This window comes from Ptychodera flava, chromosome 8 (assembly GCF_041260155.1).
Source record: "Ptychodera flava strain L36383 chromosome 8, AS_Pfla_20210202, whole genome shotgun sequence".
Lineage (NCBI taxonomy): Eukaryota > Metazoa > Hemichordata > Enteropneusta > Ptychoderidae > Ptychodera > Ptychodera flava.
Genome location: NC_091935.1, coordinates 34,713,997 through 34,786,085, shown reverse-complemented (window position 1 = coordinate 34,786,085; position 72,089 = coordinate 34,713,997). Strand labels below are relative to the sequence as shown.

Genomic DNA, 72,089 nt, shown 5'->3' with positions numbered 1-72,089 from the left:
ACTTTATTTACTCCATCATCTTCAAAATGAGCCCAACAAGTGGTAGGCCAAAACGAATATTGTAAAGGCTTGAAAGTCCGAATTTCTGCCCCGATGCGTATTCTAGTCTAAACGAAAATGCATAATACAAAGATTTTGCAATAAGGTAAGTTACTTGCGACAACTATAGAAACTGAGTTTCTTAAACTACTATTTCTCGACATCACAGTTACATTGACTGTGCAGATCTGAAAATGAGTCTCTTTTACACGATGATTGCTACATTCCACTTACCGTCCATATTACTTCTATAGTCGAAGAACTTAGCGGGTTGACCTCTTGCAGGACTGGCGAACCCAGCGGAACTGGCGAAAAAAATGAATTTCGTGCTTGCTTTATATCGAAAAAATAGAAATTATATTCTACGCTTATAGTTGATCGTAATCAATAGTCCGAAGCAATAAGTAGGTTGGTTAAAGCCAAGAACGAGATTTATATGACTACAATTACACCTTGACGATTATGTATTAAGCAAAGCAGAATGTGAAATTGAATGCAAGAGCTAGCAACGACGCAAAAGCTGCAACTTTTCACGAGATAGGACTTGACAAGACTAGGCTTCGTATCTCAGAAGGTAAAGCTGCAGCGTGTTAGACATGACAAGAAAGAAAAAGCTTTTCTACTACTTTCCTCGTAGGAGAAACCTTTCTGTCCTGGGGAGCTATTTTGATTGTGCCACGCTGTAGAAGGCGCCCGTCATTACGATTATAGTGTCTCTTGGCAACATGCAAGTAGTTGAATGCCATCATGTTTGTACTGTGCACAACGATTAATGAGTTGTAACCAGCAACAGACCTGCTTTTTATTCGTCACCACATCATATTTGAGAATACTATTGCCATTTGTCAAAAATTAATTGCTGTGATGGTATTAGTAGGGAAACGTCTTCACTCTACTATCGTTTCGGATATTATTTTTCGCATATTTACTTCTAATATTACAAATGTGCTCAATATGATAATTATTTATCTCAATTGTGCAAATGACAAGTAAGTTTACTCTAACCTGATGGTTCGTACTTTGGTCTGACGGTCTGATGAAAATGTAACGAAAACTAAAAGGTTATGTCACAGATTTAAAAAAACAACTTTGTGGCCTATATAGCTTCTCTTATTTTATGACACAAATGCAAAACCAGACCTCTCTTTCCATGGCTTTCATAAGCTAACTCTTGATGTTATACATTGTCTATCTTTACGCGTGTTGACGTGTGGTTACAAAGGCCCCTCCCATATATGCCAGCTTGTCACATGCTCCCTCGTTCTACACATTTTACCCTAGCTGTTCTCGTTTCTCCAAATATCCTGTGCTCATAGTGGCTGCATAAAGATATTTTTGCGCGCATTGGTCATCGCGGAAATTGTTTTATGCGCATACAAGAGGGACAGCATAACACAATTTAAACCGAGAAGCACAGATTCCTCTGCAATACGAAAAGATAATCTACTGACGCAATGCAGTTACCGCGTTTCATAATGTGACGAAACTGCCATAACCGATACTAATCCTTACGGCCCTGATACTGTTTTCGCGGACCGAGGTCGTACGGCGGAAGGGCCCGAGCGTGCGAGGGCCCGCACGCATTACGACCGAGGTTCGCAAAAACCGTATCAGGGCCATAAAGGTTTTATCATTTACCTTATGGAATGATAAATATGTAGTTAAAAATATTGTGCAAAGGTTTGAAGATAGAAGAAATTCATGCAATGTCAAACATTTATCGCCATTTTTGTAACTTTTTCGGAAAAGCGTTGGCCGTATCCTGTCGCGTATTGATATACATAATAGACAGGTTTGGCTACAAATTTTACGTGAACGTAAACGCGTAACGTCACGAATTTTGCGATGATGTCATCGACTTGTGCGTACGTTCTCCACGTACACGGAGCCGGCCTTTTCCCGGTTATCCCATAATGCATTGCGGTGACTTTATCAAACACCGTATATAAGCTAAAAACAGCGAAAACATGCTGATTTGTTTTGTACAACGGATTGTTATAGAAGAATGACACAAATTTGCAATACCAAATAATGCCCCGTGTATAATCTAACCATCAGCGACGAAAATATAGGACTGGGTGTAATCTGCCATAGAGTTCTATGAGTAACGCAGGGAGTAACGTACGCTTTGTATACCCTGGCGCGCAATGCATCATGGAACCGGTAAAAGAACTATCTCCAGGCAGAGTTCATCTTATCGTGTATTACCCACAATTCCTGATGTGTTCGATTCGGCGATAAGAACTCTGGTTCCGAGAGTGGGAGCCGGCGCCGCGTATTTACGTAGAGACAGCCGTTTTCACGTAATTTGTAAACGTGTAAATTTATTCTCATCTTTAGGTATCAAAACATGATATAAACTGTGAATCATTCATGCATGTTGTTAGTTGGATATATGAGAGTGACATCCTCAAAGATATTCATGTATTTTCGTTATTTTTATGCGAAATATTTCTTCGTCGGTTCGCGTCATTCCGGGTAACCATTGAGCTGTCTCTGTGATGCAGAAACAGACTACGGGAACTCGAGCCGAGCAGAATCATTTCTTGCGCGTGCCACACGAACGGGTCACGTAACGCGTAGCCAAACGGATTTTTGCATGTGAGTGTGTACGCAAACGCCAAACCTGTCTAATGACGCCATTCGTTTCCCTCTAGAACTTGTAGAGCGATGAGCGACCAACAAAGAATGAGGCGTAAATCGTGGTGTGAGAAGAACGGCGTGGTGGAACTTATTGTAAATTTCACTGCACTGGCAGGGAAATGCGATTATCAGTAATAAGCTCGATTGAAATAAATATATTGCCGTTAATTTTATGAGAATTTCGCGATGAAATTTCCGTGCACTTAGGGCTGGGTGACGGTGACGGCTAAGTCTTACATGCTCAGCTTATCTGTCGCACGATCGCACTCGATCGCATTTATATTGTTCACTTTAAAATCATTCAAAAACGCTGACACCATCCATAATGTGCTTAGTCAACGTTGGATTTTAATCTGAAACCCTGAGAAATATCACCCATTTGCGCTAACTTCACTGTTGCCCACAAGAGTGGGGGCGTCTTTTGAAATAGCGTTAGGGCCTACCCAAGAACGTGGCTGAGGTATATGATAAGATGAGATATAGTCTTTGTATCTAAATGAAACATATCTAGACGATGATTTTTCAAGAGGAAGGCTGTACATTTAGCATGAACTGAGGTGATAGCTTATAATGTACTGATCTCGAAGTAAGGAAGTTTACAATGTATATCCGACAGGGGGGAAACGAGAGCATGTTCTAAACCCTTGCGACACGGCAACTCTTGTGGTCGCCGCAGCCTATCGTATCGTAAAACAAGTCTTCATGCGGGACGGTTATGATGATTCAAGCCGGTAACTCTGTCATTTCGTAGGCTATTGTAGCATCTTTGGTCAAGTTACCATATCCCATCTTACGAAAAATTGCAGCATGTGACATGAGATTTGGACTTACCGTCACACAAAGTCTGTCCTACAACAGGAGGACCAAGATCTCCACCACCACCGACACCGGGTCTGTGTGATTTCACCGCAAATGTGTAGTCAGTGTACGGAGATAATCCTTCCATTTTGTACGTCGTTGTCTGGTTTGTGGTGTTACCAGCCTGTTTAAACTCATCGTTGCCGGTCATTTTGTACCAGACTTCATACTTTTCTATTGGACCATCTCCATAATCGATTTGGTCGTTCCAGGCATGCCAGTTCACTGTCAGTTCTGTTTTATTGATTTCAGTAATCCACGGTTCGTGCGTCAACAATGGTTGAACTAGAAAATTACATACAGTTGTAAAAATTACAAAGAAGCAAGCAAAATGTTCCAGTGTGCAACGCAAATAAACGATAAGAAAACAATGACCCGTGTTCAATCGAGTTTCTTTGGAAACTTAAAACAGTTGAATGATGTTCAATAAAGTCTGCTATCATTAATAGCTTCAACATTCATTTTCCATCAAATCTAATCTGCTTCAGAGAGAACAGCATCTCCATATGCATTCACATTCACACGTCCTCACATCCCGTTTGTAAATAATTTTGTATAATCCATTCCACTCCATGCTATTCAACATCTGGTGCTAAATTTTGACAGTGTCACCCAGTGATGTTATCTAAAAATTCACCAGCTGACATCGAGTTGAGTCATTTTTGGCTCGCATTCGATATATGTATATATACCAAAGAGAGGTTATCTTATAAGGTGAATCATCCATTTGCATCCCACTTGCATGTCTGTGTGTATGTATGTATCTATGATTGTATGTGTTTATTTTGTCACTATTTCACTATGAGAGAGTCACCATACCGCATGCTTCGGCTTCAATACTTTCTTCGACCGAAGAAGGCATCAGTTTGCAAGTTACACTTTCATCATTAGTAACAGCGACACCTTCGAAAGTGTTTGTAAATGTATAGTCAGGATGGCTCCCATTTGTAATCGAACCAATATACGACATCGAAGATGTTTTCAGGGTCACTTTCATACCCTCGTCATTGGCAGTAATATTGCACGTAAAGGTAGTTGGCTGGCCAGAGTTGACTGTCTTCCCTTGTTGCAAACTTACAGTAGGGATATCATCTATAAAAAAACACAGTCATTTAATACATATTTTTTGTTAAACTTAACTTTACCAAATACTGTTACCTATGCCGTCTAAGTTTGTCTAAGTTTTCTGAGGAATTATACTGCAGTTTATATAATACCACGTATTTTTCTCTGTTTTAGCCGAAGGCGAGAAGTTGTACGGCTTGGCGAAAACCACTCGTATACGATGACGTCAAACAAAGAAAATACCAAGGGATTATATATTTATCACATGAACAGTCTTTTTATATTTCTTTTGTTGTGGATAGATGAAAATACTTGTCAAAGATTGCAAATTATCTTCTATTGCGAATGATTTTTTATTTCTCGGGATTGCTTTCTTTTAATGAGCAAAACGGCCATCGCCATCGCATTACACGGTACTTTCATTCTCAAATCTGATCAAGTTGAAATTTTGATACACCGAATATCATCTAAACCAATCAGACATACGGATTTAGTCACGTGAACTTGTCAATCAACTTGTCTCGCGCGGTCCCGCCGCAAAAAGAAGTCAGCCATCGGCCGGAAAGGCCTAGGGAGGCTTCACCGCACTAGGCCTGGCGGTCGCAGTATTATAACTATAGAGTTATTTGGAATATTTTCAAATAAATGAAAGGAAGGCAACATTGAGATAGAAACAGTAAAATTTCTTATCTTATTCAACATAGAGATGGAAACAGGAGATCTTATTCTAGGAGGTGCCGTGGCTTTCAACATATTGATCACAACCTTACGATCTTGGCGACACGAAAACTTCCGTTTGATGGCATTACGTTACACGTAAGCTTGCCTGTCGACACCGATATCCGCTAGCGCGCTGGTGTCAACTCGTCAATCCCGATCTCGGTCCGGTCGTCAGCGTTAACGTCTAGCAGACTTTGATGATTGCAGTGATACATATCTTTCCCGTAGATACCTCCCAATGTTCACTTGGCGGAAACTGTTTTGTTGTCACAATACATCCACAGCGCTGCACTGAAGAGTTCAGGCTACAGCTACAGTTTATGTCATCGCTACAGTCCTGCGCTGCAATTTCGATTCCGATCGAGAATTTACGGAATTGTTGATGTGTTGAAAGAAATTTATCGTTGTTCGTCGAATGACTTGCTGTTTGGGCCTCTATGTCGCTTTCCCTAAGACCATATGGTAATTATTTGTTCAGTTGAACTTACGTTGAGGAATAGCTTTCGGGTTTATCGCCAGGCACGACGTCCACACTGAGCAGTGCGACTGGAGCCGAGCCGCGATATTTCTGAGCTATTATGTCAATCGACTGCATTCCCCCATTCGCGTTTTGGAAAAAGCTAAAGTTTCAGTGACTCGAAATTTCGTTTGACATGCCTTGTATGTTTCCACGCTCGGATTTATTGCATTACCTTTTCGTAAACATGTAATGAGAGCATGGCATCGATCGCGACATATCAGTCTGTTCACCCAAGCGTCATGGCGTGCACGCATTAACGGTACCAGTGCAGGGAAAAAGTACCGGTTGGTGACGCACAACAGGGGTAATATGAATTTTATGTCTATTCTGGTCGAGGTCTAAGTCACACAGGTGGCGATCTGGGCCAGTTCGTGTGATCATGGACGTCAAACATAGATGGTGTGATGAATTAGTTTATTCATGACCCTGTGATCCTGTGTAAAGCTCATCATAATACAATCTCCAGGAAAGGACGTTCCTTTAAAGTTGTACCATTCGGAAATCTGCGATACACCATACGATGAATTAAGATTGCTCTTATCTCGAAATTGAAAGTCTTAAACTTTTGCACAAACCATTCCCTTTCGAAATTAAGGGACCAGCGAGAAAAATTGGTACTTGAGAAACAAATCTCCAAATACATGTATTTACCGACACTTGAAAGTAAAATGGACGCTATCCCCGTGTTAATTCTATGGAGAAAAAAAAATAAATTTTCGAATTTCACAAAAGGACGTAAAATTGTGTTTACTTCGTAAGCTTCTTAATGAGCCCCCACTAGTGGTAGATCAAAAAAGTTTTGAAAAGTTTGAGAGTCCGAATATCTTTCTCTGAGGCGCATTCTGCCGTGAAATCCAGCTCCCCCAGCCCCGTCTTTTCCACACATTAAATGTATTTAAGTAACCCAAATCCTAGCAAAGCCAGGTACCTAACACCCCCTCCGCCATGGCAATTTGGTCATGCCACAGCCCTGATGTCACCAATGAAAATAAACATATTGAACAGCCTGTGTTCGACAAGGTGAATTTCAGTGCATTTTAGAATGGTTTGTGAATAGAATATTTTTTAAAAACACGCTAGCGTTACACAGGAACAGCTGCAGTGTGCCATACTCGTCCTTACCAAAAGAAGAGAAAAAGAAACCATGATTGAGACAACACTAAAAGGATCGAAAAGAGCAACAACAATCATACTTAGATATTGATGGAACATTGGAAATGGTTAGGAAATAAATTCAAAAAATCTTATTGATAGATTTTGAAATGATCCATTGTCCATCGACGATAAACAAGATACGAATGATCAGTAGCTGTTATTTTCTTCTACATTTTCATTTTGTGTATAAACATCATTTTCTTGTACTTGCTTTCGGCTTGTTAATGCAGTTTGAATATGGAACATTGTTATTGTAATATAAACATTTCAATTTATGACTTGACTGAAATGTAACTGCCAGAAATATAAGTGTACAAGTTGCATATGAAGGCTGTATTAAAGCTGAATATTTCAACATGGTAGGGCGATGACGAAGAGCAAAAGAGCTGTGAAAAAGACATCAAACTTTTAGTATAATTTTGTTGGCTTAATCGATATTTGGTCATATAATTGGGTGGAGGGATTTGAAATATTTCGTAAATGCAGCCTACCCGAACCATATACAGTGATAGCTACTGACAAAAGGTAAGCTGTAAGGTTGACACAGACTAAATATGACATTAAACTGGTCCAATAATCACTTTCATTCAGGGTAATACATTACTTGGTCCATGGGACATTTGAGATTTACAAATTTAAGTAGGACCATCGTCAGTGGTGGTACTAGGTGTCCGGAATGGGTAAGCGTACCCTGCTAGCATGCTACACCCGTCAGGATTAGTCCCGAAATTGTCTAAATATTATATAAAGTAATACAATATATGAATCACTGTAATAAGTCAAAGCCGGGAATGCTGTCGCTAATCATTTGAGTGAACGAGGTGTCATATTTGGCCACAATGTCATCATATCGACCGTAGAACTTTTGAAAGTCCTCACGAGTCTTTTGGATGTATATCCCTGTCTCACTAGTTTTGATAGCAATAAGCTGTGTCTCATTTGAAAATCGGCGTAGGAATCACAAGCCCTACAATATCTGATCATTTGAGACATATACACACCATAAGAAGGTGCAGATGGAATATTACTTGATAAGTGGGGTTAATTTATGATTTCAAAATCGAAATCATCCCTTTTGTCTTAAAGCTTAGTGTGTAGCCCATTAGTACCCACTTGTAGGAACAGATCAAGATATGAAGCTGAGTTCTTACTCTCAGTTGTTTCTTTGATTTCCAGCTCATCAAGGTAAATATGTATAATAGAATTGTTTCGTACAGGAAATAGCATAGAACAATTCTCTAGGCGGAGAAAACTGGGTTGAGGGCGCTACACTAGTGGTGACCAGACGTGGTTCTTTTGGTGTTCAGTGATTTTGGTAAATTGTACCTGAAACGCTCCTGAGGTTTTATGCTGGACATCTTGCAAGTGTTTTCAGTAAATTGTTTAACTTGTCTTTGAATGATTATACAGTACCAACTATGTGGAAGAACTCCATCAGCCAAAAAGTTGAAACCGGTTTCAATGAATGATTATCGACCAGTAGCTTTAACGTCCATTATAATGAAGTGTTTTGAACGTATTGTTCGTTACCAACTTTTAAAATACACAAATTCCTCCCTTGATCCGTACCAATTTGCTTGCCGACACAATAAAAGTACAGATGATGCCACAATCACATTGTTGCATCACGTGTACACTCATCTCGAAAAGCCAGGTGCATTTGCGCGTTTGTTATTTATTGATTTCTCATCAGCCTTTAAATATACAATTCAACCCTATCTCATGGTACATAAACTTCTTAAACTTAATGTCAACCCCAGACTTAAAAAGTTTCGATCGTTGATTTTCTTGTAAATCGCACTCAAAGGGTGCGCTATGAGTCAACCTATTCAATCTCTCGGTCTACCTTTACTGGAGCTCCACAGGGTACTGTTCTTTCCCGATTCTATTTACACTTTACTCAAATGATTGTCATGGTAATGAATCTATTCCACTTGTCAAGTATTCTGATGATTCTGCGTTAGTAGATTTATCGAACTCTGACACCACCTACTTCAGTGAAGTCGAATTTTTTTCAAAATGGTGTAAAGAAAACTATTTCGATTGAAATGTGAAAAAGACAAAGGAAATGGTTATTGATTTCAGGACAAAACAACAGTTATTCCAAGTCTTTCGATGAAGTTGTAGTAGAAAGGGTTACTACATACAAATATTTAGGTACTATCTTAGACAGCAAACTCAAATTTAAAGCACACGTTGATTACATTAACTCAAAGTGTCAGTCCAGGATTTATTGCCTTCAGAAGCTTAGATCACTCAATGTCAATTCTGCAATCTTAAAAACGTTTTATCGTAGTTTTATTGAATCTGTGTTAACATTTTCATTTTTAAGCTGGTGTGGAGGTTTGAGTTTGTGTGGCAAAACATTCTAGGTTGAATTGTGAATACATGTATCAAGATTGTTGAAGGGCAACAGTTAAACCTCGGTTATCTATATATTCGACGCATGAAAAAAAAGGCAAAAGAGATTTTAAATGATCAAAATCACGTCCTAAGTAGATTGTATGAGAACCTGCCATCATGCCATCGTTTACGGGTTCAAAGGTGTAGAGCTGTGAGAACGAACTCGAGTTATATTCCGAATTCAATTTCAATTTTAAACAAGTCAAATAAGGGTAATGTCCAGTTTTTCATGCTGATTTTACTTTTTTGATTGTTTTACTGTGTAATGTTTTAGTTCTATAAGCTTTGTGTGCGTTGTGTGTTTGATGTTTAGAACCACATGTAAATTTCCCTAGTGGAGATAATAAAGTTTTCTGAATCTGAATCTGAAAATGGCAAAAAATAGGAGGTTTAGAGTGTCTTGTATGAAATTGCGCGTATGAATATAGTGATTGTGAATTGCCAACAGTTAAATCTGAGTTTGCTTTGATCACAATAATTTTATCAAACATCGACTAGTTTCTTCAATCTGTCATCCTTTCCGCATAACCAATGCTGAGATGATAAGAACAACGTAAATGTTGTAAAAAGCTTCGGATAGTACTTATTCTGTTAAATGTTCACTTGCATGCATGGATCGCGTGGTCATAATATCGGGAATATTACTAGCAGTAATTTAACAAGTACTTCCCTCTCGTATTAGGAATCTTGTAAAAACGCCGGACAGTGCATAATTATATTTGTTGATGCCAAAAAGGATAGTTTTAATATGTTTCTTTGAAGTAGTGTCGGCACACTCACCATCTTGGCACGTGTCACCAATATATCCATAATCACATCGGTCATTGCAGTTTCCGGAGTTTTTCTCACATGGACTCTGACAATGGCAGTCAATACATTTGTCATTGTGATAAAAGGTGCCATCGATACAACCTTTAAAATAAAGCAGTGAATGTAAGGAAAAGAAAGGTTTGAAATTCTTAAATTGCTAGAATGCAAAAGTTGTATTTACTCTTTTATTTTTATACATAAGAATCCAAAAGCGGCGAACTGTGTTTCACACACCTAAACACGTAGATGTACGCACAGTGTCATAATACTGGTATATTCACAGTCTAATAAAACGTAAACCATGGAAAGTGGACATCATTACACATTAGTCTGCAAGTTGCTGCAAGAGCTTTGATTTCTATGATATTGCGCTGCAACTTTGGCATTATATTTTAGCGGTAATGTAAGGCTTTTCACAACATAATGGGGTTTACGTCCGAATAGCGATCTTTCATTGATTTCATACGAGAACGGCACGGGGACGGATACGTCATCACTTTCTGCGCGCTCTCATCATGTTCTGATGATGTCACACGTTCTCTTGTCGTTTGGAAGTCGTTTTCTACGTGAAACTGCCACTTTTCTCGTACACCTTTTCCGAGAGCGATTTTCACGCTCGCTTCGCCATAGACTCGATATTCAAAACTGACCTTCCTTTCGTTTTGTATTGTTGCTCTTGGTTTTATCGATCGCTGTCTAATTTTGAGATATTTTAGGTAACAAAAAGTAAAAAGTACCTTATGCAGTGCACTCGCAGACGACGGTACGCGCGCGGCAGACGTCGCATACACTGCACTGCCGATAACATTCAGTCCAGACTGAATAACATTGTCATTTGTTTTACCTCTGTGGCTTTACACGGTTTTTCAAACACAAAGTAAAATTTCAGTATTTTCAAGTGTTTATCTCTGTGTTCTATGAACCTGATATCAGAGCCAAACCCAATGCGACTGTATGAGTCGGGTGTGGGAGTCGGAACGAACACGTCTTAATCTAGACTTGCTTCCAGTCTATGGGCATATAAAAATCAAAAGAGGGCGAATTCTATGTATAAACTTCAGTAGATTGTCGCATTAGTGATTGGCTGTTACGTAGATCTTTAGGTGAACACGGATATGTGAATCTTGCTCGGCTATCTAGTTACTGCTGCCGTGGAAAGCAAAGCGAGTCTTTATCCGAATCTGTGCAGAACGTTACGCGTACGGAACGCGTAGCCACTCTACGTTGCGTTCTCGCTACGGATGCAATCTTAACCTCTCTATTAAACGAATATGAAAAACGAACGAGAAAGTCGTGTTTCCAAGCATGCTATGGTCAGCTTTCGTGATATTTGCATGTCTCGTCGCCAATCTACATCGTGATTGGACTAAAGATTAATGAATTAGGAGCCGACGAGGACTCGTCAGTTCCTTTCGTCGTCTTTCGTCTCATTGTAATATTCAGACGCTAGTTTGTATTGCCGCCACGGTAGCGGTTGATGCATGTCTTCCAATCAGAGAATAGCACTTTCCTGAAGCTCAAAACACTCCCGTTTTCGCCAGCACGTCAATTCCGCTCAGCACCACACGACAACAACAACACAAACTTTGCCGAACATACTTTCGCTTAACAATTGGCGAAAATCCGAAAATTACCGAAAGATGCATGGTCGGCACTCTTCGGAAAAGAGCGGCGAGAGGAGGCGAGGCGAACATGGATGGGTTACGTAACCGCTTCACGCCTTAAACAATACCCGTTGCGACTCTCTGTATGTTTCTCTGTGGTACAGAGCGCGCGCAAATCTTGTTCTGGCACTCGTCCAAACCTGCCCAGTAATATTGTTAGTGTCCGAGCCGAAGGGTAGTATGGGATAATTATCGGATGATAATTGTAATAGAACGCAATTGTTATGAGTGCAAATCAACGAACATGCTATCAAATATCCAATACTGCCGTCATGAAAATTGCAGCACGACCCTATTACTATTTATAACACACCACATGCTCATTCCATGTCGCGATTCGCCAGAATACGTCACGTGACGAGAAAATAGATACGTCTAGTCCCCATCGTATCGACAAAAGTGACGTCAGAGGGTATTTTTTGAAAAGCTATTTCCCTAGGGAAATAGTTCTGACCAAATTTGGAAAAGTGCCCGGTCACGTGACCGTAGTGTCGTCTGCAGCTTTGCAACAATGGCGGGTGACTAGAGGTGATGTGCGTCCGGATAGATGACGACACATTCTCTGAAACAGATTTTCCAACGTTTTCCAACATTCCAACAGCGTAGGAACTTGAACAGCTCATCGACGGAAAGATTAAAGTGCAACTACGGATGTCGCTAGGTATGCTTAGAGTATTTTTTTGAAAGATAGTGGTACCACGTACTACAACTGAACCCGCTGTGGAAACATCACCCGGTAAACTTGTCACAATGGATTGTTGCCGTGCAAAATATCAAAACACATTAAAAACTATAGAACAATACAACATGAGCATGTGGTGTATTATAAAACACCTACAGCCTGGTCTTTATTCTGGCTATAGCGCGCCCCTCGTCGCCGTGTGTTACCAGAGACACATCGCTATACCCCTCGGCCTACGGCCTCGGGGTATAGCGATGTGTTTCCGGTAACGCACGGCCCCTAGGGGTAATAAACCGCGCTGTAGCCCTCATGACCAGGCAATAGGTGTTTACTACTGTATGCAAAATTTGTTACGCCGTTCATAACGCCATTTTCAGCAGTTGCACGGCTCATTAAGCTGACGTTATCTCGTCGAACAGAGACTATTGGCCTGCCTCCTGTTCGGAATTACTGATTTCCAGAATCTGTATTGCCTTTGCTATTTATACTTTTAAAATTATACATAATCATCAGCAATACTACTCGCCCAAGTCAAGGACAGAAAGATGAAATATCCGACATTTTAAAGTAATAATAAATGATTGGAATGTTCTGGTAATATCAACGTACTTTATAAACACCAGTCTTCGCGTTTGAACCGAGAAAAATTTAATTTAATTTCAGAGTTAAGGAACTTTCTTTTGACTTTGCAAGATGTAGCATATAAATAGCACCCTCTAACATAAATAAGTGACAAAGTGTTCCCTGTCACAACAATTAGAATAAAAAACTGTTATAACATTACTGCTGATATCATGAATGTTCTACAGTTCTACTACTGCTTCCCGTGCGAATACTAAATCTTATATAACCATGGTGAGATCCTTTAGACAAAAAGGACTAATTATGATTCTATATTCAGCGAAATAATGAAATGATGCATTACCTGTTGAACGGAAGCACGATGTATGATAGCAGCATCCACTTTGCAGACAATCATCTATGTCGGTGTGGTCACAGTCGATACGGTCTGTTTCTTCTATGGTGCATTCTCCTACATGGGAAATATGAAACAAATCTAAGATGTTAAAGTACTAGATGACAGGTGCAATACACATACACATGGGTAGATAGATAGATAGATGGATAGATAGATAGATAGATAGATAGATAGATAGATAGATAGATAGATAGATAGATAGATAGATAGATAGATAGATATATATGTAGGTAGGTACACAGATATAATCCACTCAAATAGCACATACCTACATACCTACCAACCGACCTACCTACCTACCTACCTACCTACCTACCTACCTACCTACCTACCAACCTACATACATACCTACATACCTACCCACCTACCTATCTACCTACCTACCTACCTACCTACCTACCTACCTACCTACATACCTACCTACCTACCTACATACATACATACATAACTACTGAATGAATGAATGATGAATGAATGAATGAATGAATGAATGAATGAATAATGAATGAATGAATGAATGAATGAATGAATGAATAAATGATGAATGATGAATGAGGATGATGAACGAACGAACGAACGAACGAACGAATAGAATGAATGAATGAATGAATGAATGAATGAATGAATGAATGAATGGAATGAAGAACGAATAGAATGAATGAATGAATGAATGAATTAACATTTATGTTATTTTTGCAGAACGTTTATGTGCCATTCCCAAACTTCCTGAATTTCACATGCTTGTGATGTATGGAAATCCAGTCACGACATGCAACATGACACCTGCGACTTCAAAACTGCGACCAGCGTCCTGCGAGTTTGAAAATGCGACCTGCGATTTCGGCATTTAGACCTAGTATAAACTGCGAACTTCACAACAGCGACCTGCGTCCTGCGTGTTTGTCAAACTGCGACCTGCGACTTCACAACTGCGACATGCGACCTGCGTGTTTGTCAATATAAAGGAAAAGTTCGGATAATCGATTTAAATGCCTAAAACAAACTAATCGTTGTCAGATTAGTACAGCATTTACTGTTAACATAATGAGCACTAGCAACGCTCAAAATATGCCCTAAAACAAAAATCCTTATAAGCGTCCAGAAACTCCGGTCGATGCTGGGTCATGTTAATTATAATATGACACCACACACCGGATCGCTCACTATAGAGTCAGTCAATAGTGGCTAACTCTCTCAATAACGAATCTGGCTTCTCCTCCTCGAGGACGAAGATGACTTCATCACACAACCAAGCGGATGGGATACAAAACAAGAGAGCGACTGATGAAGGAACCTCATTTTTGGTTCCGAAACACCGTTAAGACGAATCACTCAATCAACAAACCGGTTTACCGGGGACCCAGATCACATGACTAGGTCAAAGCACTATAGATCCACCGGTGTCTCGCCATGTATTCCACACAAAATAAATGCAATGATCCTTTTATTCACCATATCTTAATATTAAACAATCTTGGCAGAGCCGACCCTTACGAAACCTGCAGATCTGCAAAGAGCTGATTAAGAGCTTAGGCAGATCTGCACAGACAGACTCACTGCAGCTTTCTGGACAGAGCTGCAGTAAGCTGACTCTGTGAATATACAATCAGTTATTGCAGCTCTGAGACAGACCACCCAAAGCTCTGGGACAAACCTCTTGCAGACAACTCACAGATCTGGGACAGACCTTGCAGATATCTTGCAGCTCTGAGACAGACCTCTCAAAGACAACCTGCAGCAAAGTCATGAAAGGACATTATTACTGTCATTTCAAATATTGCAATACAAAAATATGTTTCTACAATTAACTTTTACAGTACAAAATTATTAAATGCAAGTACTACATTATGATTAAAGAATAAAATAATTTTAAAAATATATTTTTCAACTGAGAAGTCCTTCTTAAATGTACCTAAAAGCAATGAATATTTAATGAGGCTGTACTGTGGACAATATGAATGGCAAAATTGAAAGAACAAGTTGGCATAATAAATAGGAAAACGGTACAGTTGGGTAAAATGTTGAAATGTCATAAATAATGCAATGTATCTCTTGATTTTGTTGACATGAATGAATGACAGTAGTTGAAATTCTGCCGGTGAAAAATTTAAATATTGCAAAAAATGTAATGTGGTTTGTAACTTAGACTTTATGACGGAAAGATGTGGTAATCCATTAGAGTGTACTCAAATAATTATTACCATTTCTTCTTTCTTAACATGACCATGTCCTCAAAAATATTAAAATTGAAGTACCGAATTTCGACAGGGGTGTAATTATGGTGTGATCAGAACATCCAATGGCTTTGCAATAGACACAATCTGTGGACCTTTTTATCGAACATACCTGGTTATCTTATAATGAAAATTTATCCGATTACTCTTTGTACTATGCAACTTTGAAGTCTATATAACATGTTACACTAATATCCTTACAGTAACCATCTTTACTATTATTATCTTAAAGGGAAGGTTACCCAGAGATTGTATATTCAGCAATAAAAAATCTATGAAAAAATGGTGCGACACCTGTCTTTGTTATCAACTTTCACTTACCAATGGCGCGATGGCACCCATTTGAAAACTATAGGTATAGGTAGAAGTGACGTAAGAGCCTAGAACTGCACTGGCACTTATAGGGGTTCCCCGTAGTCTTCAGCCTAGGAAGCCCCACAAGTGTCATTGCAGTCGTAGGCTCTTACATCACTTCCACCTATAACTAAAGGTTTTCAAATGGATGCCATTGTGCTATCAGTAAGTGAAAATTAATAACAAAAACAAATTCCGCACCGATTTGTTATAGATTTCTTATTGCTGAATACATAATCACTGGGTAACCTTCCCCTTTAAACGATATCAAAGTAGGTGCATGCAAATCAGTTGCATCGTAACTATAAATCTCACAAAGGTGAGAACTGAATTTCTATGCCTTTCACTATATGAATCCTATCATGTATGAAAATCACTGAAAAGTAGAAAAATCAGTACAAATTTCATCTATAGAAAATTAGCATATTTTCAGCAACAAGCTACAATGGGATTAAACACATTTGAACGCAAACTATATTTAATATCAAAACATCAAAACATGTCTACTGCAATAGTTCTAAGCAAAAATCTAAAGTTTAGTTAATAATTATCAGTATACTTAATCATCGTCTCTGAATTAAAATTTCTATTGAAAAATTACATGAGGTGCTATACTGCAGGAAAATTTTTGACAAAAATTATTATAGTGAAGTAAGGAAGCATCTATCTCAATATTCATGCAGATGTACATGCAAAAAGATTTCTTTTTTTGAATTGCTGAATGATATAAAATTGGCCACAGCAATTATTGTTCTGAAGCTTTGTTTTTGAATGACTTGGTTTCTGAACAATCTGATAATGGAACACACAAAAAATTGTAAAATCTGTCCTTTGAAAGACCAACGGTAAAATCAACAGATCACAATATTTAAAATGTGTATCAAATAGAAACTGATCAGTTAAAAATATTATGTTAAATTCACATATATATAAAGAAATTTAACCATGAAAAACTTATTCAAAAACTTTGAAATTTTTGTTACATGTACTTTGTTGACAAATAAAATTCACTTTATATATTTCAAAATGCCTTTCCTTAAAGTGAAGTGTACATGGAAAACATGAGAACTTTGATTTATGTTTTATCATTAGATGTTGAGTTTCAGCCAAAATAAACATCATGGTAAACAATGTTCAATTGCTACATGTAAAAATCAGGATTAAGGCTGAGTCTGTGGTATGTGTCCTTCATGATAAGAGCGATAATGAACAATAAAACATGCAAAAGAAATGAATCACAGTACAAACCAAGCCACCACCGGCACTACTTGGAGAGAGTAGTTGTATCAAGTCCGAAAACATTTCTTCCATCATTAAACATCGAATGGTCGGCAACTGAGACGAGAATATTTATGTATTGAGTGATTATGATATTTGGTATCCTGTTGTTTCATCATTGGACGACTGTGTTAAATTCTGCCCGAAAATATTCTTTATGACTGTTGAAGAGAATTTTGCAATATTACAATTTAACCAAAATAAAATTTAAAACTAAAAAAAATCATGTATCATTTTGTACGAACATACTGGGGTTTCTAAGCTTTCTTTCATTGTAATATACTGTACATTATACAGTGCCACTTAGGACAGTAAAAAATCTGGTTAGTACCAAACAAGATATATATTTCACATATATCTACATGTTCAGGGTGCAAATTTCACCATTATCATTGCGATAATCCCATTAGTGTTTACCAAACTAGAACAAACTTGGTGCAGATTAAAAATGATCAACTAGAGTGTTTATCAAATTCGTCACAAAGATAATGCTTATATTGTAAGTTTTGATTTAACTGTGGTCATCAACAATGTTTGTTGGCCAACAGTGATATACATTACAATTTGACATGGCATCCTTCTTTGAGCTGCAAGCAGTCTTCAGAATGATCCATTTATACAATTGTAAACGAAACACATTAGGGAGAGCTGAATTTGGTCTGCACAGAGCTGACAGTTGTCTGCATTGACTTAGTAGACAGCTCAAATTATCAGTTTTGTCTGCTGCCAACAAACTACAGCTCAAGACAACCAAAACAGATCTGCAGTTGAGCTGCACAGAGCTGTGGCAGACTGAAATCAGAGCTGAGGCAGCTCAATACAGATCTGAAGGTTTGGTAAGGGGATGTGTGGAGTTGCCCTCATTTTCCTATATTAAACCGGACTTTGAAAGCAACCGAACAACACGTAGGCCAACACAGCTGTGTTATCGACGCTCATCTCTTTCCTAAATGACACCACCTATCACTGATATTACTTGTGACTACTTTCATACTCTCAATAAACACCAAATACCTAAAATCATGGATCAGGTCGTGATCTCGCAGGTCGCAGTTTCAAACTCGCAGGTGGCAGCTAGGCCAGAGCACCCGGAAGTCGCAGGTTGCAGTTTGACAAACACGCAGGACGCAGGTCGCAGGTCGCACTTTTGAAGTCGCAGGTCGCATGTCGCATGTCATGACCGGATTTCCACACTTGATGTGACTTAAAAAATCGATTGTGTTTTGAATTTACTTTTCAATCTTTACATGTACACTCAAATAGCGTGATCTTCAAGGGTGTTTTCCTTTACGAAAGGATCTAGCTCTACGAGGAGGTGTGTTGCTACGCCAGTAGCAACACATTCACATACCCGCAAAGCTGTTCAGGATGTCCAGAATCTGCCATTCACCATGGCAAGATTGTCTCGTGTAAACGAAAGTCATTTAATGTCCAATAACCAACCGGATCGTTATCAATTTCAGACAAAGTTCGATTGTTTTCTGTATATTTCAAATGCATTAGGAGGGACAAAAGGATGAGGCGTAATCACCTTCATCGAATGTGTACACGCCATCAGAGAAATAAACTCTGAATCCTAGTCAGAGTTTCAACCCATGATGTATGTTTCACATCAGATTCGCTTGAAATAGAAGAAATCAGACATTCAGTGCCTAGTTTTCCAATGGATAAAACAGGGTGTTCTTGTGAAAATACATATGCGTTCACACAGTATGACCCGTTGGATATTTATTTGCATGGAGGTAGCCGTATTTGAGCCGAGCTCTCGTGGAGACTTGCACACTTAGTTTAAAAGTAAAATAATCAAAAAATATCGCAAAAATTCTTCCTGATGATACTTTGATACCACAACATCGAAGCATATGAGCTTTAGAGGACCAGTAAAATGGAACAAATTTCGTTTGATGATATGATGCACCACCCTCGATACCTGAGTGAAAACGTCCTTTTCGGCGCTTTTGCACCTTTTTTTCATGAAAGTCAAAATTCGAATTAAAAATTTCATTATCGTAAATGCAGAAATTGAATTATCACACACAAGTTCAATTTGCCGCCATGTCATTATTTTCAGGGGTAGACCAGCAATTTTCTCCAGTGCTTTTGTTCCAAAGTGAAATCTCCTACCAACTGAAACATATCATACAGGAGATGATGCAATATCTTGACATCCCTTCCTGCAGCACACGCCATTGCAACGATACATTTCGTGACTTTGTCGATATTTAATTAAGTGTGCGTGCGTTAATTATAGCTCGGTTCCAATGACAGTAGTTTACTTGACTTGACATCACAGTCTCAGACTATATATCTATTCAAAAAAATTTAAGTCCGGAACATTCAATTTTCAATGACGGCAATTGCCATACAGACAAATATTTACACGTTGTGTTGACATTAATATAAGTTTAAAAAAACTTTTCCCAGCACCAAGCTCTTTTCAAATTTAGTACATAAAGTCTACTATGTATCAGAAGGTTCAAAAGTTCTTCATCAAGTCCAAGTGCCCTACCGTAAAAAGGGAAATAGAGAATATTTTTTTCAAAAGGATATTTGTATAAGTTGATGGGAGCTGGACCTGATCGTTTAATAAATCAGAAAGGAGGAAGTTCCACCTTAAGCGATATTTACGACATTTAGTTTTTACCTAAATTCATGTTTTTATATTCTTTCTGAAAATGAAGATCTGCGCGATGATGCACTTTCCATGACGTGTATTAAACTATTTCTGAAGGACATTTCTGGGAATAAACATCATTTAAAAAACTAATTACAGATTAATAAAAGCCGTTTAAAAAACTGACAATTTTCAAATTTTACAGTGAAATGTCAAGAACTTGCCCGCGCATTTTTTGTGAATATCAGTAAAATCTTTCCCTCGCATCTAAAATTTACTGACATTAAATATAGGAGTATTTGTCCAGCTTATGGATTTTTTTTTGTTTCCTTTTCATTTTAACATGTCTGCTGCGCCGTTCAAAAAGTACATTCAAAGTGCAAATGACTTTATGTGAAAAAGATTCTATTTTAAAGGCATACTGTCACCTATATCTCTAAATATTCCCATACATGGTCAAAGGGGCGCTCCTAGGTATTCAAAATTCCCATGTAAGGGCGCTGTTCTTAAAAAGTGGCCACCCGCTTAAAACCTGCGATTGGTTAGATTTTCTCTTTCCATGGTTACTGTGGCAAAATTGGAACAGGTGACAGTATACCTTCAAATACAAAATCAATTTTTGCAATAAATTCACTTCTTTCCTTATAACCCAATATAGATAAAGCCCAACGGTAACCTAATCATGTGTGCTGACGATGCTATTGTTGATGGTATCATGATCATCTTAATTATTAATCTACGGCTATGACATTTCACTGATTCGCTATGACATGTAACTGATATTTTTAGTTTCAAGATGATTTCAACCACTGTAGACCTACTCTGGTCAAAATTACTGAATGCTCTGTAAATGGGGAGTGTACAACAGGTATGACCCCACTCACATGTACAATTGTTCCCGATTACTTCATTCAATTATACATCAAACTTTTATCCGACAGATGTTTGCTACAGATCACATAACAAATACACATATAAATTAACACACACGGTAGTTCTACAGGTGTTTGAGATTACATGCCAGTTGCTAGTACTTAATAGCTCTATCGGTGATGCATGAATCTTCTATAACATTTTCAGATTAATATGTATCGCAGAGCTTATTTGTATGCGATGTGAAAATGATGGTTTGAAGAACATTCGAACGGAACGGAAAAATCTAAGGATATCTTGATAAACCGGTCAGTGCCTTCGTTGTAAAACACATATAAATTGTTCAGGATTGTACCTACTTTTCAGAAAACATTCACCCTTATCGTTAGGGACCGTTTGAGTTTGTCTATTAAACCAGCAACAGTTACGTTCAAGACATGCTGCGGAGTCAATGCCGCTCTCACCACATGTCGTCCGCTGGCCATCTTCTATGGAACAGTTTTCTGTATAACAGTGAGAACAAAGAAAGCGGCTGTATCAGTGTTGATACATAGACTCTTGACTATTGAGATATATAGTCTAAATTTATTTAAAAAGCAAATATTTTTTGAGGAAAGTATAAATAAACATAAAGTAATATAGTGATCAACAAACAATGTACTTCAGTTTGTCGGAATAACAGTGGTTTTGCTTTTCGATAAAAAATCATCCTTCGGTAATTCGATTAGAAGGAAAAAATAAAATACTATCCTTTTCCTTGCGGTATGCTTCCGCCGCAATATTTGTGACCACCAAAACGTTGTAAAGTTACATTTTCAGGTGTTAAGCCTAGAAAAATACAATCACGTCAAAAACATCACAAGTCAACCATAGTAACGATATTTCTCAAAAATATCACTTTTCCTTTCTGATAAATCAAAGTAATCATGTTTTAGAGAACGGAAAATACAAAACAATATAGATATAAACATAGACCCTCGAGAAAAACGGGACAGGCAACTGCGGTAAAGATCAAAGGGACTTTGGATTAGCAGAGTGTGATCCTACTTGGAATAATTAAGATGTGTTAATGGGTCGGGGACGGAATGAAGCTGTACCCGATCGACTGGACAACGTCCGGTTCATAGACACTGCATGCGGGTATACGGTAATAATGTTTTCGGATGACAAGTTATTTCGGATTACCCGCAAGTCGATTTTTAGAAAGAAAAGTGTCACAAATATTTTGAGAAGAATTCGTCAAAATGGTTTTAAAGTATTTTTTACATATTAGTAGCGAGATTCGATGCAAATAGAAGTCTACAGGAAGTCAGTATGTTGCTGTAAAGTGACAGTTTCGAATACAAATCCGAGGGTCTATGATATCAATAACGTTGTAATAGTAAAGATTTCGGTACCAATAACTGAAAGACTGTCATGTTGTGAGAAAAATCACGGCTTTCAAAACAATGTATGCGGCTCTTCGTGCTTCGAAGGTCGATGTGGGTACTCTTTCGTCGAGTATTTTTTTCTGTTACCCCGAATACACAAGACATGTCTCGCTCCCAGCAGCAGTGTACTGATGAATGATAACGCTGAACAACAGATGTTTCGTGTTAATTATAGCACGGTGGCTGTCCTTCAGGAAATTTGAAATTTATATCAACTTCAATATTGAACGAATATATATATCTACTGGCAAATATAATTTTTGTCATTGTTATCAAATTAGCCGCCTTGATGCTAAAAAAGAGGATAAAATCTAAATAAATTGAAACAACGGTCATTGCTATCACACGACTAATGTAATTCTGTTTTATTTGAAATCTCCTTGAATAGAACTACTTTCGTTTCGATTGCACAATATCAACAGAGGTAGTCATCTTTACTAGTTAGAAACGACCGAACTTAATCAAAGAAATGCTAACGTAATCCAGAAAATATATATTATTGAGAATAGAGCTTTCAGAGTGACCGTATAATATGTTAACCGGTGCTAACTCTGATTATCGAAAAGGAATGTGGACTTGTCCAAGCAGCATTCCATTCCATAGTTCACTAACAGGTTTCTACCTTCCAAAAGGAATTGTTTTTTAATTGCAAACTCCGTAAATAAGATAATGTGACAATAAGAGGCATAGCTGCTGCCACCATGTTTGGCACGAAGCTAAAAGGGATCTGCAAAAGTCCCGTGTAATATTTAATTTGCTGAGTAAACAGCACATCAATATATTGATCTATTGTAATGGTGACGAAAATGTAGTTCTTTCAAATTTAAACTCTTGCTGAAATCGAAGCTTCTCACAAAAAACTTCCTAGAATATAGTGTGACAGGAGAATTTGCTTAATAGCCCGACGAAATATTCCAAAGAAATATTATAATTTGTACTTGACATACACAGACTATAAAGACCAATAGCAGGTGAATCTACAAAAAAATCAGCTGTCGTCCAAACTTTTTGTCTTTAAATAGTAGAAACTCCTATAGTGCATTGAGGAGCATTTTCAACGCCAAATTTTGAACTCCAATATACGTAAAACCGCCAGCATTCTGCACAAGAAGGATTCTTAATTTAGTTAACTGTTTAATGAAACAATACTGATTTGCATGATAAGATTGTATGAAACATATCATTTTTGGTACAGCTTAACCAAACAAAAAATAAAAAAATGATAACAAGAATAGTTAATGCAACTGTTTTGTGACCAATTAAATTCAAAAACGAACGAAATCTTTCATCGGACATCTAAGAACGTAGGTTGTACAACTCTTGTAGAAAATCAATGTGAATAGCATACGTCATTTCGTTTAAGTCTGTAGTACTGTTGTATAAGGCCCTCCCCTGTAGAGATTTTATCTGGAAGCGTCCCTCACATGGCTAAGACGTGTGAAGGTCATTGACTCAAATCGTACGAGAAGGAGATAAGAGATAGGGTGATAGTTTCAATTAATTATTGGCTAAGATTTCAATGAGTACAATCGAGAAAGGGTTATTCCGTGGTGTATCTTGTTTTATCTTAAGAAACAATCAAAGACTGGCGGGAAAATTTCCTCATGATGACCATTTTATGATGATGATAATTTTATAGTTATGTAAGTTTAAGAGACTTATTTATCTTTGTTGAGAATTTACACTTGGAACATTACAGATCAGACCTTTGACGGTGAACTACACGGTCGCCATCTTAAATAAACTTTAAGGTTGTGCTACAATATACATTTTGTTGTGTTGGCCTTACTCACTGAAAGCATTACGACCTAGACTGGTACCTCAACTCGTAATTTCCCTAACTACGAGCGTGACAGTGGTTTTGATGAACTGCTGTACAATACTTTTGAGAGAAACACAGATCCCTAGGCCTAGATGAATTTTGAAATAAACTTTCATAGCCGGAACATGAAATTTGATTTTCCATTTCGCTATCGCGGGACTTATAATGCCGACAATAAATGCAACTACATGGAAGATAACAACATGTTCAAGTTATTTAATTACCTAGTATCTTATAGAAAACGAAGGTTTAATTAAATGTCTACTTCAAGTGACTGTTGATGGTAAATAAAGAGTGATAGGCTATAACAAGTTGGAAATATTATACCATGTCGATTAGCATGATTCAGGATAGGTTTACATTAGGAAAATGTTGAACAGTTCATATGGAAAATGAATAGTAGTACAGAGGTACATGCTCAATATACTTACTAGGGAAACTGCACCATGGTAACGATGTTGAAGCTTCGGCATGACAGCACCCAAATTCTTCACAAATATATTGCCCGCCACCAGCAGGATTACAGTTTACCCGATCATGTTCATCTTCAACAATGTCACATGTTTCACCTTAGGGACATTGAAATGTACAAATAAAGTTTTACTTTAAATCATTGCTAATACATGAATGAGTTTATCGTCTGTTCTATACGGTGGCCCAAAACTACCTGTTCTCCGCATTCAAAGTCTGCGTCGCATTCAATTGTTTTTCTCTCACATATGTCTCCGCATTCAAAGTCTGCGTCACATTCAATTGTTTTTCTCTCACATATGTCTCCGCATTCAAAGTCTGCGTCGCAATCAAATGTTTTTCTCTCACATAAGCTTATGTCTCCGCATTCAAAGTCTGCGTCGCAATCAAATGTTTTTCTCTCACATATGTCTCCGCATTCAAAGTCTGCGTCGCAATCAAATGTTTTTCTCTCACATATGTCTCCGCATTCAAAGTCTGCGTCGCAGTTAATTGTTCCTCTCCTAGATGGGCCACAGGCGGCCCAAACACTATTAATAAGCTTATTATTGAGTTTTTCTCAGTTTTCTATATCAGTTCTTCTCCCTTTCTTCACGCTCTGACTGATCGTAGGAAATAAAAAGAAATTACTTTATAGCCTAACCTAGCCTCTTGACTCTTTATTTATTTTACACCCCATTACAAGGACGTTTATCTCTCATATACACACATCTTGTAATTAATTAGTCAACATGACTAATTATGCTAATCCGTGGACTTATCAGGGATTTTATAGGTTAGTCAACATCGCGAAAGATAGGAAAGGTTACTAAAACTCCTTTTTCATTTACATCTCTATCTTTCCGATGTTGACCAACCCTTGAGTTAAATGTAACTAATTTGTCTCTTGTTCTGCATAAACTGCATAAACAAATTTACATAGAATGCGTTAACAAAAAACAACAACCGGGCACCCCCTATATAGATTTATAAAGCTACTGGAACCGTAGCTTGTGAAATTTTCTGTACAAAGAACCGCTTCTTGTTTTGCTGAATATTGCGTTCTTGAATGTGGCGTGCCAGTGCGTGACGTGCATTGTCATCATCGACTTTTCTATAGACCTTTTTCCGGTTATCCCACAATGCATTGCAGTGACTTTATCAAACACCGTATATAAGCTCAAAACAGCGAAAACGTGCCGATTTGTTTTGTACAACGGATTGTTACAGAAGAATGACACAAATTTGCAATACCAAATAATGCCCCGTGTGTATCATTGAACCATCAGCGACGAAAATATAGGTCAGGGTGTAATCTGCCATAGAGTTCTGTGACTAACGTACCCTGCGTGTACCCTACAGCTAAAAAGTTCTATGCATAACGTACGCTTTCAATCTCCAGGCAGAGTCATCTTACCGCATATTACCCACAATTCCTGATGTGTTCGATTCGGCGATAAGTGACTCTGCCACAGGTGACCTGTTTACGTGGTAAATCACCACATACCGATCCGCAAACCGAAAGTCAGCACCGAAAACCGACACTGTGACGAACTCGCTCAAAATACAAAGTCCATCCTCCATGCAAAAAATATTCATCGGTTTGAAAACTAATTAGGCCTACTATAAGTTTATAGCGAAACACAGACTGGAAAAATATAATTAGCCTTGGAACTACTTTTAAAAAGTGTAATTATTCGGGAAGAAACAAGGCTTTGACCTGTTCCAACCTTTAAGCAAAGCCCTGTATCGTCTGCTGATGATGTATTTTCTTGAATTGTGACCCCTCCTGCACTCAAAGTTATTTTCCAAGGCCGTATATAGGAATACTCAAAAAAAAGAACAATAAAATAAACTCTGAAAAGAGAAAATGGCATTTTTATTTGACTTTGTAGATAACTGTGCGCGTGCTGGAACGAATTCAAACTGCCACGCGTTACTGTAGCAATACCATAGCTACAGTGCGCGACAGGTAAAAAAGTAGTTCATTGACGTTCCAATGACCTCGAGGTCACATGAATATAAGCTGCCTGTGCCAGAGATACTTATTAGCGTACGCGCGATAAAAACTCTGGGTTCCGAGAGTGGTACGCTTCAGTACCCTGGCGCGCACGGATCATGGAACCGGTAAAGAACTATTGAAGTTCGGTCCGATATTCCATTATCAGCACTTAAAGCGCCAGACACATATATAAAGTCAGTGTTGGACAAGAAAATTTCGACATGTTGCATAATTTATAGGAATCAGATCTAGAAATTGTAGCTGATACATACCACATTTAGCCTTAAATATCGTCAAAAGTTATAATACATACATGCGGACTTTTTTATTGGTGACTTCACGGTTTATTGAAGATCAAATCCATATTCACAGGATAGAAGGCAAATTTAAATAGTGCAACTATGTAATTCATATTTAAAGTAGAATGCACCTCGGGGACAAATATTCGGGCTCTCACAATTTTTACAATTCCTTTCTGATCTACCGCTTGGTGGGGTGGGGGCTCATTTTATAGATCTAGGAGAGAAAAAACATTTCACCGTCCTACTTTTTCGAAAATCAAAAATGTATTTTTTCCGATAGAGTTAACACAGGAATGGCGGCCATTTTGAAGTTCAAATATCCGTAAATGTTCAGTAATTTGTTTCTCTAGTACAAACTTTGCACGTAATCCCCTTTTTTAATTCTTGCTTTGGGAACAGAATGGTTGAAAGTTTCAATTAGGAAAGTTTGAGCAATTCAGTCTTTCACTTTCGAGGTGCACAAAGACCTATATATAAAACAATAGAAATATTTTTGAAAACTACTACTGCACGTTCTAAGCTTACAGTAAATACAGGCAAGCGCCAAACGAATTAATGATTATGAATGTTGGGTACTTTCGAAAACTATTTATAGTACTGTCCGAGTGGTTCTATTACCAGCAACATGCTGATAGTTCCAGAGAATATGTTCTTTGTAACACTGTGGTTTGATAAGGTACGCCAAGCCATGACTGATAAAACCTGTGCATATACTATTATCTTTACATAGATATACGATTTTTCTTTGCCGAATGTAGAATCCTGGGTAACATCTAAGGCGGTTCGTCATTTAAGGTGAAGTAATTACCCCGCCAGTTTGAGTAATAAAGACACTATACCAAGGTTATTTTGCCCTGTCGCAGTATGTATATTCGATAAAAATATCAAGTTTATGCATTGTAATTTTAGTATTTTTAAAATAGTTTTTGAATTTGTTTTGACGGCTGGCGATTTTGACCGACAGAAGCCCTTTCACGAAGTTACATCGCAAGAATGACCTCTCCTTGTTTGTTTTCCGAACCTTGAAGTGTAACGGGATTTCTTCCTTTTAGTGATATATTATTTAAGCAACTGCTGAAGTCAATGGCAATGACAAGACGTTCAGTCTGGACCTCCACGTTCTGTGTTGACAGATCATTTCATCCTGCTTGACAATGTGTTAGATTGAAGCGACCTCCCTCCCCTTGGCCTTTGCCGACTCATCTTTAGTTTATTAAATATGCATTCCAAAGTCATGACAATATGCAGATTTGGTAACGATTGAAGTTGTACAAGCTATAGTCACTTCGCACTTCTTCACTTCACACTTTGCACTCGCTCTTCCTCGCTTTGACACTGAGATGTAGATGCACTAAACTTTGGCGTACTGACTTCAGTGAGAAGCAAAGTCTGTTGACTGCAGTGGACACCGTCTTTGTAGACAGCCGACCTCAGTAACTCACGTGTTCACAGACGTGAGCAAATCTAAAAGCGATGTCTCTCTGTCCGTCCATCTAATTCAAGAAGAGAGGTTGGAAGTTGTATGCAAATGAGAACAAGTGTAACGAAGTGTAGCGAAGCTAAATTAACACTACACTTGAAAGCGTAATCACAGTCGCTCGAGAGCTATTCAGCTCTGGGACTATTCGCCCCATAGACGAGTATACAGAAGCGAGCTTCTGTATACTCGTCTATGGGGCGAATAGTCTCAGAGCTGAATAGCTCTCGAGCGACTGTGGCGTAATGTGTTAGGAGTGTTGGTTTATATTTTATAAAGCATTCTGTAAAATTTGTACATCGAGTTTCTTTGATGTATTGTCAAAATAAAGCCATGAATGGCGTACTTGATTGCTTGTCATGGAAGGATATGCCTGTGTAAAGCGGCCCTATCGTCACAAACGCCCGGTCACCCCCAGGCCTGGGTCACCCCGGTGACCGGAGGCTGTACGAGGAATCCCCAAGTCACTTCAATGCGCGGCCACGCGATCGCGTATGAGTTGTGTTTGTTACATCGTGGGCGACTCAGCCGTACATCGTACTGCAGCCAAGTCTCACCATTGTAGGGGAGCAGCTGATGATCACGTATTTTCGTCGACTGGCGAAGTCCTCTCTTCCACGTAAGTATCTACCTCGATGGTACCAGTATGCTGCCGCTTAGCTCTGCGTGGCACTGCTGGTGTGGCAGTGTGTGTAACTGCACAGTGGCTCGAGGTCACCGTCCGACCCAAATACCCCGAGCGCGAGCTACTGTACTGCAGCTTGTCTGTAACACAGACGTTCTGTTGAGTGGGTAGTTTGTAAAAGTGTAGTTTATGCTACGTTCGGACGTTCTGTTCTGTAGCCTTTTCTTCAAATGGTGATAAGGCTACGGAGGAGAACGTCGGAACGTAGCGGAAACTCCACTTTTACAAACTATCCACTCAACAGAACGTCTGTGGTCTGTAAGCCTCAACACGTACAGCATCATAGGGAAAAATTGTGAGACTCGAGCGAGAAAATGACGCTTTCTCGCAATTAGTGAGAATCTGTTCTTATTCTCACCGCTGAATCTTAAAATAATGTTTTTCTACCGTTATTCTTTCTTGTACCCTTATTGTAAATTGTCGAATCCTTGGTATTCTATGCCATCTTCTGCAATCATATATGTATTTCTTACCCAGAATTACTAAAAAATTGCCAGTGAATGAATCATCTTTTGTTATAATTCCTACGATAACATTCTCTGGAAACAATGTTATTGAAAAACGAGCGGAATCAAATACCCGGTTTGGGTATGGAGCCGAGCAGAGCTGTGATGGGTACAAAAATCAGGGAAGGTGATTGCAATTGTGAAATTTACTGATACTTCATAGGACTGGAGATTACCATGATTCATTATGATAATTGTACCGCTGCGATTCCCCAGGGAAGGCAAAAATATCCCCCATGTTTAGAAAGATTCACAGACTGTTTTAAAAATTCTGAAAACATATTTATACTCACTATTCTTCTCTATTCCAACTTTAAATGAGTTGGAAAATTATGCTTGATTAAGATTAAGATTAGTCATGCATATTTATTACCTGATGTCATATGAATTATTTATAGCTACTGAAACCCTGCAAGGTTCACAAGTCTGTAGGGAATGGCATTCACCCCACTATCTGAGCACCAGCCAACCACCTAGCCTGCCAGTCTGCGAAGTTCATTGCTTCAATGTATTCATTTTTGATATATACATGCCCACAGACTTGGCGAAAGTCTAAAGAGTGCAAAAATGTTGTCAGTTTTGTATTGGAAAAAAATTGTTCCTTGTTCCTTTGGCAGCCTTGTGTACATACATGAATAGTGCATTTGCTGAAATTCCAAAATTTAATTTCTTGTACACAAATGGCCTTATCACACTTATTTAACCCTTAATAAATGAAATCAGGGCTCGAAATTAACTTTTTACCCTGGTATCCCAGTAGGCTACCTTTTCTGAAGTTGGTAGCCCAGCGACAAGGTCTGGTAGCCCATGCATGAATGAAGAGGTTTTTTTTGTAAAGAATATTTTATTTATATCTAGACGATGACCGATTTATTTTCATGATTCTATCCAGTGAGTGAATTTTCTAGTCATTTGACATCAATACCTGCTGATCATGGCCTTGGAGAACGGTATAGCATGTGTAGTGGACGACGGTGACGCCTCAAAGTTTGACGACCTATTCACACATACGCAGAGCTTTGATGTACTTAAAGGCCCGATAGCTGTATCTTTTTCCCATTATTTTTGTGATTTTACTTCCAAACTAAAACAAGTTCATGGGAATGTACTCATTGAGGGGTGTTTATACAGGTAGAATAAACTGTCCACTGGGACTGCATGTGCAATTTTGAGCAAGATAAATAATAAATGTTTGCCCAAACATAAAATGGCGCCCTCATGCAAATAAAGCAAAAACACAGTACGCAGTGCATATATGCATTGGAATCTTCACAGAAACAACAGAGTAATCCAAAATATAATGCATAGTGTTGAATGTTCTCCACTGGGACACCATATGCTGTTTTTTGTAATATTACCCATTTTTAAAAATGGCGGGAAATCAAAATAACAGTTAAAATTTAAATTTGCTTGTCCAGGTTTTCAGTGGTAAAAGACTATATCCTTTAAATTTCTAGAATTTAAAGATAACCAGAGAAGAAAGAAAGCCTTTTTCAGGTCCACAAATTTCAAGAGTTACAGCTACAGGGGCTTTAATGACAACGACTTTTCACTCACACGTGTAAACATAACATGGCTAAAAATAGATTGGCTATGAATTTCAGGATGACAACTTGGTACAGTCATGTTCCTAATACTTTCGTGGCAATTTTGACTATATTTCCCCCGGAAAGCTAAATGTGTGGATGGCCCGACAGCTTTTTCTTTGCAGTTTGAATAATTTTGTGTCCAATTGTGATTGATAAATTGTGACTAAATAAATATGAAAATGAATTTTCATTGGCCATCATTTCTCGAGCCTGTTATCCAAGTACATCAGTTCAGATATAAATGATATTTTATTGAAAGTTTGTCGCAAAAAATTCGACATGTCCTTTCTGTGTCCAGCTGGTTTGACTGTATGATCGTCGGTATAGCATGTGTAGTGGCGTCAGCGATCAACATCATGTCGCCCACTAAGTAATTTCCTGTCCCAGGCTTTGGTAGTCCGTGTGGGCTACCATTTCATGGACTTTGGTAGCCCCAGGGAAAAGTTGGTAGTCTGTGGAGCGGGACTACCGCTAATTTCGAGCCCTGGAAATTAATATTATAGAGAAAATGGGAGAAGCCCTGACCATTATCATTAATTTATGGCCAAGGGCAAGAGGAAAGTCCAAAATTAACAAGGCTTGGCGAGCATGCTTATTTTGGCTTTCAGTCTTGCCAAAGCCTATAGATAAATGTTAATGGTCAGAGCAGAGTCTGTTATTTCCATGATATTATCAACCTGCTGCGAGGGCACATAAACCCATGTATTCAGGCAACAATATCTTCATGGTTATAAATGCTGTATCACATTTAGTTACATACGTATATGCAGGACATTTTCAAACAATTTTACCATTATCGACCAGCATCGAAAGGATTTTAACAAAAGTCAAAATAGAAGTGTGCACATGTATATTTTACATCTATCATTAAGTGTCTACTTGGATGTTAAAAACGTTGAAGGGCTTCACTTGCCCGGGTAACCATTAAAACCGGTCAGTACATTATGTTCACCGACCCGCTAACTCCCCGGATGTTCCTTTTCAAATCAATTCACTGATTTGCACCCACATCAAGGCATGTAATAAGCATTGATGCACAGTCATGCCCACCCTAAAAATTTGGCAAATCTGGAGATTTTTTAAAAAGTGTATAATTTGGCCCACAAGCACTTCATTTTGTTTTTGTGATTGATTATGATCGTTGTACAATTGACTATTTACATTTTTGCTGAAAAGTTTCAATGTTAGCATTATTATTCATATTCACGGACATAAAAGCAAACCATGATTACTGTGTATTTGTGGCATGGTAATACATAATGAATGAGTGTATGATTTTACTAATCTTTTGACACATATCCATGATTATAAAGTTGAGTATCCATTGTACAGACAGTGAGAAATAGGACTATCTCAAGATTCTAATTGTATTCATTGACATTTGTCTACAGCTGTTAGTATACCTCATGTAACCTGGTCGTAAAGCCTCAGAGGTATATGTATGTGGAACGTAGAAGGAACAAGAATCAAAAGATTGACAACTGATCTTTTACAAATCCTTCATCAGGTAAGATTTGTTTTAAATTTTTAGTCATTTTTTATTTTTAATTTCCTGCACATCTTGTTCATTATCAGTTAAGCTTTTCGCATGCTCGGTTATATTTGGCGGAGTTGTAGTTCTTTCTTCAACATCAACTCCCTTGACGCTCTGTACATAACTTATATAATACATGTAAGTATTTTAGAATATGTGTCTGTACTGTAGTCTCCTTGGCAAAAAAAATCAACAGGAAAAAATTGAGCAAGTGCAAATGAAATTCATGAAGTTCCTTTGTTTCAAACATAGCATCCTAACAGCTGAAATAATTACCGAATTCTGCAAGCGTTTTAACCTTTAGCCTCTTTATCATCGAAGATTGTTTTTATATACTATATTTTTATATGAATATTTTAATAATATGTATGATTGTCCCCAATCATGTTTCATGTTAATTTTGATGTTCCTCAGTAAACTACAAATACTAGAACTCGCACTGTTTTTTAGACTCACAGTATAAAACTCAATGGTTTTAGGTACTTGGCTCTTCAAAGATGTATGGCTACTTTGATGTGTGCATTTCCAACCCTGCCATTGACAACACTTTATCTTGTCAAAGTTTCAGATGCCTGGTCAGAATGTCATGCCTAAATTTGTACATATTTTTAATAGTTTCACATAGTTTGTTGTGTGTTGTTTATTGTTTTATTGTACTTCATGCATTCATATTTTTATGTATATTTTATGGAGCCTGTTCCAGGTCTTCCCTTGAAATAAATGTATAAATGAATTTATTGCTACTTGCTTGAATGCACGTCTTGACCTACATTATAGTTTTCTTTGAAAAGGTCAACAATCACCAGTGAATACAAAGGGTTTGTTGCAAAGTTATACCAGTGATGAAAGGTTTAATTAAAATTACAGAAGTCATAAACAATCAAGTTTTCTTAATATCTTAATGAATATAAAAAGCCATGTTTCAGAATGAACTGATGTGTAAAGTAATGTCAGCAATTTGCAGGAGATAATATTTACATTACATCCTTGTTAATGTTTTCTTTTCACCCAGTCAGATTCGAGATCCCTTACTGAGGCAGTGCGTCCCATTGTCATTGGATACTGGTCTGACAACCTGGTGAAAAACAACATGGTGACAATACCATCCTCCATTGCAAAGCAAATACACAGTGTGTGGCTATGCAAACAGCCAACACTGAACAGAGATGGTGGTGTTGTCATCAATGCAGTGCAAAAACCCATGGAATTGAGGGAGTTTTCATCAATATATTTACTTTCCTAAGGCAGTGGGTCCTTGCTGTGGCACAGGTTTGTACTTACATATATCCTGTTCAGTGTTTCCACTGGCTAAATTTACCATTAAGCCATTCTGGCTAAATGAGACCAACATTGACTTGCTAGAACTATAGCCATCCAAATTACATATAATTTCATCTGTGATTTTGGCCAACTGACAGCTGTATACTCTGGTCCTATCAGTTGCTACAGTAACAATATGACATTAAACTGGTCCCATAATCATTTCCATTCAAAGTAATACATTACCAGGTCCATGGGACATTTGTGATTTTCAAATTTAAGTAGGACCATCCTGAACCACAGATAGTTAGTGGCAATGAAAATAAACAACTATTTTTTATGGAACAAACTGCTTTCTTTATAAGATTCACAACAAATTTTATTTCCCGTGTGCTTCACACTTATGTGACTTGCACTTTTGTAAATGTATCAAGACGTATCATAAGTATTGCATTATTTACAGGGTAACTTCAAGATGTTTCCTTTCTACCCTTTCCCTTCTGCCTCAGTCATCAAGTGCTTTCAGTTCTCCAATCACAGAGTCTAATTTTTAAACCAACTGTTCACTTTGAGAAGGTACTGCAGATAATCACATTTTGTACACTAGGTGTAAACAGTCGCCTCTTTCTATTGGTAGTCCAAACAATGAATGCTTTAATTTCAAAATCAAACTGGGTGTATAGGAATAAATTGCGAGACTGGAGAGAGAAAGTGACGCTTTCCCGCAATTTGTGAGAATCTCTTGTCAATTCTCACAGCTACCAGTGAGAATTCAAAAGTTCTCACCGATGAGTAGTGAGAAATGTACTCTTTGGTGAGATAATAGATTCTCACCAGTTAGAATGGAAATTCTCACTAAGCACTGTGAGAATGGTAATTTTTAAGGTGAGAATGAACCAGACTCACCATTCATTGGTGAGAATCAGACTTGTTGTTCACTGGTGTGAAACAATCTGGTTAATTCTCGCAAGTGAACAATGAGTCTGGTTGATTCTCACCAGTGAATGATTAGTCTGGTTGATTCTCACTGTAAAAATTACCATTCTCACAGTGCTTAGAGAGAATTTCCATTCCCATCGGTGAGAATCTATTATCTCATCAAGAAGTGCATTTCTCAGTGCTCAATGGTGAGAATTAAACTATTCTCACCGATAGCAGTGAGAATGGCAATTAGAGATTCTCACCAATTGTGAGAAAGCGTCACTCTCGTTCCAGTCTCACAATTTTTTTCCTATAATGGCCACTTGATGTCTTACAGAAAAAAAAAACTGATTCTTCTCTTATTCAAACACTAGCCATGGAAATTCAGCAAACTATTCCTGGTACACTTTCATTTTTGTAACTAGTCCTACCCTGCAACTCTGCGGACAACCTGTGCAATTATCGTTTTTGCTTACTTGTAATCGAACATCGACTTAAGCATGTCGCAGTGTGCTGCTTGTTGTTCAGCATGGTAAACATTCAACTGGACAATATCCTGGGCAATATCTTCATGCAAATATTATGACCTATGCCTATCCACAATACAGTGTTACTCAGTACGTGTACACATCATGACAGAAGGTGACCGCTGCCTATCCACAAGTACATGTACACGGTATGGAAGATGACCCAGGCCTACATGCACACGATATGGAATATGTCCCAGGCCTATCCTCAATCCAAATGCATTCACATGGTATGGAAGATGGCACAGACATATCCAAAATACACATAATATATGCAACGGAAGATGACCTAGGCCAATCCACATACGCATACATGCACACAGTATGTACATGTAAGATGACTCAGGCCTATGTAGAATACATAATGGGAGATGACCAATGTCTATCATCAATACAAACAGTCTGTACCTGTATTGTATTCAGGATAGGCCTGTATCATCTTCAATAATGTGTATCTGTATTTGTATTCATGATAGGCCTGGGTCATCTTCAACAATTAATGTTTACCTGTATTTTATTGTATTGTATTCAGGATAGGCCTGGGTCATCTTCAACAATGTTTACCTGTATTGTATTGTATTGTATTGTATTGTATTGTATTGTATTGTATTGTATTGTATTGTATTCAGGAAAGGCCTGGGTCATCTTCAATAAAAACACTGTACCTGTATTTGTAATTGTATTCAGGATAGGCCTGGGTCATCTTCAATAATGTGTACCTGTATTTGTATTCTGGATTGCCCAGGATCATCTCCATAGCGTGTACATGTATTTGTTGATGGTTGACCGGGGTCACCTGTGATGCTGAGTAATTGTATTGTGGATAGACCTGGGTCATCTTATTTAGAATGTTTACATGTGTGTAATGCTTATCATCATTAGGGTCAAGGACATTATGAGTGTTTGAAATTCATTAACATCCCATCATCAAATGTATTTTAATCATTCAGGTTATCATTGTCATTTAAAGAGTTGTAAGTAATCATGAGTCTATCTGTTTACAATTCAGGATCAGCAGTGAATGCTGCAATGTCAAGGATGAGAAATACCATTGCCTTGACAAAGAGCAGTAAAGAACAAAGTGGAGGGCTTTGAATAGGACTTGCCATGACATTTACAATGAAAGATGAATGGAAATGATCAAACAACAGGTAAGTTTTTCCTTTTCAGTCCTTACTCCCAAGTATATATACACAAGTGGTTGTTGCAAAGATGTGCTGGAACTGGTATCTTGTAACTTGCACAAAGTGTTTTATATTAGTTGTCTTTATATAGCTAGTATGTTTACGATTACAAGAATACTAATTAGAAACACAGGTTCACTGATACATTTCTGTATTTTAATTGTCTTTATATAGCTAGCATGTTTACGATTACAAGAATACTAATTAGAAACACAGGTTCACTGATAATTTCTGTATTTTAATTGACATTGCCAGCAGCAACTATGTAGGTGCATCAGCTTAACACTAATCCATCCAGATACTATACACAGCATACATGTTACAGCAATTCTCATTCTTAAACTGTGCAGGACATTGGTTGAGCAAGAAGAAAACGGTGTGGTTGAGATGTCTACGTTAGAGAAATATGTATATAGCGGAGAGAAAAATAAATTTATTTGGTTTTTTTTACACAAGAATTCTTTGATATTTAACACACAAATAAACTAACTTTTTGTGAAGAGAAATTATATGTTTTATGTTCCATGATTGGTCCATGATTGTCTTCCATGAGTTTATTATTATTACTATGTTAGGGAACAGGTGTGTATATCCATGCAGAAGAGGAAGCAAGATAAATCCAAAACCGACTTTAAGGCAGCATTTTACCACGCAAAGAAAGGAACCAGCTACCAGGGACAGTTTTCTCAAGATGAAGACAGTGGGATTGCACCTCCATTTGGTAGAGGATTTCCTATTAGTCAGTATGGTGGACAGACGTGAACCCTTACACTGCTCAGCACACAGATTGTATGTACATGTATGTTAGGATCAAAAACTCCTAAACCACTACACCTACCACAGACAAACAGTGGGCAACTTAACAGATATAACCCGCAATACTAAGCATCATCATATTACAGCTTGTACACAGAACTGTTTAAGGTAGTCCAGCTCAAAGAGAGGAAAAATTCAACTTTCAGAGCACTGAGAAAACACAATTATTATTTCATGCCTCCCCTCAGTATCATGGTGATCTCAGTAGTATAATAACAAACCTGTAGGTAATTGTCACTTGTGATGATTGTTTATAAACATTCCATTATCACTTTTTCTGCTCCAGAGGTGTACATGTCAATCAGTAGTCTGGTTCCCTGACCCATTTCCCCGGTAGAGGGCGTGGGGAAATATAGGGTCAGGTACCGGCTAATGTAAACATGGACGCTATTGGGTTAAAATAAAACAAGCTGTGATTGGATGAAAGTAACACTTGTAACTTTTTCTCATCTTTCTTGGGTTTCGCACTTTCAGGCTTACTTGACACCAACTTCTTGTTTGTACCACAAAGCCGTGGAGGTAGAAAGAAAGACTTTCTACCTCCATGATTTAGCCACTGTGATTTAGCACACCTCTTAATACTTTTAGAACGTCGACATGATGCCAGGCATTTCATTACGGGAAGACTCCATTAACTTAGCAATACCCTACTTCCCTAGAGGATCAATTTCAAAGACCTGCCTGTCCTACAATGGCACTACAATAGCACCAGCTGGATTAGATAAACATAATAATGGAACATTCACACCTTGGGGATTGAAAGTCTTCTGTTTGTCACCCGAGGTGCTCAGGCAAGGACTCGGGTTTCAGGTACCATGCAAGTTAATGCAGTCGTCACCTAATGTTTCACGAAATTCGGACACCATTCTATCCATCGAATCAATCGTCGTTCACAGTTCCAACAAAGTTTGCTTTCAATTAGCTGTGATATCGCAGCAGTACTTGTGGCGTGTATCGAACGTGGTCGGGTCATTGGGGTCACGCCGCAGTCGACGATGACCTCAATGACCCTAGCGCGTTCGATACACGCAGCAAGTACTGCTGCGATATCACAGCCAGCCTTCAATCACCTCTATTTCCCCGTACTTCTGGAGTTTATGTTTCCCGTCTCGTGTGCCAATGTTTTTGGTTCGGATACCAGTGTTCGAACATAATTTTGATCCAGTCGAATTTTAACCGGCGTTTTCATGATAGCAGCCATATTTGTTGTAGCATGTTCTGTCAGGTGACTAACCTCCGCCATCTTGAACAAAATTCTGTTCAAGATGGCTACCCGGTACCTGACCCTATATTTCCCCACGCCCTCTACCGGGGAAATGGGTCAGGGAACCAGACTAGTCAATCAGGACCCAGATTTACATATACTGGTCAATAACATTGCAATGTGCACATGTATGATATATATAGGTACTTTGTTTCCCAGTAAGCTTTCAGAAGAAGAACAAGAAACTAGAGTTGATATTAAAAAAATTGTGAAAAATTCATCAAAAGATACAGCTACACTGCAGCCCAAATTTCATTGGGAGCTGTCATTATTTACAGCCTGGGGGGGGGGGGGGGATGTTGTAGGAATTTTGTCGGAAACTCTAAAATTTCAAGTACCCGCCCCCCCAAACCATGATGAATTTGAATAACCCCCTCTCTCTTACATGGAAATTTTGACTGACCCCCCCCACACTCACTTTTGAAAACTTAAATTTCAATACATGTATTTCTATAATTTACATAAATACAGCAATAGTAAAGACCATTCAAATCCTAGTGTACCCTGCTAGATAATCATTGGTTATCTCATGACGGTTGAAAAAGGTGAAACCAACAAAATGAAATTCAAAGTCACAACAAAACATAGATGTCAAAGGTCACACTATAACCAGTATACAACTACATACAGTATTGTTTAATATGGATGGGTATCATAACAGGGTCCTCACTGGGATATCTGATAGGGTAGACTTTGAAAGTACTGATTGAAGAACATGCGGAAGGCTGATGGGGAAAGTGTCCGACGGGCTTGCTCCTCTCCCTTGCATGGAAAAATTTGAGAAATTGTAGTGTGCATTGGTGCAGTTTGGCGTAATCTCAGGGGTGTTTTCAATGTGTAATTTTACTGAGTAAAAATTTGTAGAAATTGATGTGTGAAGTGGTGCAATCTGAGAGGTACGTGTTTCAATACATTTGCACCAAAAATTGAGTAACCGCCTTCTTTCTCTCAACATTTGAGTAACCCCCCCTTATAGCTTTCAATATTTTGAGTGACCCCCTTCACATTCCTCTGCCCCCCCCCCCCCCCCCCCCCCAGGCTGTAAACAATGATGGCTTCCAAGGAGATATATCTTCAAGCTTGTGCGATATGGATTTCAGGCAATGTCAACTTGTGGACAGGGTACAGAGATTTATGTTGCAGATTATTGCAAATTGGACTAACTCGTGAATACAGTACATGAAGTCCCATTCCATTATCAAGAGCAAAAGCTCAAAACTACATCTGAAACTTGCTTTGGAGATCAAAACTATTGCTTGCAATAAGTAAAAATTCATGTTATCAGAAAATCACAAGCACACCTTTAGCAGTCTGACAAGCTTATGAAAAATAGATATTTACAAGTATATATGTTATCAGTACTTGTTTACTTGTATTCCAAGGAATATAACTTTAAAAAGAACAGACATGGAATCAAATGGTTAAATTCTATTTTAGCTCTGCAGTTAGTGTGAATGAGCTTATTTTTAGCTACTATAGTCTATAGAAGCTATTGGGATGGGTATCCGTCCGGCGTCTGTCTGTATGTATGTATGTATGTATGTATGTATGTATGTATGTATGTATATGTATGTATGTCTAATTGTGAGGCGTCCGTCCTCTCAAATATCTTGAGAAACGCCATACTTACTGATTTGATATTTGTTGTGTAGATGATTTATATGATTTTGAGAAACCAATTTTTTCAATTTTTTGATATTGTTGAAAATATCCAAATTAGTGCCAAAAAAGGCGTTTTTGGTAAAAAATCTTCTTCATAACCGCTGGTCAGACAGCTTTATTATTTGGTATACAGATCCCAAGGGATAGCCCAACTTAGATTTGTTCAAATTGTGATGATATGTGCAAATCTGTATTTTTAAGGAATTTTTTTGTCATTTTTGGTCAAAACTTTATTTCATCAAAACCGCTCATCTGACAGCTTTGATATTTGGTATACAGGTTCCTACAGATAAACTTAATATGATATATTGAATATATGACGAAATCTGCAATTTTGTTTTTTGGTGCTATTTTTGCCATTTTTGGTCAAAAAATGTGTTTCTCAAAAACTACTTGTCTGATGCCTTTGATATTAGGTATACAGGTTCCTAGGGGTTGTCTTAGTGTGATATATTGAAATTGATGAAATCTTCAATTTTCGTATTTTTTGGTCAATTTTTGCATTTTTGGTCAAAATATTTGTGTTTCAAAAGTTACTCATTTGATAGCTTTGATATTTGGCAGACATGTTCTTAGGGATGATCTTAATGTGACATTGTGAATTTTTACAGCTGTCCTGAAATGAGCTAGCAAAGATTTCCACCCTCTTCATCAATAAGTGTCAGAAATAGTCTCTACAGTCTACATAACACAGCTGAGCTCTATCCGCTGCCATTCACTTGCTTACAAATGAGAACTTTTAATGCTACCAATATGTCACAAACCATTAAAAGAGAGTTTCCATGTTGTTTAGAAATGAATGTATTCATGACATCAATTGTCAATTGGAAAAAGCCCTCCACTACATTTCTTCCTCAGTGACTTTGCTGTGCTTCACTCACTCAGTGCACCCCCCCCCCCCCCCCCCCTATTTTAACCATCATAGATCACAGTGTCCCACCTTTCCAAATCCTTGGAAAAACACTCACTGAAACCGACAGGTACATACCAACAAATTTGTCACACATAGTTATTCTCTGGACTCCACAGCAGGGCTCTGTCAGTCACTAGGTCACTTTACAACCAACTTTACAACATAACAACCAATACTTTGAATAGGTCTAGTGGACCCCAGTTCAGTTGGTTAAAAGCAACATATTTGAGAATAGAAAACTTTGTGAACCTGTTTTATGCAGCTATAGGTATGATGCATCATTTTCCTCAGAATATTTCAGATTATGTACAATGGTCAGTCTTAGGCTTTATGTTCCCATTGGTATGCCTGTAAAAATATGCAGCCAAGTATTAAAGCTGTGTATTGTGAAATTTCCTTGTTACACAGTAAAGACTTTTATCACAATACTGCATGCTGATTTACATGGGATAATGATCTCATCCCCAATTGGCAGGATTGACATTGTATCAGCTGTACACTGATGTACATGTATACTTGAAACTTCCTCACGTATGTAAGATTTAATTGATTCCTCCAGTAGTTCAAATTACATTGCATTTGTAACCTTTGTAATTAAGGAAAATATATGTTAGTTTTTTCCAAGGCCTGCATATGTAAGAACACTTGGTGATTGTGTATCACTCTTTTACAATGTAATACAGATATTTTAATGGTAAATAAAACCTCCTAACAAGCTTTTATACAGCATAACATGTATTTCTGTCTCTGTCATATCGTAGGATGATCTACCGGGTATGTGTTTCTCTCTAGTGTTTTTTAAAATGTATTGGAATATATTCAAATAGATGTAAGCCATCTTGAATATCACATTCATACACTGTGCCAAATGGCAAGTTGATCAATCTTGAATCCCACCAATTTCATGTGTCAGAGATATTATGCATATTTTATCATAGAAAGCATTAATGTTTTCAAGAAAATTTAAGTAAACGTTTACGTGTCATGAAAATGTATTTCTCCAAAAAAATATCAGTTATCTTTCTATGTACAGTAAAACATATTTTCTATATGATATTTTTCAAAGAAATATCACATATTAGAGGTCTTGTTGCATTGTGTACACACATTTAGTCCCCACGGAGGTAAGTTCAGTGAGGGACTTATGGTTGCATGAGTCTGTGCATTTGTGCATGCAGGTATCTCAGACATGCCTGAGCCAATTCTTTTCATACTTGGTACAAGGACATAAAACTATGAAATACATATGCAAAACCATTGTTTTTGGCGTGGCGTGAATAATTAGTACTAAATTGCATGATTAGTGAATTTTGAAAAAGCTAGGTTTCTAGAAAGATGGTGATGAAATTTAGTACTGGTGTTGGTCACACAACTCTGATAACAGACAAAGATTTACATCAGTATTTTGTCAATTTATTGCTAATTTGCATATTTAATGAATATTTATGATAAGTGTAATGTAAGGAATCCTGCATCAAATTTGACTAATGTGGTACAGATGTTGATCTCCCAGGACCACCATAGTGTGCAATGGCATTTAGCAGTGTTAAGTCAATTAATTGCTAATTTGCATATTTGATGAATTTTCATAATTAAGATGTGTATAGAAATTCTGCAAAGTTTACAAAATCTAGTCCTGTAATAGTGTGCAAAGACATTTACCAGTATCATGATAATTAAGGTCTAATTTGCATATTTAATGAAATTTACTTATAAGCGTAATACGTTAAGAAATACTGCATCAAATTTGATAACACGTCATAGCACAGTTCCTAAAAAATGATGTACAGATGTAGATCTTTCAGTGTGGAATTTCACTTGTTGAATTTTTCAATGGAAACAGGCAAATTTATTGCAATTTCTCTAAGATTTTCAGAAAGCCATGGTTTTCAGGAAACAGAAACATTTTTACCTCACATTTGGTATATGTACAAAATCAGTGAGAGGCTATCTTATAAGATGAATCAGTTCATTTGCATATCTGTGTATGTATGTATGTATGTATGTCTGTATGTGTGTTTGTGTGCGTGCGTGTGTGTGTGCGTGTGTGTGTGTATGTATGTCAATTAAGATTAGAAACTCCTAAACCGCAGCACCTACCATCTTAGCATTTCAAGTACAGGTGCACCCAGGGGTGTAGTTGAGAATATGTTCAAATGCCGGTGCCAAAAATATGCAAATTAGGGGAATAAAGGAAAAATGCGGCAGCTTGCTAAAACTCTGTAACCTTAGGTCATATTGGGTTGAAACATGGTGTACGCAGGTTCCTTTAGGTATACTAAGTAAGTTACAGAGTAAGGAGTGTACAAATTGAGGTGAAATATGTATGTTTGCATTTTTGGGGTTATTAGTCCCCACGGACGAAGTCCGGGGGACTTATAGATTGGGTCATGTCTGTCCGTCAGTCTGTCAGTGCGTCCGTCCGTGCGTCTGTGCGTCCGTCTGTTAACGCAGATATCTCAGACATGCCCTGGTCAATTTCTTTCAAACTTTGCACAAGGACAGTACCCTACCCCATACAGATGCACGTCGATTTGTTTCACAATGCGATCAAATTTGGCCGTGTTAGAGGACTTTTTTGTTTAAAACTCCATTTCTCATCGTATTCATATTGCAAAAAGGATGGAGTGACACAGTTTTTAGTCCCCCTGGATGAAGTCAAGGGGGCTTATAGATTGGGTCATGTCAGTCCGTTCCTCCATCTGTTCATCCATCCGTTCACGCAGATATCTCAGATATTTTGACAAAATGTCACGTGACCTCAGTGACCTTTGACCTGAAATATACATATTTGTCCATAACTTAGTAACCACAAGTGCTACACCCTTCATATATGGTGTGATGGGACACCTTATGACGCCACCTATTGTACCTCATTAATTATGTGCATATCTAATTTTGAGCGAGCCAATAGAGCTGGATGTCTGATTTTTGGTATAAAGGGATAACTTAGCAATACAATTTTTTTGACAAAATGTCATGTGACCTCAATGACCTTTGACCTGAAATATACATATTTGTCCATAACTCAGTAACCACACGTGGTACACCCTTCATATTTGGTATGATGGGAGACCTTATGACGGCACATACTGTACCTCATTAATTATGCACATATCTAATTCTGGGCAAGCAAATAGAGCTAGAGGTCTGATTTTTGGGATTAATTAGCAATACAATTTTTTTTGAAAATGTCACGTGACCTCGATGACCTTTGACCTTGATTATATATACATATACATATACATATATATATATATATATATATATATATATATATATATTATATATATATATATATATATATATATATATACAAGTTCTATACCCTCCAATTTTGATAGGATGTTAGACCTTCAGATGTCACATCTTGTACCTCATTTATTATGCACATATGTATTTCTTGGCTGGCCAATACAGCTAGAGGTCTGATCTTTTTTCCCGATTTAGAACCACAACTTAGACATGCCTCATGTGTTTTCAAATTGGGAACAACGACATAGACCTATATGCCCATAGATCTCAACATATACACTCCAGTGATACTTCTTAATGACCACATTTCCCTGCCCCATCAAGACTAATACTCCTATTACAAGTGGGGACTATGTCATTGTCAATGACTTGCTTTTTTTCAGTGTTTAGTCAAAAAATTTTCCCTGAGACGGCTTGTCCGATTGCTTTGAAAGTTGGTATCCATGTTCCATGGGATGACTATAGTCAAGTTTATCCAAATTGTAGTGAAATTCTCTTGTTGGTAATATTTGGGCATTTTCTCAAAATTTTTGGTCAAAAAACTACTCATATAATAGCTTTGATATTTGGTATAATGGTTCATAAGCTTAATCGAAATGTGATGTATTGAAAGTCTGATGATATCCACAATTTGTATTTTGGGGAAAATTTTGTCATTTTTGGTTTAAATAATTGTTTCTCAAAAAGTACTCGTCTGATAACTTTGATATTCAGTAGACATATTCCCATGGATGATCTTAATTTAATATGTCAAAATTATGATGACATATGTAATCAAGTATTTTTGCAGCTATTTTTGCCATTTTTGGTCAGCTAGCCTGGCATGGTTGTCAAAGATGTCCTCCTTCATCAACACATATGTCACAAAAAGTTCTCTATATAACATAAGAGGCTCTAGCTTCAGAGAAATATCTTCAATTTTGTGTTTTTGTGAAGTTTTTTTCGGAATTTTTGACGGGAAAAAATACAGAAATAGTTCCTTGTATTGATTGGAAATTAGGTTTGTAAATCCCTACAAATGTTGTCATACATACATTGCATGTTAGAATGAGATAAACAATTCTGATATTTTTATTATTTTTCTTTGTCGATCTTGGTAAAAATATCCCTACAACAATCACTTCCGATGCTGGTTGAAATTTGGCATGAAAGTTCCATTGAGTTCAGTACCATTATATATTCAGATTGTGATGACGTGAACAAAATTAATAAATACTGTGAAAAAACTTGTTCTTATTTTATACCTTCAGGAACATAGAGTATACAATGTGGTTATTTAGTAAGCATTTTCTATGGTAATTTAAAACTGTATTTGGTATTGAAATAGCAAAGCTGAAGGTGATTTTAGCAGGTTTGGTCTCCAACAAGTATATTCCATAGGCTTTTCAATTCTCTCTCTCTCTCTCTCTCTCTCTCTCTCTCTCTCTCTCTCTCTCTCTCTCTCTCAGGGATGACGAGATCGATGTTTATGTGTATCAAGGTTGTAAATAGTTTACATATTTTACATTTTCTGCCATTTGAAATCATAATTTACATCAGAGACTTCCGAGTGCAAAAATAAGGAAAATACAAAATTTGACTTTATTTAATATAAATACGAAAGTTAACAATAACAAATGAAATCTAATCGAAGCCTTTTTTCTTAAACTTATCATTTACAAAACTACGTAACTGCGCTTTGAACTGTGGCAAACTTTCGGTATTCCTATATAGACGAAGGAATACTATATCCAATTGTAGAAGTACAAACTACATATCTAGCTGCTGTCTGAAAAGTTGGAATGTACAAATCAGCGTTGCCAGAACTTCGAGTATTGAAATGATACATCTAAAAACGTGGAAACTGTAAATAATCAGGTGAAAAACCATTCATTATTTTAAATGTCTGAACAGCAACAAAATAATTAATAAGTAAATCCATAGATAGCCCATTGACGTGAAAGAAGGAAGCGAGAAGACACCGTAACATGTACTACCAATATAACCCTCCCAGCTCTCTTCTCAAGTTTGTATAACAGTACGTCGTTTATTTCCCATACTGTAACAGTACAACAATAAGTAAGTACAGTAGGAAATTAAAAGTTGCATTAGTCCATCTTTCTCCTATTCCTCTTCTGTAACAAGAATAATCTCAAGTGAGGTTCCATGAATTTACAAAGGAAATAGACGCATTTCATTCTATAAATAAACCCATTGAGTCCTGACAGTTGAACAGATGAATGAAAACTCGTTGCTTGAGCCAACGTTACAGAAACATTGACGCTTTTATGGGCGAAAACATTGGGGCTATATCCTCCAACTTGAATAACGCAAGAAACGAAATGTTATATTCGCCGTATCCCTTACACACGATGCGTATCTGAGGGTGTAAATCTTACATGAAAAAACGGAACAAAAGCCGTTTTATTGTACAACTAAAATAGCAAGGTTGCTTGTCAACTCGAAAGAACGGAGACCATACTTCGTTTTTCTAACCCACTGACAACGCTCGGCTAAACGCAAGACTAGACTCTGAGTGTATAGGTTTGAAAACCATTTAAAAGTGCAAATGGAAATTGTAACGGCCGGTTTACTGTGTATCGTGTTAAACGAAAGAAAGAAAAAGGGCAAGCGCGCCGAGTATCGAATCCGTGGAACTTTGCAGTGAGTTCATTTTCTAATGTAGCTATTCAATTAAAAATAAAATGAAGGGTAATTATCAAAATTTAATTTAAAATATTTTAGGCGAGCAATGAAGAGCATTTCAGCCTTTTTCTAATATATTAAATTTTGCCACAAGTTAAAGTGTGAGAAATAGGGAAAAGGACTGGTGAGGATGGTACATTGCGGCAAATCAGAATTTTGCTTGGAAAACTTCATTCAATATTTGAAAATCATATCTTTTTCAAAATGCTGCTTAGCTAACACCTGATTATTTTCTTACTTTCCAAAAGTCAACCATATCCTAATTTCTATTAGAGTTTAGGCGTGGTCTATTGGGAATTCCCTCCGGAACGTAAATAATGGACACCTCGAAATCAATCAAAACAATGAACCAAACAGTGACGTTGACATATATCACTATATTATCAACCAGTGTGGTGGCTATCAGGTGTGCTTGGATCTATGGTGGTGTCATTCGTTTTGATCTACCAGTCTGACCTCCCGCAAGTCAATTAATGTTTCAACTTTCGCAGATTTGATTTTTTAGTGGATATTACGGCTCAGCAGATGATAACAGCGGAGTGTTGGCATCTCAATTTCGACAGCCAACGGTTCAACGTAAACCGGGAGGAGCAGCAGGAACTCAGTCAAGGTGAACATCTTTACAGTCCCGATGTTAAATATCTTGACCGTCATGGCATTTCAAGATATAGGAAAAACTTCCTGTGGCTGAATAAAATTATTTAAATTAATGTTCTTGGAAACGGTAGCCGACTGGTTTTGTGTGAGGCCTAGCAGCTAGGCGATGTTGCCGTGAGTGTGTGGGGGTTCGAATCCCATTTGGGTTATAGTAAAAAATATATTTCTAAAATATGTACAATTTATTAGTTCCCTCATCACAGTAATAAGGTACGAAAGGAGCGCTAGTATTTTAACGAAATGATAGAGCGCGGCCCGTTGATCAACTTCATATATTAATTTTGCACCGGAGAAGTTGCATGAGCATACCGGTGGCGAAAATGAACAATTCAATCATGTCAATCCTTTCATTTATATCGGATATACTTCCAAATATGTACACTGTCGGGAATAGGCTGATTCATAATTAGGTGGCGAAGTGCCAGGAATGTAACGATGAAACATTCATGAAATTGTGATTAGCTTAATCGTAATATTCGCGGGAATGCTTAGACATCAATCTAGTTGTCATGATAACTCGTCTCGTGCTCCGCCTCTTCTTAGCATAGACCACGCCTAAACTCAAATAGGAAGTCGGAAATGGCAAATTGGAAATAAGGTTGCAGTCGCCAATTCCCACCTGCAGTTTTGAAAGGTGATCGGCATCACACAAGTTACCTAACATCAATGAAAATAGCCTTTTCTAAGATAACTATCATTTACAATGACATTTGTATATGAAAATACTGACTGTCCGCAAAGTACCATCTTCACAAGAGTTTTTAACCAATTTCTCATAGTTTCACCGGCGTTGAAAACTTGTTCATTTCGAAAGGGCCAAAGCGCGCTTCATCAACGTGAAGAAACGTTTGAAAATTGATGATTAGCCTAATTTCTTTCTTTATTTGTATAGATTGTATCGCCTTTTCTACGACAAATGCGACATTGCAGACGCTCGACAGCATGACTCATTATCAAAGAAGCTGGTCAACCCTATAACTTACCGGTCGATCGGTTAATCAATGAATGCTACCCGAGGTGTGAAAGTTGTCATCTCACATATATTTCAATCTGTCTATGAAATGGTTATTTCAGAGGCCGAACATCGCCCTAGTCGTAGAACGGAGTCATATTCGGCAGCGCACACCACGGGTATTCCTGTTCCTATCCCTTCCATTCCCTCATTTGACATGATCAACCCACCTTTATAATTTCAAGTTGTACGGAATTGAGTATGTTTTCAGCCCCTTTCAGGATCAAACTAAATTTTTTGGACACAAAAAGATGAAAATGCTGTTTGCAACGACAGTTTGCTCATACGACATTAAGACTACAGCGAAAATACTTTCTTATTTTAGAATTTTTTATTACTATTAGGATTATGTTTGTACAATTGCCTATTAGTTATGTCATCAACTTGGTTCAGCAAACTAGCACAACAACAACATAAAAACAAATGACAAAATTTTAAAGTCATAGAGCGATCACTCCCTATGTTTATTTGTATACCAATTGATCAACTTGGCTTTTCCTTAAACAACTTAGGTTTGCCACCCAGTAAGGCTATATTTTGGAAAATGTAAACAAATCTTGGTCGGGTAGTTTTGGCTTTTTTTATTAATTCTTTTCTTGTTCGAACTCAATTTCATATTTCTTGAGCTATAACATTAATATCTCAGAAAAACTGTCATAGACCAACCTGCATGTACACTTTAAAATTAAATTTCAAGCTATTGAGTGCTGTTGTTTCAGAGAAAACAGACACTGAGCAGGTAAGGAAACACTGAACAGCTAATACCGATCCGTGTACCACCTTCCGCAATGTTTATGATTTTATAGAGAAGTTTCATCTTTTGGTGCATGGCACTCTGATCTGAGGCTTCTTGATGTTTTCGTTGTTTTACTGCAAAACAGCTGTACATGTATTTTCCTAATTTGTTCAGTGTCTGTCTCTCTGTCCATCGTCGATGTTGCATTCTCATTGTCATTGTTTGAGTAAATTGCAAATGAAATATATTGAAGAGCCGATTCATGACGTATGAGTGGTATTTAGGAAATTTAAAGCGCAGTGGTCGTCGCGCTGCCCGTGCGCGATTTTTTTGTTGATAAACATAATGTTTGTAAACAGAAGTCTTGCCAACTTCAATTGGAGTGAGATGGGGGCGGTCCCTCACTTTGTTAACGCCTTTGTAAGACTCAACATCATGCAATAGTAAAATATTAAGATCGAAACGAACTTCAGTGGTGTATTTCTATCTATAAACTCATGTAAGGCTACGAACATTGAGACACTCTGCACATTATGTCGCCGAGTTTACTGCACGCAGTCACAGTGAACAAATGGGTTTGATCACGCGGTCACGCTGGTTGTACACAATGCTATGTACAGCACAGTAAAAATGCATCACTAAAATGATCAACATTGTATATATATGAAGACCAGGAACAAGCACAATGCCTAAACACAAAAATTACACTCAAGACCATGATCGGCAAGCCAGAGCAGCACAAGGGAGGTGTTGTTGCTTCGATAATGGAGAAGGTCACCGCGTTGACATACACTCAGCTCCATGGCTCGAGCGAGGCCCGTTCAACTGATTCAAGGAAATCATGATCAAATGTGATCTCAATCCAGCGTGTAATTACTGTTCAATATTCAGAAGATATTTAACTCAGATTAATTGACCTTTTATTGCGTGTTAGATTTGGAAAGGTGGTATGCTTGTGACAAATCAGCCGCCATATTATCGACAATATCGCAAACATAATAATCAACCCGTAACCTCATGCGGCATTCTCGGATATGTTGTCAACAGGGGGGGGGGGGGGGGGGGGGGGGGGGGGGGGGGGGGGGGGGGGGGGGGGGGGGGGGGGGGGGCCCCTCAGGAGCATGCGCAGTGCGACGACCACTGCGCTTTAATTCAGTTCCACTTGTTGTTCTTGATAAAGATGCCATTTCTTTAAATACGCGGTTTACTTTGATGATTTTATCCTCTTCAAGTTAATCACTGTCACAGAGCAATAATACAATAATATCCTTTTCAAAAGCTGCTCTATGTCACAAATTTTGATGAAACTATCAGTGTTTTCTGACAAAAATATGCCTTATTGGAAATGCTCTTCCTGATAATATAAGGGCATCGATACTTAAGAACCAATTTATGCACTTACTGTCGGAAGGCTATCTGTTTCACAATTTACCGATGTATAAGTTAGTTGCTGTGTTTGTATTTGCGTACTATATGAAGTGTTTTTGTTAATAATTACGCATGTGCGAGTGCTCGGTGAGCTTCACAGTGCCATGCCTTCGCGAGGTTAAATAGCTCCGTACGAAGGTTACAGAATTTACCTAAGATCGAGGGTTTTGGTCGAAGAAGAAAGAATGACGTTTTGGGGAATTTTCTGTTATTTGAATAATCTGAAAAGGTTCTCTATAGAGGCTACAGGGCACTATACAAGTGACAATTTTTCAAATTAAATATGTTCGAGTAATTTTGTAAACATTTTTAACAACACTCTGTAACTTTTTGTTGTATTACTTGAATTAACATCATGCAAACGCAGCTACATTCTTAAACCCCCTCTCCCTCAATAAAGTGACCATCTTACAGCCCCTTACCTCGCTACACTTCGTTACGTTCGCTACACCCCCTTCTCCAATTTTCACAAAAATTTTACTCCCAGACTTGGTTACACCTCGCTACACGTTCTTAACTACGCTACAAGATTGGTGTCTCTCTGGCGAGTAAAAAGTGACCATCTTACAGCCCCTTACACCTCGCTACACTTCGTTACGTTCGCTACACCCCCTTCTCCAATTTTCACAAAATTTTACTCCCAGACTTGGTTACACCTCGCTACACGTTCTTAACTACGCTACAAGATTGGTGTCTCTCTGGCGAGTAAAAAGTGACCATCTTACAGCCCCTTACACCTCGCCTACACTTCGTTACGTTCGCTACACACCCCCTTCTCCAATTTTCACAAAATTTTACTCCTAGACTTGGTTACACCTCGCTACACGTTCTTAACTACGCTACAAGATTGGTGTCTCTCTGGCGAGTAAAAAGTGACCATCTTACAGCCCCTTACACCTCGCTACACTTCGTTACGTTCGCTACACCCCCTTCTCCAATTTTCACAAAATTTTACTCCTAGACTTGGTTACACCTCGCTACACGTTCTTAACTACGCTACAAGATTGGTGTCTCTCTGGCGAGTAAAAGTGACCATCTTACAGCCCCTTACACCTCGCTACACTTCGTTACGTTCGCTACACCCCCTTCTCCAATTTTCACAAAATTTTACTCCTAGACTTGGTTACACCTCGCTACACGTTCTTAACTACGCTACAAGATTGGTGTCTCTCTGGCGAGTAAAAAGTGACCATCTTACAGCCCCTTACACCTCGCTACACTTCGTTACGTTCGCTACACCCCCTTCTCCAATTTTCACAAAATTTTACTCCTAGACTTGGTTACACCTCGCTACACGTTCTTAACTACGCTACAAGATTGGTGTCTCTCTGGCGAGTAAAAAGTGACCATCTTACAGCCCCTTACACCTCGCTACACTTCGTTACGTTCGCTACCCCCCTTCTCCAATTTTCACAAAATTTTACTCCTAGACTTGGTTACACCTCGCTACACGTTCTTAACTACGCTACAAGATTGGTGTCTCTCTGGCGAGTAAAAAGTGACCATCTTACAGCCCCTTACACCTCGCTACACTTCGTTACGTTCGCTACACCCCCTTCTCCAATTTTCACAAAATTTTACTCCTAGACTTGGTTACACCTCGCTACACATTCTTAACTACGCTACAAGATTGGTGTCTCTCTGGCGAGTAAAAAGTGACCATCTTACAGCCCCTTACACCTCGCTACACTTCGTTACGTTCGCTACACCCCCTTCTCCAATTTTCACAAAAATTTTACTCCCAGACTTGGTTACACCTCGCAACACGTTCTTAACTACGCTTAAAGATTGGTGTCTCTCTGGCAAGTAACGACGCGACTGCTCTTTTACAACTTGAATGCTGTATTCCATACTGAATATCTACATACATCACCTCAACATATCTTGAAAATTATCATGTTTAAGCTTTCATCCATCGCCAACGTACCCTAGTATAGTTTTTATGTTATTCGTAGGGGTCCCTGGTCCTTTAAACAAAGTTCCGTTGACCCTCTCTATTTTACTACTCTAAACTTTCTTTCTCTTATGAAAGGAATAATTATTCACGATATGTAAATCGATGGGAAGATCGAACTGTTCCATACAAGACACCCTATGTGAAAATAGTCCCATCTTAAACAGGCTGCGCATTGATATATTTCACTGTAATTAGACTTCTTTTCCTAGCCTTCGCTACACTCGCAACACTTAAATACGTAGCGAGGGGGTAGTCTATAAAAGTTTGCACCTCGGGTCTTGCAGTGTATAATGTGTGTGTCTGTCTGTTTACACGATAACTCAAAACGCCTGAACGGATTTAAGTCAGATTTGGTGGACAGGTACCCTTTGCTAATGGTAAGTACTCATTAAATTTTGCTTAATATGGCTTGCATATTGATGAAGTTATGAAAATTTTTTCATATAATGGTTTCCTATGGAGGCGGTAATGGCAGTGTTGACATATATCAAGAAATACTGCACAAAATTTCATGAAACTTTTGACAGATGACAATCTCAGAACATTATGATTGTACTGTGAGTGTCATGTCAATTTTCGGCTCATTTGCATATTTAATGAACTTTTGTTATCAGTGATATACTCCGAATTCCTGCACTAAATTTGATGATACCCTTTACAAATATTGATCTGATTAATATCTAGTTGTACTGAGAAGCATTGGGCAGTGTCAAGTTAATAAATAGCTAATTTGCATATTTTATGAAGTTTTGTAATTAGTCATATAATTCCGAAATAACTGCACCAAATTTGATGAAATCTGCTGCAGATACTGATCTGACAGGTATCTGACTGTGTTGAGAAGCATTTAGTAGTGTAAAGTTAATTGAGGGTTCATTTGCATATTTAATGAAGTTGATAACCAGAATCTGTGAGAGCAATTAGTGATATAACTCCAAATTTAATGATATCTGCTACAGATATTGATTTGATAATATCTAATTGTTGATCTAATAGATATCTAATTGTCCCATGAAGCATTGAGCAGTGTCATGTTAATAAACAGCCCATTTTCATATTAAATGAATTTATGTAATTAGTGATTTAATTTCGAGAGAAGTGTGTGAAAGTTGATGAAACCTCCCACATATAATGATAAGACAGATATCTGATTGTTCTGTGTAGCATATTACTATTATGTAATTAAGATTTTGTAAACCACGTGAGCACATTCAGTTCACATCTGGTTCTTTTTAGCTCACGTGTGTGAACATGTGGGCTAATGTCATAGCGATGTCTGTCTGTCTGTCCGTGTGTGTGTGTGTATGTGTGTGTGTGTCTGTGTGTCTGTGTGTCTGTCTGTCTGTTTACACGATAACTCAAAAATGCCAGAACGGATTCAAGTCAGATTTGGTAGACAGGTACCATATGCTACATGCAAGAACTGCTTAGATTTTGATAAGTGTGGCTTGCATATTAATGAAGTTATGCAATATCGTTTTTTTTCCATACAATGGTTTCCCTATGGAGACGGTAATGAGAGTGTAGACATATATGAAGAAATACTGCACAAAGTTTCATGAAAGACGACAATCTTAGAAAATTATCATGATAATGTGAGTGTCATGTCAATTATCAGCTAATTTGCATATTTAATGAACTTTGTTATTAGTGACATAACTCTGAAATTCCTTCACCAAACTTGATGTACTTGCAACAAATATTGATCTGATATATATCTAATTATACTTAGAAGCATTGGGCAGTGTCAAGTTAATAAATAGCTCATTTGCATATTTTATGAAGTTTTGTAATTAGTCATAACTCCGATATAACTGCACCAAATGTGATGAATTCTGCTGAAGATACTGATCTGATTGATATCCAACTGTGGTGTAAAATACTTAGTAGTGTCAAGTTAATTAAGGGTTCATTTGCATATTTAATGAACTTTGTAATTTGGTATATAACTCTGAAATTACGGCGCCCAAGTCAGTGAAATCTGGTACAGATATTGATCTGATAAATATATAACGGTACCGACAAGCATTTAACAGTGTCAAGTTAACAAATAGCTCATTTGCATATTTTATGAAGATTTGTAATAAGTCATATAACTACGTAATAACTGCATTAAAATATGGTGAAATCTGCTGCAGATACTGATCCACCAAATATCTTATTGTGGTGTAAAGCATTTAGTTGTGTTGAGTTAATTAAGGGTTCATTTGCATATTTAATGAACTTTTTAATTAGTGATATTACTCCAAAATTACAGCATTACATTTGATGAAACTTGCTACAGATATTGATCTGATAAATACTTTATTGTACTGAGAAGCATTGGGCATGTCAAGTTAATAATTAGCTCATTGCCATATTAAATAAAATTTTGTAATTAGTGATTTAAGTCAGAGTACTTTTTTAAAAACGTGATTAAACCTGCTACATATAATGATATAACTGATATCTGATTGTTCTTATTACACGCCTCACATTGTTGTCGAATATATTGGTATGAATTGGGTTTATTGACAGGAATATTGAAAAAAATATAATTAATCCTTGTCAGAGACAGTTACTCTGGCAGTAGACCGTATACACGTCTAGTCTTAACTATCAGTAGTCTGTCTGTCTGCCACTCCGCGTCGCGTGCTCAATTGAACTGCTGTCATAATATACAATGTCTGTCTTTGTTCTTGTGGTTTGGTTAGTGATTATCCTGAGGTCTGCAAATGTTGCGTAACATCTCCTTGCACGTTGATTTGTCACTTTAAAATGAGACAGCTCAAAGGTACAATTGTTTTACATAACTTCATAACAGTCAAAAAGTATGCAGTTATTCATGTCATATTGTATCATTTCATGCGTCCAGTAGTGTCTAATAAATGCCAATACATGTCGAGTCATCAGCAGTCTTTTCAATGCTTGATAACTAAGTTTGTCAAAATTTACTAGTCTGTTTACTGGATATTAAACATTGTGTGAAGCGTACTACTATTAATGAACCTGTTATAAAACACGTGAGCATATTCAGTTCATATCTGGTTACATAATGGTTTCCCTATGGAGACAGTAATGGCAGTGTCGACACATATTAAGAAAAAACTGCCCACAATTTTATGAAACTTTTCACAGATGACAATCTCAGAACATTATGATGGTACTGTGAGTGTCATGTCAATTATCTGTTCATTTGCATATTTAATGACTTTTGTAAATAGTAACATAACTCTGAAAGACCTGGACCAAATTTGATGACACATGCAACAAATATTGATCTGATATATAACTAGTTGTACTTAGAAGCCATATATATATATACAGAAAGAGCGATTGATGTTTCTCGAAATTGTTTGATCATCCAAATATAGCTCGTGATATTCTTTAGTTTTGACAATTTTGACAATCCTTGTACCTTCTCAGGGTTTTGACAGTCCGATATCTAAAACTCTTAACAAAAGGTACATCATCATCATCATCATAACATAACACAGTAGGTAAGCCTTGATACTCGTCAGCATTGCAGAAAATTATGTTTTCGTTAGATATGATACCAGTTTACTCAAGCGACATCCATCAAAACCCAGTGCCCAGATCACCTAATGTTACATACTGTTACTATTACAATTCAACTTGTACACGTACACGATAATGCTCTAATACCATACACAGAGAATGATAAATGATCTGGAAATTGGGAAAATGTAGACTAGAAACCTAAAGTTTTCGTATCTGAAGATTAAAATGACAGGTTTTGCTGACTGATCATCGTGTACTTAATCCTTAAAATATTATGATTTTTAGGCAATGAAAGGTTTGAGCGTATCATATCTATCATGCTTTGTGATTATGTTTGTTTGCTATTCCAGGGAAAGCAAAGTTGTCCATTGACGCAACGCCATGTCAATTTACAGAATTTGGAGAGGAAGAGGGCGAGGTCGTTCACAAATGAAAAGCTAGTAGGTAACTTAATGTTCAATTTTAAAATCACACTATATTATTAATTAATTCCAGTTTACAAAGATATGAAAATGGCCACAATTCACCAGGTTAATATTGTGGAAAAAAACGTTGTTTGCTTGTTTCTCAAAAGGGAAGGAAATCGAATTTTCTTTGCAGACATAAAAATGAGTCATACATGCTTAGGAACGGGAAAATTATTGAGCTTAAAATATGCCAGTTGACCCTTTCTGCCTGAATTTCCACTCATTGTTCTTGATTTGCACGCGTACGGATGGAATGCTTCAATAACTTGCACGTACTGTAGAGCAATAAAGATATGATATTTACCTGATAATCTTGACAAGACGACCACAACATGGGTTAAGCAAAGAATTACGTGGAAGCTGTGTCTGCGTTTTGCCATTTTGAATTGATAGATTGGCTTGAATGCGATAATGTATATGTAACCACTGTATGTTAAACATTCGCATGAAAATTTGTCGTCAAAGATTAACCCTACAGATCGGAGTCAGACAATTTCAATGTTTGTAATCTCTTGAATATGCGATAGCATTAGTAAATGCGACCTTCTGACCTACGTATAAATACAATACTGCAGAAGTAACATGTAGTTAATCTAATCCCAAATAAAGTATCTTCCGTTGGAAACGCTAACCTAACGAGATAACATGTTGCTAAACAATATAGGAAACTCACGAGCGACTGTATTATGACAAAAAATAGATTGTTGTTAAATTTTAGCTAAGGCGGAGGATTCAGTTTTCTTGTCTTGGTTTTGGAGAGCCACTTTTCAGCTGCAAATTTGTCGTACGGGTTGAATAGCTGTGTACGCTGGTGCATTGCACTTATCTCTGCCACTGAAAGAGTATGAGGCCCTAAACTCCGGTCAATTTTACGGAGCACATAAAAGATATTTATCGAACTGTTAATAGCTTATCGATAAATCTTTGACACTCGATTCGAAGCTATTACCTTCGAGCCTAATTTTACTTCCACATTATTTTATTTTCCAGAAATCATCATGTGTTCGCGTCTTCTTCAAGTTAACTAAGAGAACTTGTACAGACTTTCACATTTTCGCAAAACATTCGTAAAGAGAAAAATAAACTTGACCTTCCTTAAAACTTCGAAGGTGAGAAAGAGTTATATCGTTACGTGTATTTATGTGTACCTGTCCTGAATTTCATGGCGTTTCTGAATGTTTTGAAGTGCCATATGGAGACTACCGCTTTGGTGATTTCGAAGGTCAAAGCCACTACGAACGTATACGAATACCAATTTATTTAATTGATGCATTATACCGTTGCAAGCAACAGAAGTGTTGTAGAGTTGTTCCTTGAAGTTGGCGTGTTGTGGCAGCGTTCTATTCAGGCTGTATCTCTACTATTTTGGGAACTTGACGTTGAAAACTACATATCAAGGAGATAGTGACATTAGGCAAATCAGGAGACCCTTACCTATAGAGTTTATACCTTTTAGATACCCAGTGTATTTTCAGTATGAAATCCAATACGTACACATATATCCATTTCGCAGGCCAAAAACAAAACAGGGTGGTCTCTGCCTGGTAACGGCTAATGGCTGGATAAGCACTGATACGTCATTTCGTTGCAGCCTGAGTATGTAAATATACATTTTACGGTTTCGGTGATTTCGTATCTGTTTATAACGTTCATTTCGCCAACGACTTCTTGTTTCTGGCTCTAACTTATTTTTAATCGGTAAATTGACGTAAATGGGTCAGGAACTGAAACTGTCCGTGTTTTATGTGATTGCGAAAACGTATTTTTATAAATAGTCTGTCAATCCAAAGTCGTGGTTTTGATAATCAGCTACCATTCCTCTTATCAATATTCACACATTTCGTTGTCCTCAATCAAATTTTTTGATGTAAACAAACTGTGAAACAAGTATTTACTGTATTCATGATAATTTCATGATATTTCTGCTCCATAACAAGCCATTTAGTCCGGTGGTACCATTTCTATGAAATGGCACCCCCTTTTCAGCTCATGGTTTTTACATCATGAAAAGTTCGAGGTTTGGTTTTGATCCGATGTAAATAATAAATTATGCATAGGAGTACGAAGAATACGATGGATGGTGTCGTGTTGCGGAAAATTTGCACTTGAGGCTACTTATCATGGTTCTCACGAATACTCACTCGGTACCTTGCAGCAATTGACCCCCTAGTTCAGTCGTAAAATCCTGTGTCTGTGATGCACTCTTTCGATTTGTTATTGGCAGCCTCATGCTCTAGGACTTTGACGAATTCGCTGGCGAAGGTTTTCGTCTTTGCTAGCGAGCATGTCTTCTTGCCATTCTTGACTCGATACTGTGAGTTTCATTTTTATGGTCATATCAAAATCGGCACCTTTATTTTGTTAGTAAATTTAACTTTCCCGAGAGAGCCTAACGTCCTGGCGAATTTGAGTGTTCGTTGCATTTAGGTGATCAATGAAAATAAATCTTTTCCTGGGAGATCGTCCAATTTCTTTCCCATACCTTTTCACCTTTTCCAGATACTTGGATAAAAAAGCAACTTTGTCATGAAACCGTGGAATAAAATCAATAAGAACAATAAGTTCTGCAATTTCGGCATCGTTTTTGGTTTAATGCTTCCTCAAAGACTCTCAGAGATAATTATTTACACCAAATGCCCTAAACTTTGAAGAGAGACGGCATTAGGAAGTAAGGATGCTGTGATACTAGATTGTCCTATCACTGCTTTCAATACATAAAAACTGAAAAAATGTTACCGAGGTTCTATCACCCAAAATACAATATATTTTCTAGCGAGGTCACGTAACCAGCCTTGTATGTTGACTGTTACACCTGCTTACGCTTCTACAGCCGTATATGTTATAGGACACAAGCCTATCATATGTTTTGTTACTCTGCTGGATTGATCATAAACATAACGATTGGACGTTGTATGTCAGTAGCCAAATGTTAAACATTGACTCTTCATCAATAGCGAGTACCAAACTTCCCCATCAATGATGTTTGGCTCACATGGGCGATGACGAAAATGGCAAACCACAGAGAAGGCCTCCCTGTATCACATTTCATAGCATATCTAGTGGTGATCTTGACCGTCTCAAGAATTGCAGGTAAGTACCACACTTGTAGATCTGTAAGTAATTTTCAGGACACTACAACATTTAATCTTTGTAAACTATGTGTCAAAGCAGATTTGGGCACTTTGCTGAATGTCAATACCGTACATCCTTTCTGGTCTTTCTGGTCTGAATCATTTTGATAACAGAACATTATGTTTTCATCATCTTGTACTGAGTAAAAAATCTAATAAAATTCCTTTGAAGTTATAACGTACGCTAGTTATAATTTTGAATCTCAATTACCAAATTTGAAATAATTTTCACTGTAAACCAAAGACTTGCGCGAGGACCCCTCATTTGTGTGATTTCCATAAACGGAATATATAATCCACTATCGAGAAAAATCCTAAAAGATTACGGCGACTTTCATATGTCGATGACCTTTGTTAGGTATTCTGCGATACATTACTTTTATCAACCTAGCTTGCTTTTTTGTTGACATTGTGTAATTTTTATCTCATGGGAAATTTCGGTATAATTAATCAGACAAAAATGATGCAATATGTCTGCTGAGACGAAATGTTTGATGAATTCTGTAAAAAAATTGTTATAATTAATTAGACCAAAATTATACAGTGTGTATATGTTTGATGTTTGATGCATACTGTAACAATGTTGCAGTTTGAATGATTTACTAAAATGCTCTTTTTAAAACGTGAATGATACCTTTCAAATGCTTCCGTCATCACCAATTAAAGTTTCACATCTTTATCAATTCCCGGGCTATTCTGAATGAGTATTCATGGTTTCTGTTCTAGACTTTTAATAATCTAAAGAGATAATGTTTCTAAGATTTTAATGCAAAGGTATTTACCAATCTTCTTGGCCTGACACCCCTATTTGATGATTGCATAACAAAATCTCTGGGCAAACTCAAAACCAAAACTGGTTATCACGAAAGGCTGATACGAATTTCGTCCTATCAGACCGCGAACTTTCTTACAACAAAACTAAACAGTTGACAGTTTGACTCCCTTAAGATGCACACAGTATTTTGTATGTCAAATTCATTTTATACCTACTTATATTACTTTTCGCACAACTCATTTCAAGGGTGTGTTACGACTTGTCGTCGGGATTAGTAAGGTAATTTTTCGCACTAGTTCTACATGGCTTACTCTCCAAACCATTCGTGAATGGAATTCTACGGTGGCCCAAAACTACCTGTTCTCCGCATTCAAAGTCTGCGTCGCATTCAATTGTTTTTCTCTCACATATGTCTCCGCATTCAAAGTCTGCGTCGCATTCAATTGTTTTTCTCTCACATATGTCTCCGCATTCAAAGTCTGCGTCGCATTCAATTGTTTTTCTCTCACATAAGCTTATGTCTCTGCATTCAAAGTCTGCGTCGCAATCAAATGTTTTTCTCTCACTTATGTCTCCGCATTCAAAGTCTGCGTCGCAATCAAATGTTTTTCTCTCACATATGTCTCCGCATTCAAAGTCTGCGTCGCAATCAAATGTTTTTCTCTCACATATGTCTCCGCATTCAAAGTCTGCGTCGCAATCAAATGTTTTTCTCTCACATGTCTCCGCATTCAAAGTCTGCGTCGCAATCAAATGTTTTTCTCTCACATAAGCTTATGTCTCCGCATTCAAGTCTGCGTCGCAATCAAATGTTTTTCTCTCACATATGTCTCCGCATTCAAAGTCTGCGTCGCATTCAATTGTTTTTCTCTCACATATGTCTCCGCATTCAAAGTCTGCGTCGCAATCAAATGTTTTTCTCTCACATATGTCTCCGCATTCAAAGTCTGCGTCGCAATCAAATGTTTTTCTCTCACATATGTCTCCGCATTCAAAGTCTGCGTCGCAATCAAATGTTTTTCTCTCACATATGTCTCCGCATTCCAAGTCTGCGTCGCATTCAATTGTTTTTCTCTCACATATGTCTCCGAGGTATGCCTCAGTGTACGTTATTCCGCGAAGCATAATTTCTATCGAACAGCGCTCTCAGACGGTCGCTATTGACAACGACGAACATTGTATCAAGTTATTTTCAAGAGACGCTAACCGATTAAATGGGTCAATATTAGACCCTGATTCTGCATATGCAAACGCTGTAAGATCGCCATTTTATTGAGGGCAAGAGCAAAAATTCAGCGATCGGAAAAATAAAATGCAACTAAAACAAGTTTCGTCGAGAAATTCAAAAAACTAAAACGACAGCAATTTTGTATATATATCAAGGACACCCTGCCCTTTTCACTATAATTGGTTCAGAATTGAGAAGTTTGAACGAGCGATAGTTGTACGTCTGTTCAGTACATTAAACACAATTGTTTTCTATGGGAAATCGAGCAGAGTAGACACATCGTAAAATGAAAAATACATCTGAAAAAAACCGTTGGTTTAACTTTTTCATTTCGCTGTTATTTTTTATAATATTTGGTATGACACATATCATGAAGGGTAACTAAAACTCTATGGTTTTATTTTTTTTAGTTTCCCTCTTTTTTTATGAAATGACGAGTTGAAGATCGTTTTGCTGTTGACTGTGTTTTTACTTGATTTTGCATATGTCTCTTATCGCTTACGTATTTTTGGAATTCCCTAACTTGTGAAATTCTTCCCAAAATATTATAATTGTAAGGGCAGCATATACGGGAAATAGGACCTGTTGCTCTTTCATTAATATTTAGATGTGCAGCAAGGAAATACGGCGAAATTTTCAACATGACGCGGGAGGTGAAATTGACTCTCCGAACGCGCACTCCACGATGTGCGTCCCGAATTCCATCTCACAAAACCTCGTTAAGATATAACCAATGCATTTCCCAGAAATGACAAGCGCCCTCAACGTTCAGCCATTTAAAGCAAACAACTGCACATGCTCAGAAGCATTCATCCTTCTCCAAAATGGCTGCCCTCAAACGACAGCTAACATTGAGTAGCTAATCAAAATCCACAATTTTCAGCTACAAAAAATTGCCATCCGATGCCTAACTCGAAGGATACTGGCGTACATGAGTCCACCGACGGCTCAAACGCAGTGAATGAACCTCGAGCTCAGGATAACCTGAGCAGAGATGACAGAGACGACACCATTACAATCAGCCAAGGTAATGAGTCGGGGTTTGACATCAGATCTCAAAAACGGGATGGCAAGGGAAAGCACTCGATGGGAAACGAGAGTGATAGTGACTCAAACACTGATGGAGAGTTAAGCTCGTCGGATTCGTCGACGAAATCCGACAAAAGTGCATCTTCTAGCTCCTCTAACTCAGATAGTGGCTCAGACCACACTGATACTGACCGTGACGTCAGAAGCAGACGCCATTTTGACAGAACAAAGAAAACCCGCCAAGATTTCGGCGACCGATCCCCAATCGAAACGAAAGGGGCTTACAGCATGTTTGATCCAGAGTCTGATGATTCCAAATGGAATTTGCCAACAGACCTACAGTCTTATGTGGACAAACATTTCACTAAGTATATCAAGGATAAAACTTTACAAAAAAATGTACTGAAACCACACCCTGTACCATCTAGCAAATCACTCAGTGCGCCAAAAGTTGATAGTTACATAGACCATCTATATCAAGCTAGGGGCGCTAGCATTGAAAAGGGTATTGATAGGGCTCTATCTCAAGTACAGCAAAAACTACTAAATGCTATGGGCCCTTTGGCCCGCATATGGAACAACTTGCATGAGGTAAAGTCTGCAGAGGCTTCTCCTAGCCTAGACTTAGATGAAACTTTGACATTGCTAGATCAAAGTGTACTCTTGGTAGGACAAGCCAATGTCTCACTGAACTACCAGCGTCGAGTATCAGTCCTTACTAAACTCACAAAAGACCCTAAACGTACAAAGTCAATTCTGGCAAAGCATGAAGATATCCTGCAAAAACCAGGAACTCATTTATTTGGCGAGAAGTTTGAAAAAGTGATCACCAAAATTGCCAAGTCAAAAAAGAGAGCCAGAGAGCTAGCTAATGAGTTGGGAAACACAAACAGATATACCAACCCTCAAAAGAAGAGAAGGTTCTTCCAGATAAATACACAACCCTTTCGACAGGGGCCCCCAAGAGGTGGGCAACACTTCGGGGGCCGTATTAACTTCAGCTCCAATAGGAAGCAAGGCCCAAACCAACCAAGAAAGAACAGGTATGGCATTCATAGACAATTCCTCCTCACTGGTCAGTTGTCTCGAAGCCAAAAGCATGTCAACATCAGTAACAAAAACAGAATCAGCGTCTCAGATACCACTAGAAAGCAATGTACATCCAGTAATAAAAAAGTTGCATTTGTCAGTAAAGACCCAAAAAGGTCTACCTCTGGCAGGCCGGTTGAAAGAGTTTGTCGAAAACTGGCAAAAAATAACAAAAGATCCTCAAATTATTTCAACAGTCAAGGAACATCGAATAGAGTTTTCTTCACTACCAATTCAAACTCGCACTCCAAGAGCACCAACATTCTCAAAAGCGGAGTGTGTCAGCATAGACAAAGAGATAGTAGACATGCTGGAAAAACAGGCAATCGAGCCAACAGGCCAGGAAAGCGGAGACTTCATAAGTCATATTTTTCTTGTTCCAAAAAAAGACGGCGGGAATCGCCCAGTAATCAATCTGAAACGTCTGAACAGTTATGTCGTCTATCACCATTTCAAAATGGAAGGTTTGTACATGCTAAAAGATATCCTCAAAGAAGGGGACTGGATGTGCAAAATCGATTTGAAAGACGCATACTTTCGTATTCCAATAGCAGAAAGCCAAAGAAAATACCTAAAGTTCATTTGGGGAGGAAAATTCTTCCAATTCACTTGTCTCCCATTCGGCTTGGCATCAGCTCCAAGAGTGTTTACGAAACTGATGAAACCAGTAATTGCAACATTGCGTCGGTTGGGTTTGAGATTGATAATATATCTGGACGATATCCTCCTATTGAACCAGTCAAAAGAACACCTAGAAAAAGACAGCAGAGACACCCTGATATTTCTCCTTCAAAACCTGGGGTTCATAATAAATTGGAAGAAATCCCAACTGGTTCCAACTCGACAACTGGAGTTCTTGGGTTTCCAAATAGATTCAGTTTCAATGATCATGTCACTCCCGCAGGGGAAAATGAACCACATTATGAATCACTCTGCCAAAGTAATTCACAAACAGACTGTATCAGTCAGAGAGTTAGCCAGTTTGATTGGCAAGATGACTGCATCAATGGCAGCAGTAGTTCCTGCTCCCCTTCAGTGCAGATTTCTCCAAATGGCAAAAACAAAAGCCCTGATAAACCAAAACTCGTACGAAGCAAAAGTGACACTGACCTCAGGTTGCAAGGAGGAATTACAGTGGTGGATCGAACATCTAAGAGACAACAATGGCAAAACACTGATCACTCCTTTCGGACATGACAATAGAATCGGATGCCTCACTGATGGGTTGGGGAGCAACATGCCAGGGAAAGAGAACAGGGGGAGCATGGTCTTCAGCAGAGAAATCCATGCACATAAATGCATTGGAATTGACAGCAGCGTTTCTTGCTATAAAAACATTCACGAAAGGGAAAACGAATATTCATGTACACCTAAAAATGGACAATCGAGCAGCTGTGGCCCATGTGATAGAATGGGGGGTACAAAGTCTCCCACACTGGTCAATTTGTCAAAGGAAATGTGGCAGTACAGCCTGGCTCACAAAATTTACTTAACGGCAGAATATCTCCCAGGGGTGAACAATGTCATAGCAGACTGGGAATCTCGTCATGTAACAGATTCCAGCGACTGGCAACTGGATCCACAGATTTTCAAATTGATAAACAAACAAATGGGAAACCTGGAAGTGGATCTATTTGCATCCAGAATAAATCATCAGCTCGAGAAATACATATCATGGCGACCAGATCCGGGAGCAATGGCCACAGATGCGCTACAGATCAGTTGGGGGCACATGAAGGGATATGCCTTCCCACCATTCACTCTAATAGCGAGATGCCTATCCAAAATTCGGAAAGAGCGAGAGCACAATCGTCATGATAACCCCAACATGGCACACTCAACCTTGGTTCCCCTTGATCATGGAAATGTCAATAGACTTCCCCATTCTCCTACCAACATTCAAGGGACTCCTCATCTCACCACTCCAACAAGTCCATCCTCTCCTGGAAACAGGCTCCTTACAGTTAGCGGCCTGGAGGGTTTCAGGAAATCACTTGTTGCAGATGGAGTTTCAAAAGAAACTGCCGAACTTATGTCACACGCATGGCGCGACGGAACAGCAAGCTCTTATAACTCCTCCTGGAGAAAATGGAGTAGTTGGTGTGGTGAACAACAAATTAATCCATTTCAGACCACTTTGGGCGATATCTTGAATTTCCTCACAACTCTGTACAATGAAGGCTATGAGTATAGAACAATTAATACTTACAGATCAACTATATCAGCATTCCATCCAACCATTGATGGTTTCAGAGTGGGACAACACCCAAGGGTAAAAATGTTGTTACAGGCAGTGTTTAATAGTAGACCTCCACAACCAAGGTACAAGGAAACTTGGGATGTAAACCCTGTTCTTTCCTATTTGAAAGGTATGGGTGTAAATTCAGCCCTAAGTATGAAAGATTTATCAGCAAAGTTGTGTATGCTGATGGCCCTAACCAGTGCTGGCAGACAGTCTGAACTACAGTGCCTACGGGTAGATAGTATGATTGACTCTGGGGACAAGGTTACATTCAATTTAACAAAATTGACTAAATCATCGAAAACCACCTTCTCAAAATTGGCAAGAGGGTCAGGTGGTCCTCTAGGATCTCTTTCATTTAGTAAGTATCCCCACAACAAGTCTTTGTGTGTTCTTACCTGTCTGAGAGTATATTTAGACAAGACAAAGGAGTGGCGTGTGATGCCTGATGGAGTAGACAGAAACCAATTGTTTATTAGTTACACCAGACCACATAGGCCAGTATCAAGGAGCACACTAGCTAGGTGGTTGAAAGCAGTCATGAACTTTGCAGGCCTTGATACAGGTATTTTCAAAGCCCATTCCACAAGATCAGCGACAACATCAAAGGCCAAAAGCCAAGGTGTATCACTGGATGATATCTTGTCCAGAGCCAATTGGTCTAAGCCATCTACTTTCAGAAGGTTCTACTTAAGGGAAGTTAAACAACACAATTCCAACAAGCCTACACCAGGCTTGTGGAAGGTGTTTTGCAACAAGCAAATTAGCTTTGAACATGCATTGTTTATATCTTAACGAGGTTTTGTGAGATGGAATTGGAGATTTCATAAGCACACCAAAGGTGTGTGAATGGAATCATAATTCCATGAACAAAACCGAGTTAAGATATAATTTCCCACCCTTTCCCTCCCATGAGGGGTTTTGCTGGTGGAATCTATGAGTGACCATAGTTGTTTCATATAATTCTCTTGCAGACCCTGACTTAACAGTGGTATGGAGGCTGAAGTTGTGTTTGGCATTCACAAGATGCTACACCATTTAGACAGAACAGACAATCATATTGATGTTGCGCAGTTATTGTTGAGATTGTTATACTGTGTTATTGTCATTTGTTATGAGATACTGTTCGAAAAGTTTGTATCTGATGTAGTTGACAAAAGTAAAAGTTGGTAAATTAAAAAAAAAAAAAAAAAAAAAAAAAACGGAAATGTAACTGACTTGGTTTAATCGTGCATCATTTTGTCGAAGGATGAATGCTTCTGAGCATGTGCAGTTGTTTGCTTTAAATGGCTGAACGTTGAGGGCGCTTGTCATTTCTGGGGAAATGCATTGGTTATATCTTAACTCGGTTTTGTTCATGGAATTATGATTCCATTTCACACACCTTTGGTGTGCTTATGAAATCTCCAATTTTTGCCACACATACGTGGAGTGCGCGTTCGGAGAGTCAATTTCACCTCCCGCGTCATGTTGAAAATTTCGCCGTATTTCCTTGCTGCACATCTAAATATTAATGAAAGAGCAACAGGTCCTATTTCCCGTATATGCTGCCCTTACAATTATAATATTTTGGGAAGAATTTCACAAGGGAATTCCAAAATACGTAAGCGATAAGAGACATATGCATAATCAAGTAAAAACACAGTCAACAGCAAAACGATCTTCAACTCGTCATTTCATAAAAAAAAGAGGAAACTAAAAAAATAAAACCATAGAGTTTTAGTTACCCTTCATGATATGTGTCATACCAAATATTATAAAAAATAACAGCGAAATGAAAAAGTTAAACCAACGGTTTTTTTCAGATGTATTTTTCATTTTACGATGTGTCTACTCTGCTCGATTTCCCATAGAAAACAATTGCGTTTAATGTACTGAACAGACCGTACAACTATCGCTCGTTCAAATTTCTCAATTCTGAACCAATTATAGTGAAAGTGGCACGGTGTTTCCTTGATATATATACAAAATTGCTGTCGTTTTAGTTTTTTGAATTTCTCGACGAAACTTGTTTTAGTTGCATTTTATTTTTCCGATCGCTGAATTTTTGCTCTTGCCCTCAATAAAATGGCGATCTTACAGCGTTTGCATATGCAGAATCAGGGTCTAATATTGACCCATTTTAATCGGTTAGCGTCTCTTAAATTATACAGACCAAATACCAGTCAGGTTGTTGTAATTTATACCAAATTTTGGCGAATATTAACTATGAAAATCCCAGTAAACTGCAAGAATAACACAGAACAGAGGCGAACGGGCGTAGAGTCTCCACTGTAATCGTGCAGTATACGTTATCGATCGATATGCTTTTGTCCGAAATTGACACATTGTTGTCTCGCTCACTCGCGTGTAGTCCCCCGTTCACAATGGCGCCAAACTACGCCGAGGTGCGCCAAAATGTGCCGAAACGTACGTAAAAGTATCACCAAAACTAAAAAAATTGTCGTCGATTTAATTTCAGTACAGGAAACCAACGGATACCTTCAATGTTGATATTTAAGTGTATAAGTCAATATATGGGTTATTGTGGAAATGTTTATGACGTGACCTCAACACACGAGCGCCCGGCACAAGCGGCGTCCAAACAAATTTTCGATCGATAATCTATTGAAAATAACTTGATACAATGTTCGTCGTTGTCAATAGCGACCGTCTGAGAGTGCTGTTCGATAGAAATTATGCTTCGCGGAATAACGTACACTGAGGCATACCTCAGAGACATATGTGAGAGAAAAACAATTGAATGCGACGCAGACTTGGAATGCGGAGACATATGTGAGAGAAAAACATTTGATTGCGACGCAGACTTGGAATGCGGAGACATATGTGAGAGAAAAACATTTGATTGCGACGCAGACTTTGAATGCGGAGACATATGTGAGAGAAAAACATTTGATTGCGACGCAGACTTGGAATGCGGAGACATATGTGAGAGAAAAACATTTGATTGCGACGCAGACTTTGAATGCGGAGACATATGTGAGAGAAAAACATTTGATTGCGACGCAGACTTTGAATGCGGAGACATATGTGAGAGAAAAACATTTGATTGCGACGCAGACTTTGAATGCGGAGACATATGTGAGAGAAAAACATTTGATTGCGACGCAGACTTTGAATGCGGAGACATGTGAGAGAAAAACATTTGATTGCGACGCAGACTTTGAATGCGGAGACATATGTGAGAGAAAAACATTTGATTGCGACGCAGACTTTGAATGCGGAGACATATGTGAGAGAAAAACATTTGATTGCGACACAGACTTTGAATGCGGAGACATATGTGAGAGAAAAACATTTGATTGCGACGCAGACTTTGAATGCGGAGACATATGTGAGAGAAAAACATTTGATTGCGACGCAGACTTTGAATGCGGAGACATAAGTGAGAGAAAAACATTTGATTGCGACGCAGACTTTGAATGCAGAGACATAAGCTTATGTGAGAGAAAAACAATTGAATGCGACGCAGACTTTGAATGCGGAGACATATGTGAGAGAAAAACAATTGAATGCGACGCAGACTTTGAATGCGGAGACATATGTGAGAGAAAAACAATTGATTGCGACGCAGACTTTGAATGCGGAGAACAGGTAGTTTTGGGCCACCGTAGAATTCCCATGTTTGTAATGACGATGACATCTCAATTTCCAACACCATGAAGAGCCAACTAGGACTAAGGTGTTCACACACGATGCTACGTGCATACTGCTCACTGTCATCCTGACTGTAGGCGTAAAGGATAGCGTCACTAGCAAAGGAGTCAGGGTTTCTTGTTATTTAATGACTATGCACTGAAATAAACCAAGTCTACAATTGCCACAAACAGACTCGAATATTTAATTTACGGCGAGTTTATAAACTGTTGTACTTTGAACTGTTCCTTAGTTCATTGAAAAAATTGCAAAGAAAGTTATGCTATAATGACGAACAAAAGTTAGTTTTAGACACGTTCACATATTTGTTTCGGGTAGCAACCTACACTACCAAAAGCCCTGGTCAACATATTCTTGATCAGATTCGTACCACTTAGTATCTGACTTATTATATTATTGCCGAAATTTATAATCGGATATTGCCTGATAAAAACAGTGAAATGGTCGTAAAACCCCAAAAAGCTTCCGTATTCTCAGGGCAAAATACAAAACGAGAGGTCCACCAAATATCCCAACTTTCATATACAGAAGTAATTGATGGCGTTTGGTGAAACGGACTCTTTATGAGATTTAGTGAGATCTACGGACGTTTGTTCTAAACGTTTTATATGTGCAACTGAACAAACACGATTACATCTCAGTGCTTTCCTCTTTCTCAGCGATAGCATTGAACACTGTATATAACACGTTAAAATCCCACGGTTGCCACAGACTCTAGAACGCTCCTTGTAACCTCGAACTAGAACAGATTTTTGAACCTTGAGACACAGCATTTTAGGTAGTACAACGTCTCGAGGTGAAAGACTTGAACTTTTGCTCAAACTTTCTTGAATGAAACTTTCAACAATTCTCTTACCAAATCACAATAAAAATTAGGGGTCACTATGCAAAGTTTTGAATTAGCAGAACAAATTCTCCAACATTTTGCTATATTTGAAATTCAAATTGGTTGCCATTCCTGTGTTAACTCTATTTAGGGATGGAATTGAATTTTTTATTTTTGATTTTTGAAAAACTAAAATGAGCCCCCCATAAGTGGTAGATCAGAACTGAATTGTAGAAATTTGAGAGTCAGACTATATTTGTCCCCGAGAAGCATTCTACCAAGGCGGTTCTATCAATAGATGTATTCAATGATTCGATGTCATCCAAGGATACCAAAATAACTGCCGAAACACAGTGAAGATGAAAGTAAATTTTAATCAGTTCACTCTGTCTATCATCTGAGATAGATCAATCTTTCACTGGTTCGCTCTCATATGCATCGTACCTCCATTATGAAATGCTTGAAGCAAATACAGCATATTTCATATTCTTTTTTTATTGATTTTGATTTGATAGTGCAGCTGAGTCTGTGGCGACATTTGTGACGGCAGACCACATCTTTTTTTACGTTACTTCCTCTTTCAATCCTCGCACGGATTCGTTCTCATCCACCTGCAGATGATTGTTTCACTTGACGGCACTCTATATTTAACACGACGCCCAAGAGTCTACACAATTTCTTTCGTTGATGAAGAAATCATAAGCTAGGAGATTGTAGGTAAACATGCCAATGACGAGCTCAGAACTTCAAGGGTTTGGCGGTTTTTCTGTTTTTAGTTTGGACATTGGTGGGAGAATTGCTAGAGGTTGGAGGAAGGAAATTTTTGTATTATTCTTTGGCCGATTTGAACATTTTGTTCAAAACACCTTGTAGCAAATACTCCGTGGCGATAACATGAACTCAACAGGTAAAGTTCAACCACAGTTTCTCAAGAATAAACATATCTGGGTCATATTTTCGGAGAGCGAGCGCAGTCATTTCATGTTCAATAGCCCTTTCTGCTCTCAACGCGGCTATAGTCATAGCTGCCTACGGGATATTCCAACACGATGACTTCAGTAAAATGCTTTGCCTGACGCCCGAGTACAATAAGTGTGAAAACGCCTTTTTTGAAGCCTTATTCCTATACAGTATTGATGTCCATTCAATCATCTGTCTTTTTTATCGTTCCAACGTTCT

The 72,089-nt window shown here is 38.0% G+C and overlaps 1 protein-coding gene and 1 long non-coding RNA gene across 4 annotated transcripts; both read left to right on the top strand.

Annotated features, from left to right (window-relative positions):
* The first annotated feature begins 28,766 nt into the window (after window positions 1-28,766).
* LOC139139154 (uncharacterized) lies at window positions 28,767-40,104 on the top strand. Its single transcript, XR_011553730.1, has 5 exons — window positions 28,767-28,993; window positions 32,546-32,661; window positions 33,701-33,957; window positions 36,406-36,547; window positions 37,156-40,104. It is a non-coding gene; the product is annotated as an uncharacterized lncRNA (long non-coding RNA).
* A 22,807-nt stretch (window positions 40,105-62,911) lies between these two features.
* LOC139139152 (uncharacterized) lies at window positions 62,912-67,629 on the top strand. Of its 3 annotated transcripts, none has more exons than XM_070707960.1 (2): window positions 62,912-64,139; window positions 67,402-67,629. In XM_070707960.1, the coding sequence occupies exons 1-2, from the start codon at window positions 62,971-62,973 to the stop codon at window positions 67,406-67,408; spliced, it is 1,176 nt and encodes a 391-aa protein (XP_070564061.1). In that variant the 5' UTR covers window positions 62,912-62,970; the 3' UTR covers window positions 67,409-67,629. The 3 variants fall into 3 exon arrangements, with proteins under 3 accessions (XP_070564061.1, XP_070564060.1, XP_070564059.1); XM_070707959.1 differs by lacking the exon at window positions 62,912-64,139 and adding an exon at window positions 64,977-66,554; XM_070707958.1 differs by lacking the exon at window positions 62,912-64,139 and adding an exon at window positions 64,980-66,788.
* The last annotated feature ends 4,460 nt before the right edge of the window (window positions 67,630-72,089 follow it).

Excerpts from the sequence above, each read along its gene's own strand:
- LOC139139152 (XM_070707958.1), top strand. The coding sequence starts at position 65,069 with ATGATCATGTCACTCCCGCAGGGGAAAATGAACCACATTATGAATCAC. Across the intron at positions 66,789-67,401 it reads TCTAGGATCTCTTTCATTTA|ACCCTGACTTAACAGTGGTA; the intron begins GTAAGTATCCCC and ends ATTCTCTTGCAG.